The sequence below is a fragment of the Polyodon spathula genome, unplaced genomic scaffold (genome assembly GCF_017654505.1).
Source record: "Polyodon spathula isolate WHYD16114869_AA unplaced genomic scaffold, ASM1765450v1 scaffolds_1585, whole genome shotgun sequence".
In the NCBI taxonomy this organism is placed as follows: Eukaryota; Metazoa; Chordata; class Actinopteri; order Acipenseriformes; family Polyodontidae; genus Polyodon; species Polyodon spathula.
The window spans coordinates 1-53,039 of record NW_024473062.1 but is presented as its reverse complement, the minus strand read 5'-3'; the positions used below and the strand labels follow the sequence as shown (position 1 = coordinate 53,039).

Below are 53,039 nucleotides of genomic sequence, written 5' to 3'. Positions count from 1 at the left end.
TGCGAATTTGTAAATTTCCCAAACTGATCGCATGATAATCCAACACTTGTTTGCACATCTTCGGAGTTTTATAGAACAATGTACTTTGTCTGCTTACTGTCGTCACGGGTTCGTGTTTTCATTAGGAAAACATTATAATGCATTCAAATTAAAGCCGACACACGATTCCCCCCCCCCCAAAAAAAAAACGATAAGTGAGTTACCATATTTTTTATTTTTTCTTATTTTCCGGAAAGGACACGCCAGTCTGAAAATGCAAGACTTCTTTCTGCAGCTAATGTGTCCCGCAGCCATGTTCCCCGTACCCGCCCCCCTCCACTCCTCTTCCTGCCCAGAGGCGTCCCGGGCGGACCCGGCGAGTGGGAGAGGGGCGGGGGGGACGCGGGACTTGCGAAAGGAGACCGGTCAGTCCGGTTCCTTACTGCGTCTTTCTCAGATATTTTTTTAGAAAAATGCACAGCTCACCCACACACCAGTCCTTCTTCCATACCCCTGAGCCGCGTCTGTTGGAGCGTTTGTTATGTTTTATTTCAAAGGAGACTGATAAGAATTGTTCTCGTCAGTCACTATCGAATAAACTTGCGTTTTAGGCCACTTGAAGAACATTTGTCCTATGGTAACCTTTCTTGCCCGGGTGTGTTTAGAGGAAATAATTTATACATTTTGAAATACGTTAAAACAAGTATCCATAATTTTGTATGAAACATATAAAATATCTTTTTTTTTTTTTCAGCTATCTGTTTGAATATTTCCTGCTTGTTTATAATGGTTGCATTGCAGCACACTCGTGGTTAGGGGTTGTGTGTAACTCATATTCCCGGTGGTCAGGGGTTGTGTGTAACTCATATTCCCAGTGGTCAGGGGTTGTGTGTAACTCATATTACTCAGATTTGCACGTAAACATAGAGAAAAGGAAGAGGAATCAGAGCAAGCAGACTAGTGTAATCTCTCTAAAGCAGGGGGAAGACAGTCACCTTTTCAGGAACAGCAGCTTGAATCCTGGTTCTGGGAGACCCCCCGGGGAGACCTAGTTTGAGGGTTGCTGTATAAACCCCCCCCCCCAAGTCTCCCAGCCTGGTGTGCCGCGCAGCGTCCTGAAACCTTGTCTCCTGAAACCAAGTCCAAAGCCGACAAAGGGGCCTTGTGGCAGCTCACCTCAACTTCACAGGACTGACTTGCTCTGCTCAAGTGGGTGTTTTGAGTCCCCGAAGGGTGCGGTTTGTGGTGAACCCTGCTCTAGTTTCAGGGATGATCTCAGTGAGGATTGGCAGGGGTACAAGTTTCCACCCAACTCAAGAGAAGTCACTTCATCAGTCCCTCTGCTGGGCGCATCAAATGCACTAAATGTGTAACCCAATGAAATTCACAATCACACTTCGCAATAATTACAACCACAACCAATCAAGTACACACCCACACACTGAGGAATCTGGACCCAGAATAAGAGAGACCACTCAGATCAGAATGTGGGTTTATTATCACGCACAAAAAAAAAGTACCTTCATTTCTACATTAAAAAATGCACATTCAAAACAAATAAAGGATCCAAAATGGAACCACACTAAATCAACACTCTTACACGCACACACAAAAACTACAATGTTTGTACATTTGTAGATTGTACAGCTTTACAGTAGAGTAAAAAAAAAAAGCAATTCTTCAGTGTTTAAACTCAAGTAAAATATATATTTTTTTCCAGCCTTGTACAATAAAAAACAAACAAGTGATAACTAAAATATGAAACATAAACCAGGGTCCTATTGCAAGTGGTTCTGTATAGTTAATCCCTTAGTCTCTCAAATGGTTAAAGTCACACTACAAAAGGTATTCGTTCACTTCTGACTGTTCTTTTGATGGTACCAATGTGCCGACGTTACAGCGAGGTCTGTTCTGGAGCTGAAACAGTTTGGAGATTCTCTCTGTCCGCATTACTCTTCCCAGCGGAAGCAGGAGAATGTCTGTTCTGTTAAGCTCACCCAGTCCAGTGGGGTAAGCAGCTTTCAACAGAGTGCTTCCCTGCTCAGCTAAAAAAACCACCCAGGAGAATGAAAACAAACCGTACTGCAAACAAAACACAAACACATGAACGCAGCAAAGGAATTACCCCTGAAGAGAAACTCGGCAGTGCACACAGTGTTCGGCCTGTTACAATGTTAGTTTAACAGAGGTGTCACACATTTGGGACTAAAGATTAAAAACCAAATCTACTCTCCATTGTATCCTGTTGAGTTCATCTCAGGGATGGAAATAAGACTCGCATTGCATGGCAGTCTGATCCATTCCTGGTTTTTATTTCCACCCCTGCATGTAGTTCAGGATGATGCTACCTGAGGACGTGCGGAAATATGACAAAAATCAGATGAACCAATACACACACTTCTGTGAAAAAAATAATTGACATCAAAATTAAATCTGTAACATTCTAGAATATACAAAAGCTGCAGGTTTATATGTTTATAGATATTAATGAAATAAAAATAAAAACACACAAAAAAAAAAAATTCTTTATAATAATATAAATATAAATATAGATATAGAATATAAAGAATAAGAATTCTAAATATAGAATATAAAGCTGCAGGTTTACACGTTTATAGATATTAACGAAATAAAAATAAAACACACAAAAAAAATTATTCTTTGCTTCTGATCAAATCCATCCGGAGATCTCCAGAGGGAAAAATCGAATGAAACGGGCGTGTCAATCACACCTAACGCTTTCTTACTGGCTCTGGGCAGCTCCGCCCCCTCAATCTCAGCTGGTCAGAAACGACTGAAACAGAAAGCGGAGGAGCGTGTTGCGATCGACAGGGTTCGTGGGGTTCAAGGCGAGGGGTTTATTATGCCATTTTGTGAAAAATAAAACAAGCTCTGTGCTTAGAAATCCTAAGAGAAACTGAAATGCTCAATTCAGCGCCCAGTTGAAACGTTTGCCCCCGGATCTTTGCCTCCTTCCTTGCAGCGTTTCGAATGGTCCGACGAGGTCTGCGGTCTGGGTGCTGGCTCCTCAGCCCCAGAATCTCTGTTTGGGGGGCGAGGGGGTCGTGGTTATGGCCTCAGTAGCGAACAAGCTCACCCCCTGCTGGACGAACATGAAGAAGATGTTTGCCCCCAGCATCGCCACGATAGGAAAGTAGGTGAGGCCGAACCCAAAGCTACGGAAATGACTACTGACGGCAAACGCCAGCCAGTAGATTAACCTGCAAAACAACGACAAGGTAAGCAGCTTCAGGTAGAACAATACAGGGATGGAAACAAGACTCCCATTGCATAGCAGTTTCATCCATTCCAGGTTTTACTACCAGCTTGATTAGCCGCAGTGTGCAAGCAACAAGCTCTTATTAAAATTCCCAGCAAAACAAGGGATAGATCAAAACAGCTGTGCAATGGGAGTCTTGTTTTTCCTCCAAATCAATTCTCGCGGTCCCTTTAAATCCACTGCTCTCAAGTCATGCCACAAGTAGGCAGGATCCTTACAAGCACGTTCCTGACCCCGTCTCTAATTAACCTGGCTGTTTGCAGAGCATGTCCTGCTGCAGCAGACAGACACAGGCAGGGATCGGTGGGGACTGAAGCCACACATTCCACCGAGAGCGTAGATCTGCACTCCCTGTCAACTACTGTAAAAGCTTAAACCACAGCAGGTTCTTTACAACACAGATTATGTACATTGACATCAGGTTTTTCTATCCGGATTTAATGACTTCTAATACGTTAAGAGGGGGCTACTACCTCCGACCAAGCCCAGAGCGCACTTTACGACATGCCGAGACCACAGTTCACAGAAAGGGAGAGAAACATGAGTCACAGTGGATCGTAAGATTATAGCTACGCAGGGGAGCCAAAGTTCATTGGCAAATCCAATGGCGTTGCACAGGACTGGAACCGGGCCCAGACCCGCTCTCAACTTGACGAGAAGCAGTCAGCGAACACGCAGGAGCGCAGCCCTCACCTCGCCAGGCCGAAGAGCCCGCTTAGCAGGGGCACCAGCTTCAGCGTCCTGCTGTCCAGGTAGGTGGACAGCACGGCCAGATTGAGGACAAACAGGGCCAGCAGGCTGACCGACTGGTTGACGAAGCGCCGGTGAACCTCCACTTCCTGCTTCCTGTCTCCGAAGGGATCCAGCGAGGACGAGCACAGCTGGGCTATCCCGTGCACCGCGATGCCTGGAGGGGAGATCGGGCAACACACAGCGATGCAGAACCAGGGAGGTGAAGAGAGGGAGAGAGGGGGGGGGATTTATTGACCAACTTTCACATTGCTACATTACTACTCAAGAGAGAGAGAGACACTCTGGACACAAGCTCGCCCCTGAAAAATCAGGCAGACACAAGCCTGTCCCTTAAGACAGGGGCAGACGGAGGTTACTCACCCAGCACGATGGGCACGGTGGCGAAGACAGAGCAGCGCAGGGTGTAGATGACAGCCGAGGGGGCTCCCGAGAGGACGGGCGCATCAAACGGGAGGAAGACAAACCCCCCGTAGAGAAAGACGGGTGCAATGAGCAGCGCGGCGGACAGGGAGGCAGTGGCCTTGAGGCTGGAGTAGCTGCAGCAGTCACAGCGGCCCTGGCAGCACCCGGCCGGCTTCCGGTCCGGCAGGCCGTCGCCCCCCTCTGGCCAGTCCTCATACAGCCCGTGCAGGGGCTCCTTCTGTGGGACCAGGAAGGGGTGCGCCTCCTCGATCTCGTACGCCTCCTTCCTCTTCCTCAGGCTGGACGGGGGCGTGACGATCTGAACGCTGGGGCTGAAGACCTGCGAGGCCACCTCCGGCATTTCATTCACTTCTTCCACTTCCCTCTCCGGGTTCTCTCCGGCACCCTCTCCTGGAGTCGCCTGGGAGAGGATGCCGGTGGCCAGCTTGGCGTCGTCGCTGAGCCCCACGTGGGCTCTGCTGCCTTCGTTCTCGCCCGGTCCCTGCAGGGCGAGGGTATGAAGCGCTGGGGGCAGGGCTACCTCTCCCCCCGGCGCGGGGTCCTTCTTGGTTTGGGTGTTTTCTGGGAGAGGAGCCCGCTGCTCCATTCTGGCCAGCATTGCGGTTTTTCGGTTGTCTTTCCTCTTCATAGGATCAAACATGGAAAGAGAAAAAAAAAAAAAAAAAAAAAATTTTCAAAACTGAGGCATGGCTTGATATTATTCAGGGATGGAAATACGACTCCTGTTGCATAGCAACGTCTCCCATGCCAGGTTTTACTAGGAGCTTGCTTAGCCACAATGCAGAGGTAACAAACTCAGGTGTATCTTATTAAACTCACAGTAAAAGGCGGTATGGTGCAAACTGCTATGCCATGAAAGTCCCAAGCTTTAAACGTGTTACTGTTTATAGATGAGAACTTTTATTAATACATTGTGTTATTATGTGTTAAGAAACATACTAGGACAATATTCACAATGGTAACGGTTTGTTTATTAGTTTTAAAACGTTTAGTGAAACGTGACCTATTGTTTGACCTCGTTAGTACAACCGACCCCTTTTGCGAATGACATCGTCAGCCTGGGTCATAAATCTCAGCATTTTTGTAAAATGACTTTACGCTTACTTCTAAGGATGCAACCCGTTTCAGTAAATTCAAAAACGACAAACTTCGCATCCCGCTCAGAGGGAGAGCCCAAACTAAAACGCCATTAAGCGGGGTTGGCATAGCAGGGGAGACGAAGGGAGGTTTCACAGTTCTGATCCAGTGTTTTCTAAGCATTATTTGTGAATGCTTATTCACCACTGCTACCAACCCCGTTAGAAAATGGACTTCCCCGCATTTAACGCACTGAACGTGAGACTATATCATTTATACCAACAGCCCCTATATGATCGGGACAGTCCAGCGTCCCGGTGCATAGGAAGAAAGTATGTATTCTGCACAGCAGAGATAGTGAAACTCACCCCTACTCTCCTTCCCCTCCCTCCCCTGGAGGCAAGCGTCCCGCTGAACAGTTTCCAAATGTGGGCGAGTACGGTGTGTGTGTAGATTTACACACCCGGAGGACTGCCGAGACACAGACAACAACTCCTCCTGATCAGATTGAATTCGCCTCGGGCGAGCTGGAGGCTGTAACCCCGTGTATATATAAAAACTCTCCGCTTTCTATCCCATGCACTAACATACACCGCAACAGGTGTGCCGAGAGAGCCCGCCCCCGTCCATTTCGATTGACTCAATGGACTCGCACACTCAGCTCTCATTGGTAGACTGTGCTGACAATCAACAAGACTCCTTAAAAAAAGCTGCAGCTTCGCTAGAAATATACAGAATAAAAAGGACGTTATACGAAAGGAAAAACAATGTATCGCCTCTCCTATTGCTGTTTCTAAAAAAAAAACACACACACAAAGCCTACACAGCGAGCATTAGACAGCGGACGGGGAAACACGATCCCTAACGCGTTATTGCGTGTTAGCGAACATTGTATATTAATTAATTAAGCCCCGATGAGTTTATAACGATCGCATTAAGTACCGGTTGGCTTACCTTTTCAAAGCTGAGTTCTGCTTTGCGTTTCCGAGTTTCTGTTTGCTGTGAAACTAGCTGACTCTGAGTCGACCAGGTGTGGCCAGGTGAGCCGATCGCGCAGCCTCGCGTTTAAAGGGGAGGAGTCGAGGTGTGTGTGTGTGTGTGTTTGTTTGTTTGTTTGTTTGTTTGTTTGTTTGTTTGTTAATGCTGTACAGCAATCTGGTGCAGAAGATTATCGGACATAAAAGCTTTTTTTTGGGGGGGGGGGGGGGGGTGCTTGAGAAAAAGTTTTTAAGAAGTTGGGTTATTTATTGTGCACAAAGCTTTTGTTATCAGAACCGTTTTTTTTCATGTTTGTAATGATCTTTTGTATATAATATGTTAATGATGGAACTTAATCAAAAACAAATCCATGTAAAAATAATTACCTTCTTTTTTTTAACATTCGAAACTTTGTGATAGAATTTATTAAATGTCTTTCCAATATTAGGGTACTGAATATGTTTGTGTTGCAAAATGAAGAGTAATAATAATAATAATAATGCAATTTCACTCGCAGTGCAAGGACACAGTCTTTCTTCTCTAGCATGATTTTACAAACGTTAAACTCTGTGCAGGGTTAACGGGTTAATTAGTGCAGCTGTTTACACCGCAATAACTCTAAACCAATCACAGGGCACCCTCCCCTCTGCGCTCCAATCAGAAACCTCGCCGTTACACGTGTGTCCGCCTGGCGCGGTGCACCCGAACCTCCAGTGCGTCACGAACCCCAGCCAGCCAATCACAAAGCAGGTGCGGGAGCGGCTTGTCCAATCTGCTGTGGAGCCCGGCCAGGAGGAGGCGGGTTCAGAAAGACTCGGGTTAGAGTGAGGCAGTCTGCTGGGGGGTGGTGGCGTCTCTGATCGGGTGAGTTTTGTCTTCCTTGCAGGAGGAATGGGGAGCCTGTGTCGGGAGGTAGTCACCCTGCAACTCGGCCATTACGCCAGCTTCGTGGGGACGCACTGGTGGAATCTACAGGCAAGTTACCGGCACAGAACTGGTTTGTGACGTCATTTCCAGCACCGCAGTTCTTTCACTGGGAATTGCGGGTTGCATGTGCAGTGTTGATCTATAAGCATAGCAAGAGAGTCCTGGATAATAAATGCACCAGGCAAACGCGAGAAAACAGCACACGTGATAAACACAGGTTATTATTATTATTAATAGTATTTCCTCTCCTGGTTCGCAGGCTCCCTCTTGTGTTGCATGTCTGTTTACGCATCAGTTTTTCAGACCCGAGCCCATAGTGACAGCAGACGAAAGACATGTGCAGGGATGGGAATAAGACTCCTATTGCATAGCAATTTCACCCGCTCCGGGTTTTAATACGAGCTTGTGTATAGGTAATAGCGCGCCCAACTGGGTCTTATTAAACTCGGAGTAAAACGCAACGTGGAACTGAGAACGATTGATAACCTCCAGAACGAGAAAAGGCCATTCGCCCCACCTGTGCTACCTTCCTAAAGGTCTTATTGTGATCACAGAGAGGGTTAGACAGTATTGTTCATGACAGCGTCCAGTCTGTGCTTGAAGGATCTCTGCTTACACTTACAAACACAATGAGGGAGGTAAGCCAAGGTTTAACTGCAGCTGGTTTAATGCACAGCTGCCCGCAGGTCTGGTGTTGACTGGTTATTTTGCTGCCCTGCAGGACGCGTCTCTTTGCTACGATGCGGACCCCCGCGACCCCCCCAGCCAGGTCCGCAGCGACGTTCTCTTCAGGGAGGGGCGCACGCAGTCCGGACAGACCACCTACACCCCCCGCCTCATCGCACTGGACCTCAAAGGTACCGCTTCGAGCAGGGCTGTCAGAGCCCCTTTCCCCTCGAAACAGCGCCCCCTAGTGGCAAGCGCAGCCTCAGTGTGGTGTAACAGTACAACAGTGAGTGAGTCACACCTGCGAGTCTGTGCGTCCGCTCATAGGGGTTTGTCATGCAATCATAAGGAAGGAGCAGTTTGTTTACCCTCAAGCGCCTGGCTCCTGGTGTTTTCAATAATACAGCTTATTAACAGTCACCCGGGACTGGGTGCAGCAGGGATGGTGTGATCTCCCAGCCGTGGGTCCCATAGTCCTAGGCAGTGCAGTTACAGGGGTGTGTAAGGGTTCGATCCATTCCTGGTTTTACTGAGAGTTTAATAAGACACGCTGGGGCTGATCAAGCTGGTAGTAAAACCTGGAATGGGTGGCATTGCTGTGCAATAGCCTGTTACTGGTGCACCAATTGGAATTAGTTTACTTTTGCATAAAGCTATTTCTCACCTTATGGTAACAGATTAGATGCATGTATTGGGTTTGCATTGCTGTAGCTCTGAATCTAGCGCTTGATAAAGAGGTGACTGAAGTAACAGCTACAGGCTGGCTATTGAAATCTGAAAAGCAAGCAGGCTTTGAAACGCCCGCACGTGTAGCGTGACATCCTGTCGGCGTACGTGGCGCTGCATGAAACGGTCGTTCGACTATTCGTGGGTCGCTGGGGTGGATCGGGGCTGATTCAGAGTGAAGAAACAGCTGCTTGGGTTTGTGATGATCGCTGCTTTCACTCTGAATGGGTAAGTTAGCCCAGTCAAAGCCAATGACCCTCAGATGTGGAGAGCTATCTCTGAATAATGGGTTTGTGCAGCACTAATGTAATGGTGTCGCAGGCAGTGGTGTTTCGAGGTAGACCTGAATCTCTCTCTCTCTCTCTCTCTCTCTCTCTCTCTCGTATCCCACAGGCAGCCTGAATGCACTGAGACAGGAAGGCACCCTGTATGAATTGCACAGACAGGACAGCACCTTCACATGGTGAGTGACTCCACGTTGACCGAAGCATTCCTATATAGATAGATATGGGTGAAGGCAGGCTGTGTTTGCATCCTGACCCATTTGAAAATACATGCATCAGCTTTACCTGATTTCTCACCTGTTTAATATCCTGTACGCGCTCTCCGTCGTTGTCTGTTTTTTTTATGCTTACCAACTACCCAGCAAAATACATGCCACGAGGCTGATAGCGGGGAAGTATATCGGCGTCGCACAGGCTTCAGTGCAGTATGCGCTGTGCAACGGTAATATCCTTCCCCACAGAACGTGTCGCGATGCCAGCTATTGGCTGCACAACAAGATTAAATGACTATTATGTTAAATTTTAAATAATTTGGAGAGTATGTAGTCATAGCAACAGTGAAACACACCCGAAGAACCGCTTGGTGAATTGCAAGGAGCCGTGTTGTGCTTTTGGACTCGCGATCAATGACTCTTGCAAGGATGGCGATAAGACTTCCGTTGCAAAGCAGTTCGATCCGTCCATCGGTTTTTACTACGAGTTTACCAGGACACCCCCGAGCTTGTTGCACGCGCACTGTGGCTTGTCAGGCTTGTAAGACCTGGAACCGGTGAAACGGCTATGGAGCGGGAGTCTTATCCCCATCCCTGCTGCTGTCTGTTCTCAGGGAGGGCGAGGTGATGACACACAAAGAGGAGCCGGCTGTCAAGAACCCGTTCCTGCAGGACCTGGAACAGCTGGATGTGAACAGCTGGATGTACCCCGCAGCAGGAGAGATGGTGTGAAAACTAGAAAAAGTGGAAACGAACACTGCAGCTTAAAGTTAAACCCCAAAGCCTCTTCTGTGGCGATGTGTAGAAGAAGATTTAGTAAAGACTGGCGCTCCTGTATAATAATTAGACAGAGCCCTACTGCACTAGCTCGGAGCCTGTAAGAGGTCTTCACTTCAGTGTGGGCTGGCCAGGTGCTGTGGAGCAGTGGCTCTGTGTTATTTCATCCCAGGACAGACCTGAATTCATGAAGGAGCATTTTCACTGTGCAACCCCTCGGTGATAACGGTGTTCTCTTTGTCTCCAGCAGGGGGAGGTGTCGGCAGAGGGAGACTTCAGCCAGCAGCAGTGCAGAGGTGAGAGAGAGCGAGAGGGGAGGATGCAGACAAGCGAGTCCGGGGATTAGGGAATTTGACTCTGCTGTGTGGGCGAAATGAAACTATGCTGTATTTAAGAAATTTCACGTGCAATAGGGTTTCTTTCCATGACCCCGTTTTGAAGGGTTCCCTGTCGTCCAGGTACTGTGCGTGAGGGTTGTGCGACTCCTCCAGTTCAAACGCTGCTGCGGGGAACGCAGGACGAGTCGCACGGCCTGGACGGCGCCTGTCCGTTCTGACGCTCCCAGCGACAGCGACCCCTACTGGCCAGACACGGAGCGCATTGGGAGTGGACAGCATCAAAATAATCTGTCAAAAAATTTCTAACAAAACGTTCGACTCGGCATCTGCTAAATCTAGAGAGGATTTCAGGATAATGCTTTTTATTATTATATGATGGTAAGAGGTTGATGGCGACACCGGAGAGGTGACATTTATAATATTAGATGCAGTAATTCTAGCAGTGATTGTATTTTTAAAACTATTCGTTATCCAGCGATGGGTTATTCCATGTCTGTTGCAGTACCCTTTCTCTGCCAGCAGGTGTCACCAGCACCGCAAGTTTCACTGAACCTGCAATAGCGCTGGATTTAGAAATCCTGAAAGAGAATCGGTTCAGTGCTACACGTGTCGACTAGAACCCTTCCTCTGTGTCTCGGAGACACAGTTACATGGTTCCTTGTCGGTAGGTTCTGTGTAGGGTGTTGGGTTCGTTTAAACTCGATCCGTGTCGGGAATGTTCGTCAGCAAACAAAGCCGTCTTGAGGTGCCCTCAGTTAGTGCTGCTACTTGTTTTTTGATGCACTGCAACGTTAGTGTGGATTAGACCGCTGTGTTCTACTGAACAAACACTCCCCTCTCCCCCTCCTCTCTCTCCAGGCGCAGGGGGCTCGGTGAATGCCAGTGTGGAGCGCACTCGGAAGTTGTTCTCTCTGGAGGGCAGTGTGAGGGTGTGGTCAGACTTCCTCAGGATCCACATTCACCCCCGCTCCATCTCCGTCATTCACCAGTACAACCACGACGGGTCTGTCTGCCTGACTGTGCGTCTCCTTGCCTGTTTCCACCCCTGCCTGTCTCCACCCCTGTCTCCCTCCCTGCCTGCCTGTCTCCCTCTCTGCCTGCCTGCTTGTCTCCCTGCCTGTCTCTGTCTGTCTATCTGTCTGTCTCTCTGCATGTCTCTCTCTCTGCCTCTCTGTCTGCTAGAGAGGTAACAATTGCTCACCACGGCTTTTATTTTGCAAGCTTCAATGCAATATGAATTCATGTTTCAGGTGTGTAATTCAGCTCCTAGTAAAACCAGGAAGGTTTCTATGCAATAGGAGTCTTGCTTCCATCCCTGTCCTTGTTTTAACATGAGTGACAGCTGATTGTTCTGGGAATGGAGACTCCTCTTGCACAGCAGTGTCACCCGTTCCAGGTTTTATTGCACGTTTGAATATCTCCAGTGTGGAGGGAACAAGCTGAGGTGTGTCTTATTAAACTCTCAGTAAAACCAGAAAGGGTTCAGACTGCTGTACAGTGGGAGTGTTGTTATTGTCCCTGTGCTCCTCTTGCAGGGAGACGAACCGCATGGAGGCGTTTGGCCAGGGGGAGGCGCTGCTGCGGGAGCCCCTGTTCCTGGAGGAGCTGGAGGACAGGCTGCATTTCTTTGTGGAGGAATGTGACTACCTGCAGGTAAGCACCGCCACACGCGACCAGGGGGCGAGAGAGAGGCAGCCGGGCATGAGGACTCGCAGACACACTCGCAACGGGACAAACTCACGCACACACACAGAGTGAAATCGTGCTTTAGCATCTGGTTGTAATTGCTAATCCTGTATAAGGATTAAATTAAATAAATATATGAAGGTTTTTAGTGTGTGTTGATCCCCCCCCTCGCTGTGTGTGTGTGTGTGTGTGTGTGTGTGTTGATCCCCTCGCTGTGTGTGTGTGTTGACCCCCCCCCCTCGCTGTGTGTGTGTGTTGACCCCCCCCCTCGCTGTGTGTGTGTGTGTGTTGACCCCCCCCTCGCTGTGTGTGTGTTGATCCCCTCGCTGTGTGTGTGTGTGTGTGTTGACCCCCCCCTCGCTGTGTATGTTGATCCCCCCTGCTGTGTGTGTGTGTTGACCCCCTCGCTGTGTGTGTTGACCGTCTCATTGTCTCGGCAGGGGTTCCAGGTGCTGTGTGACCTGCAGGATGGGTTCTCTGGCCTGGGCTCTGGAGTCACAGAGCTGCTGCACGATGAATATAAGGGGAGAGGAGTCTTCACCTTGGGGCTGGCACCCATCACACACCCCGACACTGTGAGTGAGAGAGAGAGACCCATCACACACCCAGAGACAGAGAGAGAGAGAGAGAGAACACACCCCGACACACAGAGAGAGAGAGAGAGACCCACACACACCCAGAGAGAGAGAGAGAGAGACACAGGGTAGGAGAGTGTGGAGCTGTGTGTCTCTCTCTCTCTCTCTCAACGTAGAGTGAGAAGGGAGTGTGGGGCTGTGACCGGTGGGAGGCTGTGTGTCTCTTCACTCTCTCTCTCTGGGTAGTGTGTGAGGGATGTGTGTCTATCTCTCTCTCACACCTGGGACGCTGTGTGCCTCACACACACACCCCACACACAGAGAGAGAGAGAGAGAGAGAGACCCATCACACACCCCGACACAGAGAGAGAGAGAGACCCATCACACACCCCGACACACAGAGAGAGAGAGAGACCCATCACACACCCCGACACACAGAGAGAGAGAGAGAGAGAGACCCATCACACACCCCGACACACAGAGAGAGAGAGAGAGAGAGAGAGCGAGACCCATCACCCACACACACACCCAGACACACAGAGAGAGAGAGAGACACACAGAGAGAGAGAGAGAGACCCATCACACACCCAGACACACAGAGAGAGAGAGAGAGAAATCACACACACCGACACCCGAGCTGGGGCGTGTGTCCTCTATCTCTATCTGGAGTAGAGGTGAGAGTGAGTGTCCCATCTCCCACACACAGGGAGTGTGAGGACCCTGTGTGTGACCCATCACACTCTCACCTCTTGGGTAGTGACAGGGGCTGTTGTGTCTATCTCTCTCTCTCTGAGTAGTGACCCATCACACACTCTCTCTCTCTCTACTCTCTCTGGGTGTGTGTGGGAGTGAGACCCATCTCACACTCTCTCTCCGAGGGAGAGAGAGAGACCCATCACACACCCCGACACACAGAGAGAGAGAGAGAGAGACCCATCACACACCCCGACACACAGAGAGAGAGAGAGAGACACCACACACACAGACACACAGAGAGAGAGAGAGAGAGAGAGAGAGAGACAGAGACACAGAGAGAGAGAGAGACACGGGTATCTCATCTCACTTCCGACACACAGAGTGTGAGGAGAGTGTGGACCCATCACACACCCCGACACACAGGGAGAGTGACCCATCACTCTGATCTCTCTCTGGTAGTGTGTGGGGGCTGTGTGTCGAGAGATCTCTCCCATCTCACACACCCCGAGACACAGAGAGAGAGAGAGAGAGAGACCCATCACACACCCCGACACACAGAGAGAGAGAGAGAGAGAGAGAACACACCCCGACACACAGAGAGACACACACCCCGACACACAGAGAGAGAGAGAGACACATCACACACCCCGACACACAGAGAGAGAGAGAGAGAGACCCATCACACACCCCGACACACAGAGAGAGAGAGAGAGAGACCCATCACACACCCCGACACACAGAGAGAGAGAGAGAGACAAACACACACACCGACACACAGAGAGAGAGAGAGAGAGAGAGACCCTCACATGTTGAGGGCTGGGTCACACCTCTACATCTCACACTGGGTAGTGTGTGGGAGAGCTGTGTCTCTCTCCTCTCACCTGGGTAGTGAGAGAGAGACCTCACACACACCCAGACATCTCTGAGAGAGTGTGGGGCGACACACAGAGAGAGATCTCTCTCTCTCTGGGTAGTGTTGTGGGGTAGAGAGTGGGGCTGCTGTTCTCTCTCTCTGGGTAGTGTGTGCGCTGTGGGTCTCTGTCTCTCATCCGACAGTGAAATGGGGTCCGATCGTTACCATATCAGGATTGGTAGAACAGGTAGGGCTGTCAGTTAAGACTCCAAATAGCAATGTATTAGTGGGAACACAAAATATGATCGTTTGAATAAGTAGATTGTACTGCCAGCACATGTTTTCGCTGTTGAATTGGTTATCCAGTGTTTATATCGATGTGTATAATGAGGAATGGAATCGATTGGGGAAAATTGATTTTCGATTTTAATCATAGCAGCCCTAGTGTGTAGTGATAGAGAGTGTGTGTGTGTGTGTGGATTGCGTCTGTGTGGTGATTGTGTTTCTCTGTTTCAGAGCCCTGTAAAGGATGTGTTTCACTTGCTGAACTCTGTCCTGGGCATGGTCAGCCTGTCCAATCACAGCTCTCTCTTCTGCCCGCTGTCCCTGAGGGGGGGGTTGGGGCGCAGACCGCCCCCCCACATCACCTTCCCCCACCTGCAGTACGACGTGAGTCCTGAACCATGTGCAGAATTACTAGCAGAACAGAGACCGGCAAATATGAGAATCTGTTTAAAAAAAAAATTAAAAAGAACACATACGTTTATTGTAAAGGTATACATCACTGCGCTGTTGCATTCAAATATAAATCTGTACAACACACCTATACAGCAATACTTGTACAAAAAAATACTTTTGAAAACCGAGCATTGGGATCTTCAAGGGAAGAGCTTGTGAAATCCTCTCGATAATGTCTGTGGTGTTTGAAATCAAGACAGTTATATTTTAGCCTGCTAACAGAAATAATGGGAAAACACCACAGAGTACAGTACAAGATACACACAAACTGTAACGCTCTGCAACGTTCTCCCTTGTTCTTGTGTGTTTTGCTGCCATCAAGAGAACTACTGTTCCCTTATAACGTTGGAGAGAATTTCAGTTCAGTTTGTGTGTTGCGGCTCTCCGCCATGTGGAAATGCTGATGTGTACCTGAGATATACAGCTCAGCACACACTTTCCAGAAATAAATCCTGCTAACGCGTACGTGGAAAAGGTTAGCGGCCGCGCGGCTGCCAGTGACACACCTGGCCCGGCCTGCTTGTTTAGTTTTCGGTTGCGGTCAGACTTTCTTTGCCAATGCGATTGGTCTTCAGATTGTGAACTTTGACCCCGTGTTTCGTAAGGCAGAGTCCGCAGCTGTTTCTGAACGCTTCTCTCCCTTTTCCAGTTAGCTTAAACTCTGCAGGGTGGCTTTAGTGCCCTCTTAATCCTGCTCTTCTTTGTAATGATTCAGTAGCTGCTTGTGTCTGTTCTACTGTTTTATTTTTGTCTCTTTTGGATCATGCAGTGTCCTAGCATCAGACTTATTGGATGTTAGTGGGGGAGATACGTATGTGTTCACCAGATCCCAATATACAGTGTCTGGATGAGCCAGGGACTGCTGTTTTAGTATGATGGATACATTTACTGGTCTGCAGTGTTTGAAGAGTTAAGGTCACGTGCCTGCAGACTGACATGCACACAGATCGACACACCAACAGGCAGTGACACACGCCCGGGATTGTATTGTGTTTAACCCCTCGCTCCCCTCTCCCCAGCCCTCCCTATGGTATCACAGCAGTGCTGTACTGGCCACGGCTCTGGAAACGCTGACACTGCCCTACCGCACCGTGCAGGACGGCGCCACCATGGGGCAGCTGGCAGACTCGCTCGCCGTGTCGGGCAGGAAGGTAGGGATCGGGGCTAGCTGGGGGCAGACTGGGAGCCAGTGAAGATTGTATGCGGGCTGAGACTCCGCTTACACCCTGAGAAGATGCAGCTTTGGAGCGTTTTACAGCAGCAGACACCTTTTCAGCGTGTGTTAATATCTCGCTACACTGTAAGCTGCTGTAATTGAAAACCGTACCCAAAAAAAGCCACTTCTGCCTTGTTTCAGGTGGTGACAGCATGTGGCGCGGTCCCCTTTCCCATGATGCTCGGCGACTGTCTCCCGGACGCGCTCGCTGGGTGCGGCGCGGCGTTGCCGTGGAGACCGCTGTCGGCCTGCGGGGAGCAGAGTGACGGCCGCTGCTTCGCCCAGGCGGTGTCGCTGAGAGGAATAGAGGGGCAGAGCCTGGTCAGGTGAGCGCAGGGGGCGGGGCTGGGCTGTCGTTTTCACTGCAGATTCCAAGCATTTACACCCATGAAGGGGTTAACATCGAACCCGCCAGCTTCACCTGGCTGAGTCGTTCCAGTCTGCTGCCATCGGAGAAATCTGTGACTCGGTGGCATTTTAGTCCACATTTTTGGAATAAGTAGTTAGAGAAATCTCAAAAGAGCAGGGATGTAAATAAGACTCCCATTGCAAAACAGTTTCGCCTCTAATCCGAAACTGATTAGCCCCAGGCTATAGGTAACAAGCTCAGCTGTGTCTTTTACCCCTAGTAGAACTAGGCATGGGCCAGACTGCTCTGTAAAGAGTCTTGCTGTCATCCCTGCGAAAGAGAGAAATCTTAATTGCCGGTATTGCAGAATTCCAGCTGCTGTCTCACAAGGACAGCTTTGAGGAGCCCTGCTGTAGTGATTCAGCCTGGTGATTGTGTTGTCCATCCCTCTCCAGTCAGTTGGACCCTGGGACCCAACCCCCCTCTCCCCTGCACTGCTACGGCTCTGGAGAGGAGGTGCTGACAGCCTGCCTGCAGGAGCGGTACCCCGGCACACCCAGGTAAAGATTGCACACGCTCCCACCTGCACTCGCTCGCTCCCTGGTAAGAGGGAGCACATTGCAGTATCCCGTGGTGATCCCCTGTGTTTCCCCTGGTCTGCAGTGTGGTGCACCTGGTTCAAAGCCCCTGCAAAACGACGACCCCCTTCCCTCAGATCTTCACCCCAGCCCTGGGCAAGCACGGCTTCCTGGAGTCCAGCCCACGACCAGCCAGCACCCGTGAGTCTCTTGCTGTCTCGCTCCTCTCTTTCTCACTGTAGCCCGCCCCCCTCCTCTCACACTGTCTTCTCTCTTTCACTGTAGCCCGCCCCCCTCCTCTCACACTGTCTTCTCTCTTTCACTGTAGCCTGCCCCCCCTCCTCTCACACTGTCTTCTCTCTTTCACTGTAGCCCGCCCCCCTCCTCTCACACTGTCTTCTCTCTTTCACTGTAGCCCACCCCCCTCCTCTCACACTGTCTTCTCTCTTTCACTGTAGCCTGCCCCCCTCCTCTCACACTGTCTTCTCTCTTTCACTGTAGCCTGCCCCCCCTCCTCTCACACTGTCTTCTCTCTTTCACTGTAGCCTGCCCCCCCTCCTCTCACACTGTCTTCTCTCTTTCACTGTAGCCTGCCCCCCTCCTCTCACACTGTCTTCTCTCTTTCACTGTAGCCCCCCCCTCCTCTCACACTGTCTTCTCTCTTTCACTGTAGCCTGCCCCCCTCCTCTCACACTGTCTTCTCTCTTTCACTGTAGCCTGCCCCCCTCCTCTCACACTGTCTTCTCTCTTTCACTGTAGCCCCCCCCTCCCCCCCTCCTCTCACACTGTCTTCTCTCTTTCACTGTAGCCTGCCCCCCTCCTCTCACACTGTCTTCTCTCTTTCACTGTAGCCTGCCCCCCTCCTCTCACACTGTCTTCTCTCTTTCACTGTAGCCTGCCCCCCTCCTCTCACACTGTCTTCTCTCTTTCACTGTAGCCTGCCCCCCTCCTCTCACACTGTCTTCTCTCTTTCACTGTAGCCTGCCCCCCCCTCCTCTCACACTGTCTTCTCTCTTTCACTGTAGCCTGCCCCCCCTCCTCTCACACTGTCTTCTCTCTTTCACTGTAGCCTGCCCCCCTCCTCTCACACTGTCTTCTCTCTTTCACTGTAGCCCACCCCCCTCCTCTCACACTGTCTTCTCTCTTTCACTGTAGCCTGCCCCCCTCCTCTCACACTGTCTTCTCTCTTTCACTGTAGCCCGCCCCCCTCCTCTCTCACACCGTCTCTCTCTCCCCAGCGGTGGACAGCATCCCTGTCCTCACGTGTCTCCAGTCCTCCCCTCTCCTGCACCGCTGTCTCTCTGAGCTGCACTCGGAGGTCAGCGCTGTGGATCTGCGGCAGTTCTGCAGTTTCCTGTCCGCTGGCACGGAGCTCGACGACCTCCGGGAGGCGCTGCAGGACTTCAAGGCCCTGGCCCAGCACTACAGGATGAACTCTGACCTCGACGCCTCGTCTGAGGAGGAATCGGACTGAGAAGCAGGCAGTCGGACACCTCGCCTGCCCTCCAAAAACAGGACAGGGACCTAATTAAAGGAGCTGGGCTGCAGGCTTGTGAAATTCAGTAGCGATGCAGCTGGACTGGACCGGACCGTGCATCAGTGGTTTAGAGAAACCTTGAAGTCTCAGTACTGCAAGGGGAGACCCAGCCACGAGGGCTGGGAGCTGGTAACCAACAATAAACAAACGCTTTGAGGTCAAGCAGAGGGTCTTGTTGCATTGTGTTTTTTTTTCTAGGACTGTCTGGTGCTCTTTTAACCCTTTGCAGTCCATTTATTCAGCGCTTGTCAGGCATTTATAAGTCTCCACTGGAACAAATGTGCAGCTGCTACATTGATGAATGAGTGTCTCAGAAATTCATTGACACACAATTCTAAATGTTCAAACCACAGCAGATCAAAGTATGTCAACCAGCTTTAATGACTTGCCATACATTTTAAGAGTGTGACGGCTCCCCCCTGATCAAGGCGAGAGTCTACTTTCTTTTACGCTGCATGAGTGGGTGGAGAAAGAGGGTGTGAGAAATACACTCTCCACTAGAGGGAGCCCCGCACACTTCAAAACACAACATCATTATTTCAAATACAACATCTGAACCAACATCTCCATCTTAACTAAAAAAAAAAATACATTTTTTTTTTTTTATATAAAAGTCAAAGGAGAACAGAAGACGTGACACGTGGGTACATGAAACACTTTTAAAACTGTACATTTCGTTTTCTCACTGCTATTTACAAACTTACATTCCTCAGCAGTCTTCCAAAAGCAATCTGTATTTTTGCACACCAAAAAGAATCATGGATCTAAATAAGCTATAAAAAAAAAAGGGTCCCTTCCAGAATCAATGCTGTTAACATCATTCGGGTGTCCACTCCTCTTCTCATTTCCCTTCAAAGCACAGCAAGCAAAACTAATCCCAGCCTGTCCTCGCTCACACTGGCATGAAGGCTGCGTAGCGTCCACAGTCAAGGTGACCCGGACACTCGGGTTCTGCTTGTCCTTTTGGGTCGGTACTGTTAGTTTATTCAATTCCTTGTCGGCAGCGGAGCGGTCTGGTCTGGTACCGGTCCAGTTTGCCACCAGCTCTGCGTTTCAGCCAAGTTCTTTAACTCTAGCTGTCGGCAATGCTGTGGGTCACAGAGCCACAGGCAGTACCACAGTGTATCAGTCCAGTAACTGTTCCGAGTTGCTGGTTCACCTCTGGGTCAGGTCTGGCTCTGTGCTTCAGTCCAGCTCCTCGTCAGTCAGCGGTTCTGAGACGCTGACGCCCTCCTCCCCCTCCTCCTCTTCCTCAGAGCTGTGGTGCCGAGTCCCGGTGTGGAAGAGAAGCATCAGCTCTCGAAAACGAGCAGACACCTGCAGAGGGAACCGGGACAGGGGCAGAGCCAGGCCCGGCGTGGGGAACAAGTACCATTATTAACACAATTACAACAGTCTCCTATTTTATATATTAGTATTTATATCAAGAACTTTGAATAGATCCGGAAAGCATCAAAGCTAATCTAGATTTAGCAGTTGTGTAAAGCACCTTCGAATTCAGCTAATGTATTAATGTTAACAGAAATATGAAATACGAATGCGATCGACCTAAAACGGCTACAAACACCACATCCAAAACCCGCAACTTCAAAAACGCTCAGGCTGAACTCCTGGGTACAGACTACCAGAAACAAAGAGACCGACGCTGTACCCGGAGCCTCTTCCGAGCTCGCTGAAGCCACGAGCTGAAACGTTTGCCTGCCTTCACCTGAGCTTTCGACAGCCTTGAAGCTAGGCTCTCACCTCGTTGGGCGTCTTGTTGCCGAGCTGCCCGGAGATAGCCTGGAAGGTGCTCCGATTGGCTCCCTGCCGCTGACAGGCAGTCAGGATCACCCGGTCCGCTTCCCTACAGAGGGAGAGAGGGAATGATCGTCCTTACACCCCATTGACAACGTTACGGCAGGTGTTTTCTGATTGTGTCTGTGTTCCACAGCTTCGTTATTAGAACGGAAGGAACTTCCCGAACGAGAGGAGGCCATTCAGCTCAGAGTGTCCGGTTCCTAACAGCTGACTGATCTTAAAACTTTGTCAAGTTGAGTCTTAATTCTTCTCTGTTCCGGGCTGAATAAATTCAGTTCCTTAAACTTTCAAGCGGTCAGTTGCATGAAACGTTTCAAGGTACGTTTCCCCTCAAGCGTTACCATGAAGGTGTTGCAGAAAGCAGCTTAGCACTAGAAGCGCCACGGCAGTCATTTTGACGGTCTGAGGTTTTCAATTTGAAAATTAAATGCATGTATTAAATACCCTGACGGCATTTGAAAGGCAGGATCACAAAAATAAGTTAGAATCCTGCCCACCGAGCTGTCACTTCAACTGCCTTTTAAAGCAGATGGTTTTTATTTTGAATGTAACCTACAATAGTCTACTCTGTTTTTTTATACACAAGCCAGCTGTTATCTCTGCTGGATCTGACAGCCATCAATCCCTTCGTTCTGTACAAGGAATGCAGCGGGGAAAAGATCAGCAGGAGAGATTTCATCTTGAAGCCGCAGCGCTTCGGCAGGAAACGCTTCGATCAGAAAAACTGCAAAGCGCCGGCTTAACCTGGACTCTGCAGCGAGAGATTTCAAAACAAAATCATTTCGTTTTTACGGTTTTGTCTGTACAAATACCTGTTTATACAACTAGTTTCTTTGGAAAGGTTTATTTGATTATAGTTTTTCGGGTTGTTTTTGAAGTAGTGCTTTACAGGCTAGACCCTTTTGTTTTTAATTGTTCGTTTAAAACGCAGCGTTTTGGCCGTGCAGATGTTTGACATGACGTGCTTGAAAAAAAAAAAAACGTAACCAATAGCTTTCATTTTAACATTGACACTGTTTAAAATGGAACCATAATGACTTCAAGCAGCAGTTTCAGTTCTGAGTATAACCGTGGCGGTTCTAGTGTTAATACATTTAAGGCAATACCCCAGATAAGGGAACATGCATCCTGTGTTACACTTATTTGTAATGAGGGCGTTTTATACAGCCTGCCTACCTCTCTCTCCACAGACCCCCCTCCTCTCACCTGGTCCACAGGATCACCTTCTCCCCAGTGGCGCTCACAGAGATGTTTTTGGCGCACACGGTGGAGTCAGCACTGCCGCAGGGGGGTGAAGGGGTGCCCTGCTGTACCCCTGGAGAGTCCCGGGTCCCCTGCCTGCCCGGAGAGGCGCTGCAGCCCTGGGGTTTGCATCCGGGAGATGTTGGGGTGAAGTCGGTGTGGGGCAGGAGGAGGAGGAGGGAGGGGCTGGAACAAACACTGCCACCACCTTCCCAGACTCCCTCCGGCTGTGCGGCCCTGCGCTCCGTTTCCGTGGCGACGGTAGCAGCGGGGTCCAGCGAGGTCAGCGCCGCGGTTGTTGCTGATTGGCTGATGGCGTGAGGGGACGGCTGTGCGGATTCTGTCTCTCTGCTCGGGTCTCGTTCCTCCTCTCGTTCCTCCTCTCTCTTCTCATCCTCTCGTTGTTCCTCCTCTCTCTCTTCCTCCCCCTCCTCCTCTTTCCGAGGCAGAGTGACCCCCAAGTCTGGGGACCCCCAAACCTGCACCTCCATCCCCGAGGGGTCTTGAGAGCTGCAGGAATCTGAAAGACAAAAAGAAACAAAATGCAAAAAGAAATGACAGGTCTGTTTCAAAGTTTGAGTTCAGAAGCGGTTCTAGTTGCCAGCCATAGACTTACGTAGCACACAGTAGATTGTAGTCTGTGTTACACATAGCTACATCTTGGCCTCTAGAAGTTAGCATATAGTGGAATTGTTACACTCCCTAATATACTGTATAGCAACCCACCTGAGACAGGTGTGTGCGGATCACTGCCTCCAGCCTGCCTCCCCTTCTCCTCTCCCTCCTCTTCCTCCTCCTCTTCTTTTTTGTCCTCTTTGAGGGGGCTGCCCGCGCCGAGCTCGAGGGTCTCCTTGCTCTTCGGCCCCTTGGAGGCGTCTCCACCATGCTGGAGAAACAGAGAGACGGTCGCTCACAGTACATCGATCACACAGAGCCTTGAGTGTGGGGGTGAGCCCAGCTACCTCAGAGCCATGTGACGCTCTCTGGGAGTCCCCCAGCGAAGAACTGCGACTTTGCACAGCTGGGACAAGAACCTGCACTCCCCGGACTGTGTGACTCACCCTGCACACCACGCGGCCGTGCCTTTACCAGGGGAGACCCTCAGGGACCCCTGCGCTCCCCTGACTGTGCGACTCACCCTGCACACCACGCGGCCGTGCCTTTACCAGGGGAGACCCTCAGGGACCCCTGCGCTCCCCTGACTGTGTGACTCCCCCCTGCACACCACGCGGCCGTGCCTTTACCAGGGGAGACCCTCGTGCGCTCCCCTGACTGTGTGACTCCCCCCTGCACACCACGCGGCCGTGCCTTTACCAGGGGAGACCCTCAGGGACCCCTGCGCTCCCCTGACTGTGCGACTCCCCCTGCACACCACGCGGCCGTGCCTTTACCAGGGGAGACCCTCGACCCCTGCGCTCCCCTGACTGTGTGACTCCCCCTGCACTCACCCCTGCACACTCACGCACACCACGCGCCGTGCCTTTACCAGGGGAGACCCTCAGGGACCCCTGCGCTCCCCTGACTGTGTGACTCCCCCCTGCACACCACGCGGCCGTGCCTTTACCAGGGGAGACCCTCGGGGACCCCTGCGCTCCCCTGACTGTGTGACTCCCCCCTGCACACCACGCGGCCGTGCCTTTACCAGGGGAGACCCTCGGGGACCCCTGCGCTCCCCTGACTGTGTGACTCCCCCCTGCACACCACGCGGCCGTGCCTTTACCAGGGGAACACCAACCACAGCTCTGATGTAAACTCTGTGGGGTAAGCTGTCGCATCTTTGGAAAAAGTACAGCACAGGAAGGAAACTTCGATGCCGCCGTCACGCAAGAATATATGACACACCTGACACGGAAAAGAGCGAGCGAGAAATACTCTCAACACAATTAGAGGCAGCCACCAAACACTTAGAAACACACATCAACTCGTCTCTCGCTCACCTCCCCCCCCCCCCCCCCTCTCCCCTCTCCCTCACCTTGCTCCCGTGGCAGCGTGGGCAGCTCTTCCTCTTGTGCCGGCGCAGTTTGCTCTCGTGGCTGGTCTTGTGGCAGGAGCAGGGGCAGTCCTTCCCCCCCTCTGTGCACTCCCACTCCTGGAAAGAAAACCAGTTTTATACAGATAAGATCGCGGTAACAAGGGAGAGCCGATCCATTAACTGACTTAACAGACAGACAGACAGAGACACACTCCTATGAAGACCCCCCCTCCCCTTCACAATCTGCGTACCTTGTCGTGGCCCCCGGGGGCCCCTAGCTCCTTCCTCCTGCGGCTCCGGGCACCTGTGCCGGGGAGCTTGGGGGGGGCAGGCTCCTCCTCCTCCTCCAGGTCCGGCAGGGTCACCTCCTCGAAGCCGTCGAACTGCTGTAGGTCACGCTCGCGTTCCTCCGTCCAGACGACCTCCTCAAAGTGAGAGGGGCGCGAGGGGGGGGGCCGCAGCTGCTCGAAGAAGGAGGAGAACTCAGTCTGCAGGTGGTGATGACCTTTCAGGAGCGTCCACATCTGAACCTTTAACTGAGAGAGAGAGTGCTGTGAGATATGGGGATGTGTGTGGTCTGGGTATTGTGTGTCGGATATGGGGGGGTGGTGTGTCTGGTTTGGGGGTACGGGCGGTCGTTTACCTCTTCGATGTCTGCCTGGGGCAGCTCCGGGCCCCCCTGCAGCATGCGCACGATCTTCTGGTAGTGAGAGGGGTTCTCCCCGAAACAGATCTCCAGCTGCCGAAGGAACTTCCTGCTGCGCTCGAACGCCTGCTGCTCCTCAAACTGGGAACAATGGGAGAGAGACCGGCGAGAGAGCGGTCAGACTGGGAGCTGACGGAGGGCTGACTTGCTGGCTGCGTTAGGGGTCAGTGTCAGGGTATTGATAGAGGGTTGTTGCATTACCAGTCCACACTGTAAGGCCTGCTCAGGCAGCAAGAAGGCAGCGAAGTCTCTGAGGAGGTCCGGCCAGCCCCCCAGCACCTCGCTGAGCTGCAGGTACAGGTCGACCGCGGTGCGCGGCTCCGCGCTCGTCTCAAACTCAAACAGCAAGCGCAGGAACTGCTCCACCTTCCCCGGGGAGTCCTGCAGGGCCACGCGCACCTGTCAAGAGAGAGGGATCAATACAGCGCCCCGTGTGTGTGTGTGTGTTGCTCTAGATCTCTCTGTCAAGTTCAAACACTTTACTGGCATGACCAATTGAATAAGCATTGACACAATGCATTACACAAAAGAACAGATGAACGATGACATGTGTGCGTCTGGCTCTCCAGACTCTTCTGCGTGGGGATCAGCAGAGGGACTCTCCACAGCTCAAGTGTGTGACTTTTGTGGGGGTTTTATCCCACTTTGAGTAATCTGTACCCATTGGTTGTACCCTAGACTTCATCCCTCTCTGTTTCTTTCTCTGTATCTGTCTCTCTTGTCCCTGTTGAGGTATGTCCCTCTCTCTCTCTCTGTCTCACCGAGTTGAGGTATGCCTGTGCAAAGGCGATATCCTTCTGCTCTCTCAGCGGGTCCTTCTCCAAGATGTCCTCATCGCAGAGCAGCAGAAGTTTGGAAGCGTCCTTGCTGGCTTGAACCCGGCTCCTTTTCCGCCGTGACCTATAGGGAGCCTTGCCCCGGCGAGCCCCCCGCCCTGCCTCCCCTGGGGGGGACACGACACAGCACAGATCAGAAACACACAGCTACACAGCAACACAACGCAGCCCTGTACCCCTTCAGTCTCCCCACCTCACCTCTCCTCCTCCCTGCTCCCTTGCTGCTGGTCTCTGGGGTCCCGCTCCTTCTGGGGGTCTCCCCTCCTGCCTCCCCAGGGACCCCTCCCTCACCGGACTCCTCTTCCCCCTTCTGAGGCCCCTCTTCTTCTTCCTCAGAATTCTCCTCCTGGGAATTGGGGGAGTTCTCCTCCTCAGAGTTCGCTTCCCTGCGCTCCGAGGCCAGCCAGGTGAGCTTCTCCATCGTCTCCTGCAAGGGGCAGCAGCACAGAGGCTTTACTATAAACACTGTCCACACACACCTTACCTGTAACACTGTCCCCAAAAAATGAGTGCTCTTCACAACAGAAGAGTCGTTGCTCCTGCTCCTGCTCCTCAGATTAGTCTCCCCGCCGCTGGTATCGTTCAGACCTCAAGATTATGTTAAAACACGGAGGGGCAAAGCTGGGCATGCAGCTCCCAACGCCAGCAATAAGACCCCCCCCCGATCCACAAGCAGAGGAGGACTTGAAGCATATCTGTGAGCCGCTGTGAATCAGGGCCAGTGCATTAGCTCTGGAAACAAAAATGCTTTCCCTCTTTCTTCTTTTTTACAAATGAACCGTGCTTAGATCTTCCTGTAACACACTGTGTACGCACACACACACGCTCGCGCACTCTCGCTCGCACGCACGCACACACACACATCACTGTCTCTCTAAACCCGGCTGGTTTACCTGCAGCTCGGGGACGGACAGCACAGACTCCTCCGAGGCTGACGACATCACTTCCTCCTCGTCCTCGTCCTGGGTGAGGTCATCGAAGTCCTCTTCCTCCCTCTCATCGTCCTCCTCCTCGCCATCTTCCTCCTCTTCATCTTGGGTACCTCCCTCCTCCTCCTCCCCCCCCTCGCCCTCCTCCTCAACCGTACCCCCCCCCTGCTCCTCTTGTGACCCCCCTGAGTTCTGCACTCCTTGTTGGTCAGGAAGGGGGTTGTCGGCGCTCAAACTGTGCCCCCCCACCCCGACGTCTCTCTCTGTCCTCCCCTCTCCGCGCTCCCCTAAACACAGCGTCTCTACCTCCCTGTTCCACACCGCTGGGGGTATTCCACCCCCCTGCTGCTGATTGCCAGGGCTTGGGGGTGGGGAGGCTATTTCAGTGCTGGGGGTGTCCAGAGAAACGTGTGCCGTTCTTTCAGGGGTAGCCGCGTCTTTTACTCCTCCTCCCTCCTCCTCCTCTTCCATCGTTTCCCCTCCCTCTCCTTTCAAAGGGGTCCCCGCTTCCATCAGCCTCTCGAGGGCGTCCGCCTGGCCGTCCAGGCTGCTCGCGGGGCTCCCCGTCGACTCTGACAGGGCCAGCATGGGCTCCCCAAAATCACTGCCCGTGTCCCAGCCTCCCTCCTCCTCCTCCTCCTCCTCCTCCCCGCCACCCCCACAATCCAGCTTCTCTCCCTCTCCATCGCTCTCACCAAAAGGGGGTTCTTCGGGGACGAAATAGGGCTCGTCAGTGGTGGGAGGGTGGCCAGGGACCAGGGGGTACCACTCTGGGCTCAATGGAGAATTGGGGCTGCGGGCGGGGCTGGGGGCGCTAGGAATGTCTTTCACAATGCGTTTGCCGCTGCCATCGCTGATGTTCATGTCGTTGTGAATCTCTTCTGCTGGGAGGGGCAGGCTCCCTGCAGGGCTCTGCTTCACCTCTTGCAGGAGGCAGGCGTAGGGGCTGGAGGCCGGAGCTGCAGGCTCCACCCCCTCCGGACAGCTGGCAGGGCTGGTCTTGAACTCCCCGATGAGGAAGTCAGGTCTGGACTCGGGAATAAATTTGTCAGGATGTGGGGGAGCAGGTGCCTTTGGGTCACTATTTGGGCTGGTATTTGGAGAGGGTAAACTGGAGTCTGGGTGTTCCTTTCCAGTAGCTACTGGGCAAAATTCAAAGTTTTGGGATGAACCTGTGGATCTCTTAGAAGGGGGTACAAGCTGGCTGGGGTCCTTGGATGCCGCAGGGAGAGGGAGGTCAGCTGTTTTGGGCTTGCTGTCTCCTAAAACATCGCCCTGGTGGGCTGGGTCAGTAGGGGCAGGGTAGACCAGGGCTGTAGCCAATGAGCTGGGGGCTGGGGGTGTGGTCACTGAACAGGGCGTGGCCAGCACTGGGAAGGAGGCAGGGTTGATGAAGACGGCGGTTGGCTGGAGCATGCTGCAGGGCCCCGCGGGGCCCACACTGGGGGGCCCTCCTCTTACCCCAGCCCCTCCCAACCCTTGACTCAAGCTAGCTGTCATGGCGGTCGTGCCTCTATTGCGATTACTGTTCATAGCGTTGCTATTATTACCAGGGGGCCCCCCCAGGCTTAAAACCTGAACCTGCCCCCCAGCAGGAATGGCAAACACTAGATGTGAGGGAGGAGGTGGAGGGGCTGAGGGGGGCGGAGCTGGCTGGATGGGCTGCACTTTTCTGGGGTGGAGACTGGAGTAGACCTGCTTGCTTCTGGCTTTTCGCGGTCCGCGGCGATTCACTTTCTGGAGCTCCAGCCTAAAGACAGGGCAGGATATAGGGAGTTTGGAGATGGGGCACAGCTCCCTGAAGGGAGCAGGTGAGGGGGAGGGGGCCAGGGTCTTAGCCTGCTGCATTTGCAGAGAGCTGTTCGGTCCAGCGGCCAGCAGCCTCTCTTTGCTGCAGGGGCTTTTTGAAGGGGGCTGGAGTTTCTGCAGGAGCTCCTTCCCTGAAATCCGGGTCAGAGTCACGGTCGGGTTGAGCTTCAAGGGGCGCGCCTGGGAGGTCTGCGGAGGGGCTTTGGCCAGGGGTACGAGCCCAGGGGGGGTGCAGGGGGGAGGGCGGATGAACAGGGGTCTCATGACTGTCAGCCGTTTGCAGAATTTGAAGGATTTGCGTGGGTAGCGGGGCACAGTGAGCTTGAGGGGGAGCACCACCAGAAACCCCCCGAGCCCCCCCATCGGGACCCCCGGGGGGAACACTTGTGGGGGGCCCCCCGCCCCCCCGCCCAGGCTGGAGCGGGTCGACCGTCCCCTCTGGGAGGGCGCAGGTCACGGTGTAGTCACATCAGGTAGTGTAGATGTAGAGCTGTGTTGTTTTTGTTTGTGCTGAATTTAAATACGTCCCTGTGACATAGACCCCAGGCGCCCACCAGATGTAAGGCAGGCTTCTCTGAAAGACACAATTAAAATACACACACATAAACACACACACAAATCAAATCAATCAATCTATCAATCTATCCAACGATCAGACCTCAAATTGCCCATAAGAGCCTTTACCGGACGCTCCTCTCGGGAGCCCGTTTCCCCGGCTTTTGTTTTGTAAAAATCAACCAGGCGTTTCACCTCTTTCCAAAAATCGTTAACTACCGACCCAACCACTCGTACCTGCAGCCAGACGGGCATGCTGCTCAGCTCTCTCTCCACTGGGGGTCTCGATTGGGTCGGGGGGACGCAGAGGCAGGCACGAGGCATCGCAGGAACCTCGTTGTGCATCCTGTAATACTGCAGAGAGAAACGGGACAGGGGGGGACATATTACAGTGCGACGCTCCAGGGGTGCCTCTACAATCGGACATGTGGGCGTGTCACTGATCACCTGATCACAGCCTGGGCGCGGCACACACTGCACAAGGTGCTGGAAGGCTCCGTTATGAATGTTTCATGCAGCCGCAACGGTGAACGTGTCCTTCAGGTTCACCCTAAACTGGGTTACTGAGCCCCTTATTACAGTCTGTCTATTTATTGCTAATTTAAGCAGCTTCACATTGGGGGGGGGGGGGGGGGGGGGATAAATAAATATTAAACAATTTGTGTCATTTCAAAATGGGGCTCGGGTAAAACAGATTCAAAGTGGGAAACATGAGCGAAACCGGATCCCACACACATGCAGAAACTAACCATGGGGTTTTTCATTTCTGTGAACACGGTAAAAACAAACCTCCCCGTCACGTGTTGAAGAGGCTTGTGCCGTTTGCGAGGGGGGCGTGTTGAGAGCGCAACCCCGCAGGAAGTGCCGGCTCACCTTGACGTCGTTGCTGGGCGCGCGGGACAAGCAGAGTTTCCGCAGCCGGATTTGGATCTGCTCCGGAGTCTTTCCCGGGAGCAGGTATTTACTGATGAACTGCCGTGGATACTCAGTCTCGGCAAAGTGCTTCAGCCCGAGGACCAGCAAACTGAGGAGGGGACAGGGTAGGACAAGCCAGGAGGACACAAGACAGGCTTAAAATAATTGTAGCTAACAAAATAATTCCATAAACTTTCCCTATCATGCACTGCCAGGTGTGATACAAGAGTCAGAGGAGCTGTTTTTGGTTAAAAAAAATTTAAAACAATAATAAAACCACTCCCATACTGTTGCTCCCACACTTAATTTTTTCTCAAAATCTTGTTGCCTGACTCTCTGACCTCCTTCAAGCTTGTCTGGAGAGCCCTAAATGCCTGGCACTGAACAGCAGCCTTTCTGATTCTATTCAAAGCATGTGTATATGCCAGGCTGAGAAAAATGATAACAGCTCAGTACTGGAGGAGCCAGCGAAGCCAGCAGCACTGGGAGTGATGGCAAACGCCCCTGACCGGTAAGGGGTGTAACCCCTCGATTGCAATGCCCTGCTCCCTGCTCGCTGCAGCCCGGGGTTACCTGTCCTCTCCCTTAGTGTAGAGGGTCTTCTGCTTGCGGCTCTTCAACTGGGGGTCCAGGGAGCAGACGGGCAGGAGCTCGGGGTACAGGAACTCCTTCCGGGTCGCCAGCATCCAGGCCACCTTGCAGGGCAGCTTGGGGGGGTCCGTCCCTGTCAACGCACAGGCCGGCCTGTCACTACCAACACCCCCAAAAACATGACCTTCAGGGAGGGAAATAACACTCCCGTTGCCTGGCAGTGTGATCCAGTCCTGGTTTTGCTGTGAGTTTAATAAGACACACATGAGCTTGTTACCCAGACACACTGGGGCTGATCAAGCTGGTAGTAAAACCTGGACTGGGTGACACTGCTGTGCAATAGGAGTCTTCAATCTCTGACCTTCTGCAGAAAGGAGAGTACAGTAGAATGAATAGTAGTTATTTATTTTGGCAGTCATGCTTTGCATTCCTTTACATCTTTTTACTGCAGTAATTTCTAAATTATATGAATGAACACTAACGTGGTTATTTATTGCCATCACTTCTGCCCCCAGTACAGCTGACTGGTTCCCAGTATCACCCTTAACTATTAAAACACACAATAGTGTAACTAAATCTAATTACCGAAAGTGCCTAAACTCAGTGAGAGACGTTTTGAATTTGACAAATTTGAAGACACAGAAAGCCTTCTCGTTGAAAACGCTTGTCACTGAATTTACGTTGAAGACACTGAGAAAGGCTTCTAGTGGAAATGTCTGTCATTGAGTGCTGAAGCCTCTTTCTGATCCCAGCGTTACCGGTGGGTTTGACGGTCTTGTGTGGGGAGCCCCCGGGGGGGGGCAGCTCTGGTTTGACGGAGCGGTCGAACTCGTCCAGCAGGCACAGCGCCCCCTGCAGGTTGCACGCTCTGAATGCGCTGGTGAACCCGGGGCTCAGGATACAGCAAGCCATCTCTGCGCGGTCTGCAAAGGTGAGCAGCTCGCTCTGAGAGAGGGGGGACAGCGGGGTAGAGGAAGGGTAAAGATCATTGGGAGGAAGGTGGGAGGGGCAGGGGAAAGAGATGGAGGAGGAGAAGGGAGAGGGGAGGGGAGAGATTACGAACACGCACGCAGGTCCAGCCCTGAACAATTCTAACAACAGTGAGAATGGAATGCACTGTCATGGGCTCAGACTCACCAAGAAGAGGCGTGTGGTGGTGGCTTCGCTCTCCAGTCCTGGAACCACACTGGTCAGCATGTGGCACTGGGTCAGCAACTGGACATGCTGTCAAAAAAAGAAAGAGAGGCAACTGGACTACAAGCGAGTACGCTGTGTGCTGCGCTCACCTGTGTGAGTGTGTTAGAGAGCTCTGGATAGAAGCCGCTCACCTGTGTGAGTGTGTTAGAGAGCTCTGGATAGAAGCCGCTCACCTGTGTGAGTGTGTTAGAGAGCTCTGGATAGAAGCCGCTCACCTGTGTGAGTGTGTTAGAGAGCTCTGGATAGAAGCCGCTCACCTGTGTGAGTGTGTTAGAGAGCTCTGGATAGAAGCCGCTCACCTGTGTGAGTGTTAGAGAGCTCTGGATAGAAGCCGCTCACCTGTGTGAGTGTTAGAGAGCTCTGGATAGAAGCCGCTCACCTGTGTGAGTGTTAGAGAGCTCTGGATAGAAGCCGCTCACCTGTGTGAGTGTGTTAGAGAGCTCTGGATAGAAGCCGCTCACCTGTGTGAGTGTGTTAGAGAGCTCTGGATAGAAGCCGCTCACCTGTGTGAGTGTTAGAGAGCTCTGGATAGAAGCCGCTCACCTGTGTGAGTGTGTTAGAGAGCTCTGGATAGAAGCCGCTCACCTGTGTGAGTGTGTTAGAGAGCTCTGGATAGAAGCCGCTCACCTGTGTGAGTGTGTTAGAGAGCTCTGGATAGAAGCCGCTCACCTGTGTGAGTGTGTTAGAGAGCTCTGGATGAAGCCGCTTAGTGTTAGAGCTCTGGATAGAAGCCGCTCACCTGTGTGAATGTGTTAGAGAGCTCTGGATAGAAGCCGCTCACCTGTGTGAGTGTGTTAGAGAGCTCTGGATAGAAGCCGCTCACCTGTGTGAGTGTTAGAGAGCTCTGGATAGAAGCCGCTCACCTGTGTGAGTGTTAGAGAGCTCTGGATAGAAGCCGCTCACCTGTGTGAGTGTGTTAGAGAGCTCTGGATAGAAGCCGCTCACCTGTGTGAGTGTTAGAGAGCTCTGGATAGAAGCCGCTCACCTGTGTGAGTGTGTTAGAGAGCTCTGGATAGAAGCCGCTCACCTGTGTGAGTGTTAGAGAGCTCTGGATAGAAGCCGCTCACCTGTGTGAGTGTTAGAGAGCTCTGGATAGAAGCCGCTCACCTGTTGCATCTGCTAGAGAGCTCTGGAGCTGGCTCAGACAGAGGGGCTGGGGTGTGTGAGGGCGGGGAAGAGGAGCTGGGGGGGAGGGCGGGGAAGAGGAGGCGGGGGTGGAGGGGGGGGCCGGGGGGGAGACACAGCCTCCACTCGCACCCCCGCCATGGCTCTGCGCTGCCGCAGCGCCTCCAACTGCTCCCTTACAGTGCGACGGCGCTCACTCAGCATGATGGCCAGGGGCTCCTCAAACCTAAACACAGAGGCAGAGACACGGGCACCCAGACAGAGAGGAGCCGACACAAAGACAGACACACAAAGAGACAGTGAGGGTTGTTAGTTTCCATTCCATTGCTACATAACCCTAACCCTTTGCACTCCTATGCCGGACCAGGTCCGACATCACAATTTTCCCTTTCCTGTCCGACATCGTCAAAAAAATCACAGGTCTCCAGTCATTTTCTTCTCCAGAAAAAGCCGAGAAAACTTTTCAATGGCAGAGTGAGACCGATAGGAGCTGTATGAAACCGAATCTCATATCGCATCTCAGAGCCCCATCCACTACAGAGATAACACGGCCATAACAAAGGAGGTAGCTGCTTCTGCATCCAGTGCTCAAAGAACATCACAGACATTTACAGAGCTTTATGAGATGTTATAGTAATAAAATAACGACTCGGATCGCATTATTGAGGAGTTTAGTGATAAAACGAGTGATCAGGAGAGGATTTATCAGTATGCACGTCTCTAAAGAGGTATGTGAAAAATACAGCGAGCAAGGGGTGGGGCTTGGCTGGAGATGCAGAACTGAGTGTCCTTTTGCGATTCAATGCCTTTTAAACCTGTTTTACTCTGAAAAAAAAAACACTTTAAAACAGCGCTTGTAAAATAAACCGCACGCGTGAAATAAACGGACCGCAAAGGGTTAGTAAAGTCAGCATGACCAAGGAACTGGGGATGGCAGAGCTGCTGCTGAAAATCCTCGCTCTCTCTGTATATACAGTACGCACTTTAACACTTACCATGCAAAAGCACCCACTCTCTGCAATTAAAAACTACTCAATTTGTTTCCTTACATATTTTTGTTATTATTTTATTTCAAAAGGAGGGATGACGTCAGTGTATTTGTTTTGGGTGGCGAGATACAGTACCTACCACCCCCCTACTCACTCCATGATGCATGAACACTCGCATGCAGACAGCGTGGCTAGTCGTGTGGTCTCCACCTCAACCCAATTATCCAGTCCTGGATTAATTATTAACTCGTTATGATCGATGGTGGAAAACGACGCCAATTAGAGCCGCAGCTCTGTAGCCATAGCTCCTTTTCCCACTCAAACACGCAGGTTTAAAATAGGATAATTAACCCTTCAAAGCGCTCGCCGCAGAACAGAATAGTTCCGCAAATCTTAGCTGTTCTGAAAGAAACTCAAGGGAACTTAATTACTTTTCTGACCGGCGTATTTTCTCTTTGCCTATCTTATCCATCTGGTCCACAATGTCAAGCTTAGAGAGCCTCGTTGCCTCACACCGCTGCAACTAAACAATGAATACATAAATAGATAAAAAAGGAAGAACTGAACGCTTATCCTCAAGGGCCCACTTTTCATCGAAAGGCAAACAAGCCCAGTGGATGAACCTGGGGGTCAGTGCTGGTAGACAAGGGGAGGCAATGCAAGCTGAGTCCTGCTCCTCTCCTCTCCAATCTGTGTGATCTCAGCTGCAGCTGGGCTGGCTGTGTGGATTTTCCTGACGCCTGTCAGCACGCTCCCCAACTACCCTGAGAAACGCACGTCCTCCCGGTCTCACACACACACACAGTGTCACACTGACTCGGACACAAACCCACACAGCGTCACTCAGACACACACACAGGCACGCAGAGAGCCACACTCGTCACCCTCACCAGACAGCATCGCGCTCAGACACACAAAGGGTCCTCCGCGTTCAGGACTCGCAGATGAAAGGACAGCAAGAGTGGAGTGTAGCTTTCCTGCAGCCCCTGTGGGCCGTGCCTGGGCCGATCCCCGGGTCCTTCTCCGAGGCCGGCCCTGCAGAAAGCAGCTGCTCTGCCCTCCTCCCCAAACAGACACAGCACAGACTCTGCTGCTCTGCCCCAATTCCAAGGAGGACACTGGACTCAAAGACGAAGCAGCTTCAGAACATTTCTTAAGTAGGTTTGCTGAGTTCAGGAGCTGCTTTTAAAAGTTTACCATGGTATTATCGCCAGATAACTCTGCAGTCTTCCCCCATGCTTTTCCAATGCATGTACCAGGAAGACTCCTATTGCATAGCAGTTTCACCCATTCAAGGTTGTACTATGAGCTTGATTAGCAAAACTGTCTAGATACAATCTCAGGAGTCTTATTTCCATTGCCATGTTCTTTTAACATACCTTACCATTCCTCTCTGGGCTTTCCAGAGCTTAGCATTGCTTTACCATACTTTTTCTGTGCTTTTACTATGGGGAAACTTCCATAAGAGCTGCCTTTCAGTTCTAGTTGGCTGGCATAAACATAGTTTAGTCCATTAAAAAGTTCTGGATGAGAACATTAGGGCCACACAAGTATGAAAAAAGAAGTTCCCATGCACACACGCACGCACCCACACACGCACAAACCCACGCACGCACGAATCCACGCACGCACGAATCCACGCACACGTTGTTTGTAGAAACTTCAAGACAAGGCCAGGTCTGAGAGAACCAACATTAAACGAAACGAAGCTGCTTAGGAAAATAATCTTCATTTCAAACACTGAGCCGCACAGCATACAGCGTGACTGTGTTAATCTACATGCAAACTCCCCCCCTGCCCACCCCCCGCCCCCCTCTGAAAGGGGCTTCAATGCACTCGAGCAAAGAGATACGGGGACAGAAATAGAGAACAAAGATAAATCAATAAGAAAAACAAACACCCCTCCCAGGTCTGTGGAACTCTAACAGGTGCGGTGCACTGCCTGGCCAAAATATTAGACTGCAGCTTTAATGGGAACCAGTGCTGTGACAAATATTTGACTGTCTGATTAAACACTGCTTGTAATGTATCTCAGTGGAAGAACTGACTCACCTATCAGCATGGCTCCGATATAAAGGAAAATAAACACAATCGTTTGTTATTCTCGCTGAAAATGTACACCAGCATTCACGCACTGAATATTCTTCCAGCACAGAGTGTGGTTTGTTTTGTTGTTTTTAATGTCGGAAGACAACAACAGGACAGCCGAGCCGTGTGCTGCAGAACAGATTTGATGCTGCGTTAAATCAAACTGCAAGTAGAATATTTATTGTGTTGCTTTTTTTTAAAAAAAAAAAAAAAAAAAAAAAGCTCTCTTCCTTGAATACGCGCAACACCTTTCTGCGTCTGGACAGCAAAACAAGTCCTCTTATTATTATTAATTATTATTATTATTATTATTATTATTAATTACACAAGGTACTTCAGAATGGCCGTTTGTAATTTGTTAATTACTTGTTTAATCTGCATGTGTTGAGGGTGGACTCCGCGGCATTTTGAAGCAGAGATTTATTACCGTGCCATCTTCAGTAACAAATTCAACTTCGATTGAATTTTGTAACTGGAATTGATTTATTATGTTTTGATCCCTCGTTAAAGGCGCTATACACAAATAAAGACCGATTGATTTATAATCCACTGGGAGTCTTTGCCGTGTCCACACTGTGGTTCTGACTGCGCGGGGGGGACGGGCGCGCCTGTGCGGGTTGCTTACTTGATGGCCTGCGGGACGTTGAATTTCGGGGTCCCTTGGGGGGGCTCCTCCTTCTCCTCGTCTTCCTCGGGCGCCTCATCATCCGGCTCTGGGACCCCCAACTCCTCCTGGAACTGGGGGTACAGACAGAGAGAGGACAGGTTGAGAAAACGTAAGGAACAGCGACCCTGAGGTTCAAAGCCATTCCAGTAAGGCTCATCAGCTATGCACTGGTCCCCTTTTTGAAGTGCTGACAATACCGCGGTTTGTCACTGGTCCTGTTGAATAAACCCGGGACATGTAAATATTTGAAACTGAAGAGCCAGCTCTGTAGAGGAGAGGCCCGCCCGGGTCTTACGCTGCTGTCAGCTTTATTAGCCAATCAGCAGCCAGGATGAGATTCATTGCAAAGTGATTCGGTACCAGGAATCAGCTGCAGCAACTTTTCAGTGATAACGGAGATGGGGAATAAGACTCCCGTTGCATAGCAGTCTTACCCATTCCAGGTTTTACGATGAGCTTGATTAGCCCGTGTGTATAGTTAACAAGGCGTGTCATAGTAAAACCAGGAATGGATCAACTTGCTATGCAATGGGGGGTCTATTTTATTTATTTTTTACATAAATGAACAGATATCCCTTATCTGCTACAGCAAAAACATAGCAAAGCTGTACAGCACAGTGAAAGCCTGGTACACAACAGAGAGGCGTGGTCAAGCACACTTACAAACATGGCAAACCACAGTACTGGTTAATATATTATCACCAGGGAAAAGGGCAAAATAATAGGGTAGGTAGGTAGGTAGGTAGGGAGGGAGGGAGGTAGGGGAGGGAGGGAGGGAGAGTTTCAGCTTTTCTCCTGTCTGGGTGTCAGAGCTGAGCCCCACCCAAGCTTCTCCAGACTGAATCGTCGGCCCAAACGTTGATCAGAGCGAATGTTTCTTCACCCACCACGCCAGCCCTGCAGCAAGAACATGTCCATCGCGTGTTTTGTGTCGCTCAACACACACACATTTCTATAGGTATATCATGTTAACAGACCACAGCAGAGCAGATCAAGCAAAGCCACACAGACAGGATTAGTCTCACCGTTTCAAACAGCTCCTCCATCAACTCATTGACTTCCTTTTCTGTAAGAGACGGGGGGGGGGGGGGGGGGGGGTAGAGAGATGGGGTGAGCAATAAACAAACAGGCAACTAACAAAATATGTAAAATGGCATTTGCTTGGTTGTTTAATTACCTTGACATCACACAGCATAGTCTCTATACAGCCTGCTCTCCACAGGCACTTACTGGTGTGTACAGACTGGTCTCAATACACTTACTGGTGTGTACAGACTGGTCTCAATACACTTACTGGTTATGCGTACAGCCCGGTCGTTACGGAAGTCCTCTTGGTCTGGCTCGTCCATGTCTTCCAGGAAGTTGTATTCAGGGTCATCATCGTCATCAGCTTCCTCTACAGACAAGAAATGGACAACACCCTGTCAAACAACTTGTGAAATCATCAAAGATAAGGATAGCAACTTTATCAAGACTGTCTTTCAAAACTGCAGTCCTGCATACAAGTCTAAGAAACAGAACTCCACTCTACACACTGCAGAGCGCTCTAGCAGTATAGGAAAGAGAGCTCCACTCTCCACACTGCAGAGCGCTCTAGCAGTATAGGAAAGAGAACTCCACTCTCAGAGCGCTCTAGCACTGCAGAGAACTCCACTCTCCACTCTGCAGAGCGCTATAGGAAAGAGAACTCCACTCTCCACACTGCAGAGCGCTCTAGCAGTATAGGAAAGAGAACTCCACTCTCCACACTGCAGAGCGCTCTAGCAGTATAGGAAAGAGAACTCCACTCTCCACACTGCAGAGCGCTCTAGCAGTATAGGAAAGAGAACTCCACAACACACTCAGGGAGCCAGAACTCTGAAAAGCTAACCATCTCCTCTTGAAATACATGCAAAAGATTCAAAGTGCTATCATTCTTGGAGGTCACAGGAATAGCCTGCAATGAAGAGTTCATGGGACCAGTTTTTTTTTGGTTTACAGCACAGATCAATAAACAAACAGCAGTTGGTTCCAGCTCTGACCTTGTAGATGGCAGTGGCTCATAGCTCTTTACAAACAGCACGTGGACACTGAATAAACAGACTGAATCCAGCCAGGAGAGTCGCCGGCAGCTGCACCAACACAGCGGGGAGGGGGGCGCGTGGGCAGCGGTTATCTGACACTGAACTAAAGAGGTTTTCAGCAGCTCAAACCCTCCAGCATCATCTATCTATCTAACACTGAATTGCTAGTTACATGTTAAATGGTGCAGCAGGGCTGTGCAGAACCTTGTTTTGAAATGTTTTCATTGAATTTCTAGGTGTTTAGCACAGTAATTAAGGACCTGCCTGTGATCACTACTGTATGAAAACACACAGTTGATTTCATAGTTTTAGTATCCCTGCTATTCTTTCACTGCTCCAGACACAGCGACTTTAACCCCTTCACCGCCTCCCTCACCTTCATTCTCCACCTCCGATGTCATCAGCCCGCGCAGCCAGCCCTGCCACTCTCGATCCTCATTGGTCCCCGTCTCGTACATGTCAGGCGTGATGTCGGGGGCCTGTAGCTCCGCCTCCAGCTGCCCCAGGGGTATGTCCTTCAGGGGACGCTTGGAGCGGGTTCGAAACGCGATCAGACTGTCGACCATCGCCTGCGCGACAGAGAAAGGAAGAGAGAGCTCAGACACAGCGTTCTCATACCATACAGAGTGGCCCTCTGTCTCTGTGTGTGTGTGTCAGTATGGGATTGTGCATTACCTGTGTGTCAGTATGGGATTGTGCATTACCTGTGTGTCAGTATGGGATTGTGCATTACCTGTGTGTCAGTATGGGATTGTGCATTACCTGTGTGTGTATGGGATTGTGCATTACAGTATGGGATTGTGCATTACCTGTGTGTCAGTATGGGATTGTGCATTACCTGTGTGTCAGTATGGGATTGTGCATTACCTGTGTGTCAGTATGGGATTGTGCATTACCTGTGTGTCAGTATGGGATTGTGCATTACCTGTGTGTCAGTATGGGATTGTGCATTACCTGTGTGTCAGTATGGGATTGTGCATTACCTATGTGTCAGTATGGGATTGTGTATTACCTGTGTGTCAGTATGGGATTGTATTACCTGAAGGGGGTCCATGCACACCGGGCTCAAGGCCAGCTCCTCCTCCACAGCGTGGAGCTTCTCCATGAAGCTGCAGTCCTGGGTCTTCCGGGCTGGCTTCGGGGAGCCTGGCTGGGTCTTGGCTGGTTTGGGAGGGGGCGGGGGCCCCATGGGGACCACTTCCACACTCAGGTGCCTCTGCTGAGGGGCCACGGGACACTCGCCCTGGGAAGAGGAAGAGCAGTAACACCAAAACTATCCACCACCACCCAGCGCTGATTACCACTTGACAGCGCTAAACTGAGAAGTGCGATAAGACATGTAACAAACCCAGTGACAAAAGGAAGAGATGGCACCGCAGACAATGAGAAAGGCTTCTAGTCAAAACTGTTATTGGAATGTATTAAGTTTATTTTAGTATTTCCATATCAAAAACTCCCCAGGACAGTGATTCAGGCTCTGTCTCAGGTAAGGGCTCAGTGATTCAGGCTCTCTCTCAGGTAAGGGCTCAGTGATTCAGGCTCAGGTAAGGGCTCAGTGATTCAGGCTCAGGTAAGGGCTCAGTGATTCAGGCTCAGGTAAGGGCTCAGTGATTCAGGCTCAGGTAAGGGCTCAGTGATTCAGGCTCAGGTAAGGGCTCAGTGATTCAGGCTCAGGTAAGGGCTCAGTGATTCAGGCTCTCTCTCAGGTAAGGGCTCAGTGATTCAGGCTCTCTCTCAGGTAAGGGCTCAGTGATTCAGGCTCTCTCTCAGGTAAGGGCTCAGTGATTCAGGCTCTCTCTCAGGTAAGGGCTCAGTGATTCAGGCTGTCCTGTCTCAGGTAAGGGCTCACCTGCTGGGTGGGGCTGTAGCTGCACTCCTCGTCCCCCGACTCAAAGGGGGTGCGGGGTCTGCGCCCCCCCCTGGGAGAGGAGGCTGTGCTCTCAACATCACTCTCCAGGAACGTCTAAAAACAACAAAACAAGCAGCAGATATTAACACACACAGACCAGGGATGGAGATCACTCCCACTGCATAGCAGTTTGATAGTGCTGCAGGAAACCATTAATCAGATCAAGCTCTCCGCAGGCGAGGGTCACTGGTGTCGATCGGGTTAAATTTACCAATAAACCCAAAAGCAGCTGTTTCTTCACTTGTTTCACTTGGACAGGTAAATTAACCTGATCGACCCTCACCTGTGGAGATCTTCATCCGAATAATCAAATCATGATTTCGTGCAGGACTGCAGTGTGATCCATGCCTGGTTTTACTGTGAGCTTAATAAGTATTGTCACCAATACACTGGGGCTAATCAAGCTCGGAGTAAAACCTGGAATGGGTGTTGCTGTGCAACAGGGGTCTTCAGAAATCAGAAAGTCGCGTTGGAGGCGGCACCCCACCCCCTCACCTCCTCGGCGGTCTCGTCCTCCTCTTCCTCGTCTGGACAGTACTCTTCATCAGAGGAGTCTTCGTCCTCCAGAGGGATGTCCACAAACTGGGGCGGCTGGAACCAGGAGACAAACGCGGTCACACAACACACACCGGCACTGCTACACACTTATACACGCCAGCACTGCTACACAGTTACACACACCAGCACTACTGTCTGTCTGTGTGCAAAAAGATTAGACAGCATGGAAAGTCCCGTTACCTTTACTTCACTGGATTTCTTGATTGGAGAAATATTCCATGTAGGGATCACCTGAAAACACAGGCTTGTTATTATACTGACATATGCACTGCATCAGACCGTTTGCATCAGGTGGAAAAGGCGTCACGCTGAGATCAGCTTTACTGCTTCGTCAGTCTTATTTAACAATACATCACACACAGGTGCAGTGGCAGGGCGAGAGGTCTGTCTCTGTAATCAGTGTGTGTTCACTGCTGGGTGGTAATGTTGTCATGCACAGGAGAGGGGTAATGGCTGTACGACTAAAAGACTACATTGCCCAGAATCCTTCAGGGCTAAAGGCGAAACACCTGGGTGCAGTGGGGGAGTGGTTTGATTGAATTACTGCTTGACTGCTTTTAATTTGCTTGTGTATAAAAAACCCTAAATTACTTAATTGGTCCAATCAGGCATTTATTAGAAGCTTATTTGGCCCAATTAAGCAATTTAGTGTACAGTTGGAACTAAAACCAGGAAGGACACCAGCCCTCCAGGACCAGGATTGGGCACGCCTGGGTTAAACCGTGCCAGTTATGAGTGGGGAAAAGTTTCGTTGGTGCTCTAGGAGGGAGCCAGGCTTCCGTTTTGTGTTTCTTGTTCTCTGTGTGAATCAAAGTGCACAAAAAATGCTTCAACTGCAAATTCTGGTGTCTGGATCTGCTGTTGAAAAGCCTGGGCAGAGAGGGGGTCCGTTACAATACATATATAGAAGCACAGGTAGCTAGATTCATGCATACGCTGATCCACACACACAAAAGCTCACTGATGTCTTGTCAGAGAAGCCCTCAAACTCACCACTCCCTTCTCCACCACCTCCTTTAGTTTGGACCGGGTCATCTTTGGTTCCTGAGGCAAAAACGAAATAAAACCCTGCAGTCACAAGACCAGTTTATCAGCATCTCGTCCACCTTGTCATTGCAAGCGGTCCTCAACACAAAATCTCAGCGATGCCACAATTTCAAACGCTAGTCCTGATTCGATGCTGTGTTCGGGAATGCCCGTACCAAGTCTGATCACAATTGCACGCGCAGTGCTCAAACACACATGGAAGAGTTACTTATTATTTTTTGCTAAGCTGCCAGTATGAAGAATAACACACACGCAGCACAAACGGCTCCACGCAATTCACTCTTACGCACTAAAAAAAAAAAACAGACATGTACTCACAAACATGGGCATGTCCTCCGTGTCGCTGATCGCCGCCTTCATCATCGCCACTACATGCTCGTTCGTGATCACCTCCTGCAGGGGAACAAGGGCACAGGTGAGCAAAGGGGGGGCTCGGGGGAGCACAGGGGGCTCAGGGGAACAGAGCGGGGGCTCAGGGGAGCCTGACAGGGCTTGACGCCTACACTGACCCCGCTGCTGCACCCAGTCCTGGGGTTCAGAGCTCCCCTCAATGAAGTATATTATTATTAATATAAAATGATCAATGAAGTCTATTATTATTAATATTGCAATGATCAGGAGCCAGGAGTTTGAGCAGGGTTAGAAACTCACACTAGCCCTGCTGCTGCTGCTGCACCCAGTCCTGAGGATTTTTTTTCCTCTCAGTTAAGTATATTACTGAAATGATCAGAAGCCAACTTGACAAGGTTTTGAGATCACTCAGCTACCAGGAACCAGACAGGCACGGTGATCTCCTCTTGTTCGTAGATTTTATTACGTTAAATGGTATTATTCCCTTATATTTACGTTAATAACTCAGTGGTGTGGTGAATGAGAGAGCCGTGTCAGGGCAGTGGTGTGGTCAGGACTCTCGTGAATGAGAGAGCCGTGTCAGGGCAGTGGTGTGGTCAGGACTCTCGTGAATGAGAGAGCCGTGTCAGGGCAGTGGTGTGGTCAGGACTCTCGTGAATGAGAGAGCCGTGTCAGGGCAGTGGTGTGGTCAGGACTCTCGTGAATGAGAGAGCCGTGTCAGGGCAGTGGTGTGGTCAGGACTCTCGTGAATGAGAGAGCCGTGTCAGGGCAGTGGTGTGGTCAGGACTCTCGTGAATGAGAGAGCCGTGTCAGGGCAGTGGTGTGGTCAGGACTCTCGTGAATGAGAGAGCCGTGTCAGGGCAGTGGTGTGGTCAGGACTCTCGTGAATGAGAGAGCCGTGTCAGGGCAGTGGTGTGGTCAGGACTCTCGTGAATGAGAGAGCCGTGTCAGGGCAGTGGTGTGGTCAGGACTCTCGTGAATGAGAGAGCCGTGTCAGGGCAGTGGTGTGGTCAGGACTCTCGTGAATGAGAGAGCCGTGTCAGGGCAGTGGTGTGGTCAGGACTCACGTGAATGATGTTCCTCACGTTGATCGTGGTCAGGTTGTGCTGCTTGGCCTGTGACTCCAGGTCTCTGTCCAGCTGCCCCCCGACCTCGATTTCACAGTCTGGGGGGGCTGCCGGCGCCGTTCCGTCCCCCCTCTTCCTCTTCATCCCCTTCCGCTTCCTCCTCCTGCCATCCCCCTCTCCGCTCTCCTCCCCGTCTGATGAGAAATACAACAGCTTGTATCCAACTCCCTTACACAAGCTGCGCTGGGAGCAGCTACTGCCTGAGAGGAAACTTGTAGCCATTTAAACGGTTCCTCACCCAGAGTGATGACCAGACCGAACTCCCCGTCCTCCTCCCCTTTCGCCTCTAGGGGGTACTCCTCTGACACTGCACAGGGGTCCCCGAGACATGACGAACCTGACAGGGAGAGAAGGGGAGAGCGGGATAGAGACAGTAAGGGGCAGGGTTGAGCACTGAACAGCAGTGTCAAGCCTCAGCTTTAACCATTAGGCCACACCATCCCTCCCAGTCCCTCTGCTCTAACCACTAAGCCACACTGTCTGCCTCCCAGTCCCCCAGCTTTAACCACTAAGCCACACCCTCCCTCCCAGTCCCTCTGCTCTAACCACTAACCACACTGCCCTCACTGTCCCCCCCTCCCAGTCCCTCAGCTTTAACCACTAAGCCACACCCTCCCTCCCAGTCCCTCAGCTCTAACCACTAACCCCTCCTTACCTGCCAGCTCTGATTCCTTAGTGGGAGTCTGGCTTTGATCTTTGACCCTGGGGGGCAGCTTCTGTGGCGACGTTTCTGGGGTGTTCCCCTGGCCCCGCCCCTTTGTCCCCTCAGCACAGGGTTCTGCAGTCGCCGTGGAGATCTTCTCGGTGGGGCGGGGTGGGGGTGCAGGCGGGTGCTGCAGTTTGGAGTCCTGTGCACCGAGGGAAACTGGGGGCTGTGGGCTGACTGGGGCACCGAGGGACGCTGGGGGCTGTGAACAGTCCTCTTTCCTGCTGATTTTGGGCTGGGTCTGTGACCGTTCTGGAGCAGAGGATTTCCTTTTCCTAAAGGGCACCATCCTCACCGGAGACCTGCGGACAGGTTTAAAGAAGACGCTAATACAGCCAAGCCCGGTTTTGTGAGTGCAGACGTACCTCAAGCTACCTAACAAGCTCCTGCAGAAGTGAGGCACGATCTCAGTGAAACGATTCCATTGCCCTGCAAAGATCGCCCTGTCCAGCACAAGAAACGGGCATTTCATACGTCTGTTGTCAAGCACCTACTGTTGTTCGGGCAACATTAAAATACTTTTTGAACATCAATTTTGAATGCCACAACACACTTTTTATTAAAAAAAAAAAAAAAAAAAAAAAAACATTTTAATATTATGTTTAATTGTGAAATGTCTATTTTTAATCCATAAAGTGCCGTGAAATGAGACATTTTCTACCGTCAAAAAACGTACAGGCCATCTATAAGCCGGTAAGCAAGATCCACTGGATTTTTAAAACTGTCGCTCCGAGTGGCAGCGCTCTGTGCTCAGCGCTGTGAGGTAGGGAGTACAGCCCCACACTGTGAGGAGGTGCACAGAGTCACACACAATCACTCAGCGATCACGCTCGCCTGGCTTTACACCAAACGCAATCCTTCTACAGAGGCCGGGAGCGTGCGACAGAAGCGTGGGGCAGACTGGCGCGCAATCAAGTTATAGAGTAGTTCTGTGTGTGAAGCGTTTTGGGATCGGCGTGCTGAAAGGCGCTATAGAAACGTGAACTGTTGCACGACAGACAGATAGGAGCAGCGCAGAAGCGGACGCAGCTTTCAAGCGATGTCTGTTTGAGTTATTTATCCTGGCACTGCAGTTCTGCAAATATCCCAGGTGAGCCGGGAGCGACGACACATTGGGAGCCTGTGCGAGATGAGGAAAGTAAAGTGCATGTGTGTTGCTGACTGTAGTCAAGGCAGCTTTTAATTTGAGATGCTTTACAACAGCACTTAGCCAGGAGACCAGCAACCCGCTGTTCAAACACCAGGGTTAGGCAGGTTTCTCAACGCAGGAAACAGGGAGCTTTACTGGGCGAGATGTCAAGCCTCTTGCGTCTGGGTGGGGGGTAATTCAGAGATCATGTGGTACAAAAACCCGAACTCCCTGCAGCTGTCCTGGACCAGAGCCGACCAGAACCAATTTTAATTGAACAACGGACTGCTGTTCAGACACACAACAGGCTGTTCCAGGCAGAGGCACAGCCTATAAATAAACTGCAGTATACATTCTTTGACAAGGCCACTTACACACAAAGCCTTTCTGTACAATTTTACTGTAACGCTAGATTGTGAGTTTTCAGGTCTTTCTAAAAAAGACTTGAGGTGTGTGTGTCTGAAAATAAAGGAAGAAGAGGTGGTTTAAACGCTGCTCAGTTGTGCGATTCTCTTTCTTTTTTTCCCCAAAAACACAATGTGCAGCTATTAAAAATAAGAGGATTGTGAAAGCCGGTGTTACTGTACACCTCGCGTAGGCGTAGCTGTCGACCGGCTCTCATCCAGCGACGCTGCCGACAGAGCCGAGCGATTCCTGGCTCAGAATAAACGCGACACCGCGGAGTTTAACAATTAGTACGAAAGCTAACCACGTTTTAAAAGCAGAGCAGTTTAGATAATTTTTGGTTTCGAAGTCGACATTTCTGAGAGGCGCCAACAGCCGCCTTAAAAAAAAAAAGTCGTAATCTAAACCCTATTCAATCCACGAACAAAGACCGCGGGTGGTGGGAATACACTCCGCTTGCAAAGCGGTCTGATCCATGCCAGGTTTTACTGTGGGGTTCACAAGGCGCGCCTGAGCTTGCTAAATACAAACGAGGTCAATTGAAAACCTGCACCGGGGGGGGGAACTGCTAAGCAGACAGTACTGGGGTTACTTCCTCGAATAAAACAAAATAAATCGCCATGAAATATAAACCACGAATTCTGCAGCGAAATCGGATTTTAAAACGCGACGCATGCAAACTGGAAACTGCAATACGTTGCATACTAACCATCTGCCCAAATAAAACAGCAGCAGCGAAAGCCGAGGCAGAAATGCACCCCCAGTCCTGCAGGCAGCTCAGCACAGCAGCACCGCGCTGGCTCGCTTCGCCCCGGCCGCGGTCTGCAGCTCACAGGCGCGGCGCATTTGCGCACAGCTAGCGGCGAGGAGAGGCTTTCCCCGCTGCAATCCGCATTCCCTATCCCGGCAGTTTCGGGTCTCTTTTTGCTGCTGTTCAATTGCACGGCACAAGGAAGCTTCCCAGCAGGAATACCTTTCCAGCCAGCGCGTCCGGCGTCACACCGAAACCTTCCCTGGCGGACCGGAGACTGCCTCCCTGAAACTGACGCTACAGAAAACTTAGTTCCGCTTGTCATGTTAGCAAACGCGTACCGTATTATTTTTAGCATTGGATTCAACACCCGTGCGTTCCCATCAGCCCGACATTTCAGCAGTGATACGCTGCTGAAGACGCCTCGGCAGCCGTGGGGTCATTCGGTGCTGTTTCTGGTTTCTTTTCAATCTGTCGATCGTCCCTCCTTGCCCACGACACGCTTGAGTGACTGTGACTGAAGCAGATGCCCTTAATCAGCTAATTGGCGAGGCAGTTGATTGGACACTGGCTATCTGCTGTTGAATTGCAAGCTTGAACAAAATCAATAAAGAAAAATCATATATATATATATATATATATAATGCCACATCTGTCGAGAGAGCAGCGCCTTCATGCAATCGGCATGTTGGAGTCTGGACTGGGGCAGGGTGCTGTGGCTCCCCGTCTTGGGCGCTCACAGCCAGCGATTTCAAACCTGGCGAGACGGTATAACCAGACCCACTCTGCCAATGACGGGCCACCAACCGGGAGACCAAGAGTCACAACACCTGCCCGAGATCGACAGATCATTCTGCAGCACCTTCGTGAAGTCAATTGTTAATCAGCTATATTTGGCATTTTCACATCACATCTAATGAATCTCAGCCAAATATAAGTGATACGTTTCTCTTGATGCTCAGTGTGTGTGTGTGTGTGTGTGTGTGTGTGTGTGTATAGAGAGAGAGATTAAAACTGTATATATAAATATATATATATATATAGAGAGAGAGAGAGAGAGAGAGAGAGAGAATGTTTAAAATGTGAAATAGGAAAAGTGCTGTGTACCAAAATGAACTAAATAAATAAAAAAAAGGTAATGCAGGTGCATATAAATGTGAATAATTATATATATATATGTATATATACATACATATATAGTATGTACATATACAGTATGATGATGGTTCAGACTACAAGTCATTCAGCTGGATGATAAAGGCAATGCAGAAAACAAGCTGAACAGAATGCTAATTTAGTTTAAAAGTTGTAAAGAGACACACACGCCTCAGTTACTTATCGGTCCGCTTGTATTTGTTCTGCTGCTTCTCATCCACACTCTGAACTAACCCCTGCTTCCTATATAGGGTAACCTTTGCCATGAAGCAACGTTTAAAATAGTCATGGGAGTGTTGTGTGATTGAAGTGTGTGTGTGTGTGTGTGTGTGTGTGTGTGTGTGTGTGTGTGTGTGTGTGTGTGTGTGTGCACCTTTGCATTTCAGGTTTGAATGCATGCACGTGTTTTGATTGGGGGTTCACCTTTGCTCTGCGAGCCTCCTTGTGTTTCTCAAGCCTTTTGAGTGCATCGTGTATCGCCAGTGAATGCAGGAGCCTTGCACCCAGAGCCGGGTCTGTCAGAGGTGCGCATCTGATCAGGAAGGTGGATAAGAAGGCAACACTCCACAGCAAATCAGAAATAGAAACCGTGTCTTTTATTTTCATATTTCAAGCACTATATACATATATCAACATGTCAACATATTTTGTTTAATGATAAGAACAATCGATTATTGTTGTCAGAAACGTTCCTTGATAAATCCGAGCCGAGATCCGTGTTCCACTTAATCGTTCTAGGATCCCAACCATTCGATTCAAGTTCGACGCGTCACATCTGGAGTGCTGAAGGATCAAATAAGGAATGACGATTCTGTTTAGAAATCCAGCAAGACTTTCCAGATGCGCGCACTCGAGTCCACGGAGCAGCAGGGTCCGGTGCGCGCATCGCCTGTCGAGTTCACTACAGTACAGAGCAGTGTCGACAAAAAAAGGATCCCTGAAGCTTACAAACATGAGCAGTTATACAGTTCTATACAAACACCCCACAGTTTAAATCAAATCAAAGTTACAAGTTTAAGCCACATAACGCTACAGCAGTACGAGGCTGGTCCGAATCAATTAAGGCTTGTGCTAATTTTATAATAAAATGACCCACATCTGTCTTGATACAGAACCGGTCGTGAGATCCGGTCTCAATCCTATGAGATCTGACACACAGAGCACGCATTGCGCACGAAGGCAGGACTCCAGCTGTCTGGTCCAGTTGTAACAATCTAATAAGATGACGCTTTCTTGTCCCCTGGTATTATATTATCATTACACGTGTCTGCCGGTTACAGTATTTTTGGCACCCTCCGTCTTTCCTGCGACTTTTTCAGAAACGGAGAACCGGGTTTGAGCCTCCGGATAGCGGACAGGTGCTCATTAATCAGCTGCTGTAATTTGCCTTTCCCGACCGGCTTGCTGGTGTTCTTGTCGCCGCTGGAAGCAGCAGTAACGCGCGGCCGGTTCTCCGCTACAGCGCTGCCTGAGCTGCAGAGGCAGGACCGGGGGGCGCCGAGAGCGGTCGCATCGCAAGAAAAAGAGCGACCAGTCTTCTTGCTGGCGGTGGTTCCCGGCTCGGACAGATTACAGAGTTCGGCCAGCGTAGACGACCGGCTTCTGGGAAAGGTGGAACCGGCGCCAGGAGCTGCCGTGGAGCCGGAGAGGAGGCAGGCGTGGAGGGTGTGTGCATCCAGAGTGGCGCAGCTGCCCCGTTTCCCCAGAAAGAGCGCCTGCCTTCGGATCTCCTGGTCGAAAAACAGCGACTCCTTCCTCCAGATGCAGGGGCTCTCGCCCAGGGCGAGGAAGCCGTACGGGGTGGTGATTTTAGCCAGATGGGGCAGCGACATGGCAGCCTGCGTTACCGGGTCCGAAAGATCCAAGAGTCGGTGATCAGCGGCGTGTTGGTCTCCGAGGTCAGCCTGTGTTTTCAACGGCAGCGGGACCGAAGCCAGGCGGTTGCGCCGCGGGCTCGGACTCCTGGAGCGGTCGTATCCCGCGGAGGAGGAAGAGAGTTTGCGGGATGGGATTATAAACTGGGGGATGCGGTCCGGGGTCACCACCATGTCCTGGAGAGCCCAGGACCTCCGTGTCTCCGAGCCGGGCTGGTCTAAGTGCTGGTCGGGACGGCTCAAGAGCAGAGAGCGGTCCTTTCTGAAAGCCAATGCGGGCATTTTCAACGTAAAGCAAAATACACTCAAACCGAAGGAAAACAAAAAAAAAAAACGTGCAACTTATCAAATAAGCCGCTTGTCGCCGAATCTCTAGACTGCCCTCCAACAGAGCGCATCGCGGTTTTATATAGCGCCCAGTGACGTCACATAGCCAAACTCTGCCGGCGACCCGTTGATCGTCTTTTCCAGTAATCACTGTAACCCTGGACCGGCAAACACGGCGGTGTCCCTCCCGGGTCTTAGCGTCCTGCGCATCCGCTGTCTGTCCATGGTACTGAATATCTACTGATCTATTCTACCGGCTCCGATTGCGTAACTCTGTAAGGCTGCGTGAAGTTTTTCTACATCAATTTATAAGACTCATAATGTCTTTGCCTCTTGTATTTGACGAAGGCGATATCATCTATTACCAGCGGAGTACCACAGGGATCAGTATTAGGTCCTCTGCTCTTCCTAATCTACATTAATGACTTAGATTCTGTTATAGTAAGCAAACTTGTTAAATTTGCAGACGACATAAAAATAAGAGGCGTGGCAAACACTGTTGCAGCAGCAAAGGTCATTCAAAATGATCTAGACAAGATTCAGAACTGGGCAGACACATGGCAAATGACATTTAATAGAGAAAAGTGTAAGGCACTGCACGCAGGCAATACAAATGTGCATTATAAATACAGTATGGGAGATCTATGAAAAAGATAATTTGCTTGATTAGACATGTTTTACTTAAAACAGCTCTTAAACAGTTGTAGTTCTAGTTACTTATCAGATGTTATTGCTAACTTGAAATTAAATTAAGAAAATTATCAGTTCAATGAAGGGTCTAGTTCAGTAATTGAGTGCTTGGTTGGAATAAAAACCAGCAGCCACAGGGGGTCCCCAGGACCGAGTTTGGGAAGCCTTGATCTAGACAATGTGGGGAAGCTATAAAAAGGCCAACACAATGCTTGGATATATAGAGAAAAGTGTTTAATTTAAATCAAGGGAAGTCATGTTAAAACTGTACAATGCAATATTAAGACCTCATCTAGAATACTGTGTTCAGTTCTGGTTACCTCGCTACAACAAGGATATTGCTGCTCTAGAAAGAGTGCAAAGAAGAGCGACCAGAATTATTCCGGGCTTAAAAGGCATGTCGTATGCAGACAGGCTAAAAGAATTTAATCTATTCAGTCTTGAACGATGAAGACGACGCATCGATCTGATTCAAGCATTCAAAATCCTAAAAGGTATTGACAATGTCGACCCAGGGAACTGAAAAAAAAAAACCAGGACCAGGGGTCACAAATGGAGATTAGATAAAGGGGCATCAGAACAGAAAACAGGAGGCACTTTTTTACGCAGAGAATGGTGGGAGTCTGGAACCAGCTCCCCGGTAATGTTATGGAAGCAGACACCCCGGGATCCTTCAAGAAGCTGGGAGGATTTTCTTGTTCCATTGCCACCGGGCTTTTTAGGCGGAACACGCAGACGCACACGCGGTTTTCCTGGTCTCCACGGCAACAGCGACGCGCTCTTCCAGTAATCGCTGAATGGAACGGAAGTGTCAGTCATCTGTAGCACAAGCAACCCAGGCAGCAGACCGAGGAGCAGCTCCTGAAGAGACGCGATACCGAATTCAGTGGGGGGGAAGGGGGGCATGCAGCCTGGGCACAGCCGCGTCGAGGCGCCGCTGCGCTCTACATATTAAACACCATTGATATCAATACCGACACGCGTATTACTTCCGATAATAATGCCACTGCTGCTACTAATGCCCTTATAAAACCTGACCACGTTATTAACAACACCACGCGATGATTGCATGTATTATTAATGTGCTTTACCACACCTCGCTAGACTTTACCATGCGTTTGCTATGGAAAAGCCTTTGACGGTTCTAATACGCTTGCTTCCATGTTCTTATGGGTCACATTATAGCTAGACCATTGGAGTGAACCTGACCTACAGCACACTTAACACAGCAACAGCTGTACTGACTTCTTTTTTCTTTAAATTGAACAGGAGCAATTACGCAGGGAAAGCATTAGACCACGCGGAAATAAACAATTAGATTTAGTGCGTAAAAGTGATATTATATATTAATATATACCTCCAGTGTTTGCTCTTTGATCAATAACGTACTTGTGTGTGTGTGTGTGTGTGTGTGTGTGTGTGTGTGTGTGTGTGTGTGTGTGTGTGTGTGTGTGTGCCATCTAGCGGCTATCCGTGTAACTGCAGACGGAGAGAAGCTGTTGGTTTGTCACAGCAAGTTATGAAAGAGACGGGTTTCTGTTCACGGAGAGCTAGATGGTTAGTGAGAGAGGAGTCTGAGTGAAGTTATCCGGCAACAGACTCCCCGCCCCCAGCTGTGCTGCTTCCCTAGAACACGGAGAACACTTCAAGGGAGCGTTCTACTTGTGAGACGGCGCGCTCATTCAAACATTCAGTACATTTCTAAGAGGAGACAGGTATCTATTCAGAGACACCAGGGTATTTAGTAAGTAAAGGGGGTCTGAGTGAGGAACAATGGGCAATACAATCCACACCATTAGTCTTGCTGTAAATCATTTGTTGTTTCCATACGTTGTGTTGGAACTGTATGCCCCTGCCCATAATAAAAGCACAGGGAAGCATTGCAAAACAGATAGGCATGGTAAAGCATAGGGAAGCATTGTAAAGCACAGAGAGGTCTGGTAAAGCATAGGGAAGCATTGTAAAGCACAGAGAGGTCTGGTAAAGCATAGGGAAGCATTGTAAAGCACAGAGAGGTCTGGTAAAGCATAGGGAAGCATTGTAAAGCACAGAGAGGTCTGGTAAAGCACAGGGAAGCATTGTAAAGCACAGAGAGGTCTGGTAAAGCACAGGGAAGCATTGTAAAGCACAGAGAGGTCTGGTAAAGCACAGGGAAGCATTGTAAAGCACAGATAGGTCTGGTAAAGCACAGGAAAGCATCGTAAAGCACAGAAAGGTCTGGTAAAGCATAGGGAAGCATTGTAAAGCACAGAGAGGCCAGGGAGTCAAGGAAAAACATATTAAAACAAACAAAGGCACTCTTTGTTAAAGGCATAGTGTAAGCATGGCGGGGAAACGGCAACGCCTCCCGGGGGACTCTGATAAGGGTGGGTGGGGCCACAACATACAGCACGGCTTTATACTTGTGCTTTTTGAGCAAAATAAATAAATAAATACAAAATCAGGAGAGAGAAGGATCGATGTTTAGGACTAGAGTCACAGGATAACGTATTACAGGAATGCTTTCTCTGAATGACCCCACTGGTCTTTATAAAATAGCTTTCTGTACAGATGCAGTAATGATGGCAGGTGCCTATTTGTTGTTTCTTACAGATTTCAATGAAACATATTTTTGAAGAAAGAAAGCAGTCAATATTAATATTAATTCAGAGAGACAGAGATTTGTATCAAAACGACAGACTTCTTTATTACCTTTGGTGTGGAATCAACTCTAGTAACACTATAATAATAATAATAATAATAATAATAATAATAATAATAATAATAATAATAATAGTAAACAACATCATCTCAATAAAATAACTAGAGTCAGCATAAAATGAACAGAAAGACATTTCAAAATTAGAATGGTGATCTACTTTTATAAAAGAAACTTATG

The 53,039-nt window shown here is 50.5% G+C and overlaps 4 protein-coding genes across 4 annotated transcripts; 1 reads left to right on the top strand and 3 right to left on the bottom strand.

The window, feature by feature from the left end:
• Window positions 1–2,588: 2,588 nt before the first annotated feature.
• LOC121309924 (transmembrane protein 79-like) lies at window positions 2,589–6,568 on the bottom strand. Its single transcript, XM_041243106.1, has 4 exons — window positions 6,467–6,568; window positions 4,373–5,057; window positions 3,953–4,166; window positions 2,589–3,200 (listed from the first exon to the last, which is right to left on the bottom strand). The coding sequence occupies exons 2-4, from the start codon at window positions 5,031–5,033 to the stop codon at window positions 3,008–3,010; spliced, it is 1,068 nt and encodes a 355-aa protein (XP_041099040.1). The 5' UTR covers window positions 5,034–5,057; window positions 6,467–6,568; the 3' UTR covers window positions 2,589–3,007.
• Window positions 6,569–7,292: 724 nt separating this feature from the next.
• msto1 (misato mitochondrial distribution and morphology regulator 1) lies at window positions 7,293–18,815 on the top strand. Its single transcript, XM_041243127.1, has 14 exons — window positions 7,293–7,465; window positions 8,139–8,274; window positions 9,203–9,272; window positions 9,920–10,031; window positions 10,330–10,378; window positions 11,279–11,423; window positions 11,956–12,073; window positions 12,547–12,681; window positions 14,747–14,899; window positions 15,988–16,119; window positions 16,326–16,510; window positions 16,989–17,093; window positions 17,197–17,312; window positions 18,350–18,815. Exons 1-14 carry the CDS (start codon window positions 7,382–7,384, stop codon window positions 18,583–18,585), a joined length of 1,776 nt encoding a protein of 591 aa, XP_041099061.1. The 5' UTR covers window positions 7,293–7,381; the 3' UTR covers window positions 18,586–18,815.
• Window positions 18,816–18,987: 172 nt separating this feature from the next.
• Window positions 18,988–46,330, bottom strand: gon4lb (gon-4 like b). The gene is made up of 33 exons (XM_041243107.1): window positions 46,074–46,330; window positions 43,780–44,132; window positions 43,363–43,461; window positions 43,065–43,258; window positions 41,965–42,039; window positions 41,593–41,643; window positions 40,780–40,830; window positions 40,537–40,632; window positions 39,982–40,095; window positions 39,172–39,375; window positions 38,509–38,701; window positions 37,364–37,465; window positions 37,095–37,135; window positions 36,028–36,140; window positions 32,347–32,551; window positions 32,308–32,316; window positions 31,141–31,227; window positions 30,762–30,948; window positions 29,986–30,136; window positions 29,371–29,521; window positions 28,735–28,851; window positions 28,478–28,516; window positions 26,098–28,380; window positions 25,403–25,631; window positions 25,130–25,311; window positions 24,570–24,767; window positions 24,306–24,449; window positions 23,914–24,198; window positions 23,663–23,779; window positions 22,417–22,576; window positions 21,655–22,210; window positions 20,392–20,494; window positions 18,988–19,965 (listed from the first exon to the last, which is right to left on the bottom strand). Exons 2-33 carry the CDS (start codon window positions 44,117–44,119, stop codon window positions 19,834–19,836), a joined length of 7,008 nt encoding a protein of 2,335 aa, XP_041099041.1. The 5' UTR covers window positions 44,120–44,132; window positions 46,074–46,330; the 3' UTR covers window positions 18,988–19,833.
• Window positions 46,331–47,863: 1,533 nt separating this feature from the next.
• On the bottom strand, window positions 47,864–49,545 carry LOC121309938 (C2 calcium-dependent domain-containing protein 4B-like). Its single transcript, XM_041243128.1, has one exon. The coding sequence runs from the start codon at window positions 49,424–49,426 to the stop codon at window positions 48,545–48,547; it is 882 nt and encodes a 293-aa protein (XP_041099062.1). The 5' UTR covers window positions 49,427–49,545; the 3' UTR covers window positions 47,864–48,544.
• Between the last annotated feature and the right edge of the window lie 3,494 nt (window positions 49,546–53,039).

Coding starts and splice junctions, on each gene's coding strand:
- LOC121309924 (XM_041243106.1), bottom strand. CDS start 5,033: ATGCTGGCCAGAATGGAGCAGCGGGCTCCTCTCCCAGAAAACACCCAA. Junction 4,167..4,372: donor CACCGTGCCCATCGTGCTGG/GTGAGTAACCTC, acceptor TCTCCCCTCCAG/GCATCGCGGTGCACGGGATA. Junction 3,201..3,952: donor GGGCTCTTCGGCCTGGCGAG/GTGAGGGCTGCG, acceptor GTTGTTTTGCAG/GTTAATCTACTGGCTGGCGT.
- msto1 (XM_041243127.1), top strand. CDS start 7,382: ATGGGGAGCCTGTGTCGGGAGGTAGTCACCCTGCAACTCGGCCATTAC. Junction 14,900..15,987: donor TCCCCCACCTGCAGTACGAC/GTGAGTCCTGAA, acceptor CCCTCTCCCCAG/CCCTCCCTATGGTATCACAG. Junction 17,094..17,196: donor CGGTACCCCGGCACACCCAG/GTAAAGATTGCA, acceptor CCTGGTCTGCAG/TGTGGTGCACCTGGTTCAAA.
- gon4lb (XM_041243107.1), bottom strand. CDS start 44,119: ATGGTGCCCTTTAGGAAAAGGAAATCCTCTGCTCCAGAACGGTCACAG. Junction 39,376..39,981: donor GCTACAGCCCCACCCAGCAG/GTGAGCCCTTAC, acceptor TCCTCTTCCCAG/GGCGAGTGTCCCGTGGCCCC. Junction 22,211..22,416: donor TCCGCACACACCTGTCTCAG/GTGGGTTGCTAT, acceptor TTTGTCTTTCAG/ATTCCTGCAGCTCTCAAGAC.
- LOC121309938 (XM_041243128.1), bottom strand. CDS start 49,426: ATGCCCGCATTGGCTTTCAGAAAGGACCGCTCTCTGCTCTTGAGCCGT.